Genomic DNA, 68734 nt, shown 5'->3' with positions numbered 1-68734 from the left:
CAGAATAAGATTGAAGCCACGATCAGTGTTGCCAGATTGGGCGGTTTTCCGCCCAATTGGGCTACTTGTGATGACATCTGGCGGGGAAAAAATGCATTGGGCGGGTATATAATATTTGGGCTGCTTTTGCACTGTCTTTGCAGTGTGGGGTGTGTTTCATTGTGAGTTTTGCAGAGTTCTTGACAGTAGATGGGGTATTTTGACTTTCTATTTGCCCTGGTTCAGAAAAGAGGTCGTATTTATTTTTGAAGAAGAGTGTGAGGTCCCAATTTTTTTTTTCCCTCCTCCCTGTTTCTTACACTTTATTTTTGGGGACCAGATTTTGATTTTGAAAGAAAATAAATGCAGTGTTTTTGTACAGTTTCTTTGATGATTGTGGATATTCTGTTCCTTTAAAGTTTCCTAACATTTGATGTATATATATTTCTATGGTTTCTGAGTAATTACATGTTCGACTCATAGAGGGTGAGTTAAGTGATTTCTCAGTGGAGGCACCGCGCTATTATTATTGTCTTTGATACACTAATGCCTGAAACAACATCTACTGGTGATCGAGGAATTAGCCAATTCACCATCAACTGCTAAAAACCTGGGATCCTGTTGAATAATAGCTAGTAACCTCAGTTAGTATTCTTAGTGCCAGAAAAGGGTTACACCAACATCTGGCGGTTTTTTATATTGTGGAAACAGCACAACAAACTATTATTTTATGGTTTAAAAACAGTACAAATACAAAATTCCGTATATTTCATTCACTCGTATTATATTCAATTAAAAACATTTATTTGCAGTGAGTTATTCAGTCGCTATTAATGTCGCCATAACAACGTGACGTCACATCAGTGCGCCAACGCAGAAGCCTGAGGCAGAAGCCCGTGCGCGCTCTCTCGTCTCTAAGGTGGTAATCTGTTAGCAAAATAATCATCATGCCGAAGTGGGGAAAATACAAAAAGCTTTACAGGAAGGAATGGGAGACCGACCCTGAATTAAAAACCTGGATTGCGCCTGCCCCAGCAGATGACGGCAAAGCTCGTTGCAGGTATTGTAACGTTGATTTAAGAGCACATCTCAACGACTTGAGGGAACATGGCGCCACAAAAAAGCTCAAGTCTCGCTGTCAGCCCAGTGTCAAATCCTTTGCTGTCCCAGCGGGACCTGGTGCAGGACAAGCCACAATCAAAGATGACCAAAAACGTCGTTAACTTGGGGTCGCAACCTACGTTGCCTGCCACACCTCCATCAATGCTGTGGATGATTTGTCGGAAATACTGCAAGAGGAGATGGGTGCATTCATAATGCACAGGACCAAATGTACGGCAGTTATAACATCCCTTCTGGCACCGCACTTCAGAGAGGAGTTAAAGGAGGATATTGGTGAGTCTCCATATTCTCTTTACGTGGATGAGAGCACTGATATATCAGTGAACAAGCTCCTCTGCATTTGTGTGAAGTACCGCTCCCAGAAACACAGAAAGTTTCTACCTGGGGCTAGCCAACCTTCTCAGCGCAGATGCCAGTGGCATAGCAGATGCAATAGTGACTTTTCTCAGTGAATGCGGACTGGAAATCAAAAATATGGTGGGGATTGCTACCGGTGGCGCAAGTGTTATGGTCGGAAAAAAACATGCCGTTTTTTCGCTACTTAAAGAGATGCAGCCTAATTTGCAGCTTATTCGTTTGCCACTCACTTGACATTGTTGCTAACAAAGCAATACAAGCAACCTGGAATACATGATCAGGGAAACTTACAATTGGTTTGCACATTCTGCAAAACGCCAGAGTGATTATAACAGCATCGACAAGGCGATTAATGATGGTGGCTGTCCGCTTAAATTAATATCACCCAGCTCAACCGGATGGTTGGTGATTGCAGACTGCATTGAGAGGATTTCAGACCAGGAAGATGCCCTCAAGCTACACTTCAGATTGGCATCAGGCGCAGAGCACTGCTATGCTGCCAGGATTCTGAATGAAATGTACAGCGACAAATCAAACAGCATGTACATGCACTTTCTTCGGCCTGTGTTGATGGAGATCAAGACTGTGAACAAATGTTTTCAGCTGGAAACGGGAGATTCACTGGGTGTGTTCAGAGATCTTGACAGACTATATGTGTCTACACTGAGGAGACTTGTGAAGCCCAGCGTACTACACATGAACAATGACAGTTCAGACCTGAAATCATCCAGCCTCTACCTCTCACACCACGACGCAGACCTGGGTTACTCCTTCCAGCAACAGTTGGAGGCCAGTACATTACCGCCAGAAGTGAAGGAGAGGATTTCAGCTCGGTGTTTTGACTTTTTAAAGGAAGTGCTGGTTCAATATCAAATGTGCCTTCCTGCATCACTGGAAATGCTGCGCAAACTGGAACTGTTTTGCCCAACCTCTGTGACAAATAGGCCAGGAGTTAAAGATCTGCCTGCTGAGTTTTTCTCGTGCACAAATGACACCTTGGAGTGCCAGTGGAGAAACGTTGCTTCAGCCGGCTTCTCAGGTGATCAGACTATTGACGCATTTTGGCTGCAAGTTGAAGCATTCAAAGATGCTGCAGGAAACCAGTGTTTCAAAGAATTGGCTCTCGGTGTGATCAAACTGCTCACTCTGCCAATATCAAATGCTCACGTTGAGCGAGCCTTCTCCCAAGTGACACTCCTGAAGGATGACGCAAGAAACCGCCTGGGATCACGGCTCCTTTCCAGCCTCATGTGCGCTCTGGCCTCAGCAGAAACGGATGGACGTCCGCTACCTTCAAACCTCCCCGGCAGTTGTTGGGAAGATTTGATTCATCCATGCATTAGCCAGCTGACGTGGCTTCAAGACTGTACATAGTTCTAAAAGTTCTTCAAGTTCATGGAAGATGCTGATTCTGCGTAAAGGTAAGATGATTTTTATGTTATATTATCTACGCCATGACAACTTTGTTAATTCCGTAGGCCTGTCACGATAACAAATTTTGCTGGACGATTAATTGTCACAGAATTTATTGGGATAAACATAATATTGCCGTTTTTTTTTTGTTTTGTTTTTTTTTTTTTGCAATTTTTTTAATTAATGTAACAATTAGGGACGCACCGAAATGAAAATTCTTGGCCGAAACCGAAACTGAAAAATGAGGAAACTGTTTTCTGAAGCAATTAAGGCCCTAACAATGACACATATAATATTACAAAGAATTTATACCTCCAAAGGCCAACAGCGGTCTCACAGACCGCTGATAAAAAAGACGCACTTCACGGGGCTTTTTTTTTCTGCGATTGATTTGTTTTGGTTCATATGCCGCATCTGAACAGGGAGCTAGCTCTGACAGCAGACAATCAGACAGACGGCCAAAAATATCAACCAAATCCCAAAAGAAAGACAATAAAAACAGGCATAAATAAGAGATATAAGGTGGAAGAAGCTTTAGCAATGATACAGGAGGTCAGTGAGGGGGAATCGGATGGAGGAGACGTGTCGGACATCAGAGATCTTGACTGGAGTGAAGAGGAGGAACGTTCTGAATCAGAGTCAGAACAGCCGCGGGCCAAACAGCGAAAAATATATAATCCTGCTGCCCCAAAAATGCCCGACCGACCTCCAGCTGCTGTACAGTCCAGCAGAACCTGCAGTGGCGCATGGAAGCGCTCACGCGTCACCTCCAGGTATAGAGAATTACTGTAGGCTGCTGTCAGTTTACAACTAAATAATAGTAACATAAAATGGTGTAAAAAATAAATAAACTAATGTAATAAATCTCAACACAACAGTGAACACGGTAGTTGACAGCAGGGGCACTGCAGCGTCTCCAGATGTGCCAGTTACAGATTCAGGTAAATTATTATATCCTCCATTAAAGTACAGCAAACCATGTGTTTTTCGTTTCCAAAAATTAATTTTAGAACAAACATATTTTCTCAATAAATACCTTTGTCCTGTGGAGCCTGCAGTCCCAGAATCAAATGAGCAGGGTGAGGATGGGACCGTGTGGGAAGGTGTCCGTCCTGGTGCGCAGCCGGGGAGACTTATTTTACTAATTTTAATATGTTCTTGATTATTATTGATGGTTAATATTGCATGAGTGTGTTGGTGTGTGTGTGTGTGTGTGTACGTGTTTATCAGAGAAACGAGTGCGCAGAGTGTGAGTGAGAGGGAGCTGCGCAAATGTGCACTGTAAAAAGTTAAATACATTTTAAAACCTGATTTCAGGCATTAATAAAGCAGACATGAGGCATTAAAAGGTTTGCTTTAGCATTACCGCCAAGTCATCACCAATTATTTTCGGCCGTGTTGTTTCGGTGATTTTTTTTCTTTCGGCCGAAAGCCTTAAATACTTTTGAGCCATTTTTGGCCGAAAAATTTCGGTGGCCGAATTTTCGGTTGCATCACTAGTTCACTTCTCATTATGCTACAGAGCCGAAAGGAGTCAGTATTAGAGACGTTTCTAGTGTCTTTGGAAAATGTAAATTTATCACGCCTGGCAAACTCACTGACCTCATCTTTTCTTATCGTGTGATTAATTGATTTATTGACTATCGCGACAGGCCTATAATTCCGTCCACTGTTTTAATGCATTTACTGACTGTCTTAAAATATCTTTTCACGGCGTTGTGTGCTCTTGATCTGTGATCATTTAGCTGTCATACTGCACAGCTGTAGTGCTGTGCGTCTTTCAGCACCACTGGTGGGGAAGGTGGCTGTTCATGTAAATCTACGGTCTCCATGTCTGTAGTAATCGTTTTACTGGTGTTCTGGTAAATAGCAGGTGGTTGATGTTACTGCTGCTGAGTTAACTTGGGCCTGGTACTGTGATACAGGAGGTGTATTTTTTCCACATTTTCTGTGACATGCACTGTCTGTAATAATATAACTTGTTGTTTGGGCTTAAATGTTTAATACTGTAAATGCATTTAAATCCACGTTTATTAAAATATTAAATGTTTTCGTGTGTAAAACACTATTGGCCGTTTTTTTGCGGAAGTGGGCGGGTTTTGGAACGTGATTGGGCGGAAATAGCTCAACCAAATCTGGCAACACTGGCCACGATATGCAAGTTTGACCTGTGGAACCAGAGAGTGGTGCAAAACAACTATGAATCATTCGACAGTCATTGTGACCTTTTACGCACCGAGGAGCAGCAGATCTCCAGCGCTGTGGCGAGCTCCATCAGCACCTGGAAGCTTTGGGGATGCAGCTACGCCGCTACTTTCCAGCACTCGACAAACAACACAACTGGATTCAGAACCCGTTTGCCACCCACGACCAGGAGACCATCGCAGGACTTACCTCCAGAGAGCAGGACAGCCTTGTGGAACTACCATGTGATAGCGCCTTGAAACTGGTGTTTGCGGAGATGCACCTGGCGTATTTTTGAATGCGCGTTTACGCAGAGTACACAGACCTCGCCAGCAAAGCCCTCCGGTTTCTTATGACCTTTTCAACCACTTATCGATGTGAAACTGGATTTTCTGCACTCATGGCCTTAAAAACAAAGTACAGAAACAAAGTGGATGTGGAGTCAGAGCTTCGCTTAAAGGAGTCATATTATGCAAAATTCACTTTTAAAAGGAGTCTTTACAGTCATATCGCCTCCCAGAGCCTCTGTATGATCCCCCAGAAGTGAAACATTCAGTCACCTCCCTCAATTGTGCACTCCACTTTTAAGAAAATGTACACTCAAACACGCGGTTCTGAAATCTTCCTCTTTCTCAGGAACAGGAACACCACTCCCCCCCCCCAAGGATGAGTTCATGGTTTATGTTTTGATCTCAAATGAGAGCTTTTCTTTATCCAATAGTTCCTTTTGTTTGGTTCATTCTATATAAAAATGGTAATTTCCGTGTTTGCTGCTGTCTGGACCCTGTTCAGCTGATTCTCTCCTCCCGAGGCGGCGGAATAACAACATATAGGAAAAACTTTACGTCCGTGAGGTCGTGCATTGTGTTTTATTTGAAACTTCCGGTGTAACTTCCTGTAAGGTGCTTTCATAACGACAGTGAATTTACGAGGTGGGCGTGGCCAGATGCGTTCAAGTTCATCACGGAAAATAGGCTGTCAAAAACAGGCTGTTCTGAAGAAGGCTCCACAGAGCCACTTTTTAGACCCTCAAACTCCGGACATAGGACGAATTTGGGGCAAAAAAACTTATATACTATGTTTTTGGGCGTCCATGACCTACATGACGTGACTGAAAAATAGCATAATATGACTCCTTTAAAACTGACCAGCATTCAACCAGACATTGGAGCTTTGGCTGCAGCGAAGCAGCACCACCCGTCACATTAGGTGAGCAAATTTAATAACACGTACAGGAGTTACCAAATGATAATAATAGTTTGGAAATGTTTGACAAAAGTGACTTTTATTTGTTAACTCTCACCTTTTATGCAAAGGCTAAAGTGTGTGTTATTTGTATGAATGTGTGGCCTGACAGAGTTATTTTTCGTTAAACTAAAATCTTGAAATCTTCATATAAATGGGTATTTTTTTGCACGGATTAATAACTTGAACTGTCGTGAGTTTTAGACCCATATTTCGATTGAACATGATTTTTGATAGAAAAATATACATGTGTTTGGAATCCTATGCACTTTTTCTCCAAGTTTCTCCTATGTGCTTTTTCTCCAAGTTAACTATATACTAACTTAAATAACCTACTTCAATAATTTCGTTATTTTCCCTGAGTGTCAGTTTGGAGTGGGCCGCGAAGACCCCTCAGATTTTTATTAGGTGGGCCGCGGCACTGCTGAGTTTGGGAACCCCTGTAGATGATATAGAACATGAAAAATAACACCAGTTACTTTGCTGAATAACTAATTACTTTTTCAATGAGGTAACTGAGTTACTAACGCAATTACTTTTCCGGAGAAGTAATTTGTAATTCTAACTAATTACTTTTTTGAAGTAACTTGCCCAACACTGGCTACGACAAGGCAGTGAAGTTAGGTTATGAAGTGAATCCAGTTCTGAGCATGCGCGTTGGCAGATAAGCTGCTTCACTGGCAGCTGTTTTGCCATTCAGACTGCTCATGTACAGTAAACACAGCCCCGAGCGCGGTACTACTCAATATCGCTGTGCGCATGCATGAAACAAGCTGTCAGCTTTCCGCAAACAAAACGGGACAGATAAGGCAGGAATTTCAGACCAAAGCAGTAGAACAAAGGTATTGCATTATAGAACACAATGACAGATGAACATTTTCAATTATTTTATTGAAGGGCTTGGGCATGCACTGCATTTATAGCTTATTATGACCGCTCGCCCCTGATGTGTGTGTGTGTGTATATATATATATATATATATATATATATATATATATATATATATATTAATATTAATATGTATGTATACTAGAGATGGGAGGAGATGGAAATGCCGCGAGATTGAGTACGTTTATATGCAGGCAATAACTCTTTATTAACTGGAATATTGACTGAATAATACATTACATGGCGCACAGCCATATAAACATGTGAATATGCTCATATTCATATTTAAAAACCCGGTCGAAAGGGTCATGAAATACTGTTCTGCGCATGTTCTATCTGCAAGGAATCTTGGTCTTTTGAGTCCACAGACTACTTGTGATACAGTTTAAAGGTTGTATAGAAGATCTTTATTACTAACAAAAATGAATTAAAGCTAAAATATGGCGTTACTAAGCTGCAGCAGCCTTGTTTTTATCATGATCAAAAAAAATAAAATAAAAATTAATCAACTCTGGAGGTTGTAAAATCAATATTACTTTAGCCAATCAATAACAAGGTAGCCTCGTTATCTATTGGTTTTCTAACGTGTCAATCAACCTCTCTACATTTTTAGCGTAACTGTCATGCTCCTACGCACTTTACGTACCCCCCCTCCTGTTGTCGGCACAACACTCCCCCATGCGCTCCACCCCACTCCCCCCATGCTAAGCTCTGCTGCCGCAATCAACACCTTTTCACATGTAGACTTGAGACAATTTTTCTTAATCATAGCCGCAACGTGCTGCCATTTGGCGAAAATGTATGTTTAATCTTAAAACAAGACTTGTATGAAACAGTCCAGAGAGTGAGAGGAGGAGGGGGGGTTTGTTCACGTCTGCAGGCTGCAGCCACACAGATCAGCTGTGAGCTCCGAGTCTGCTCCAGTCCTGCAGCTCCACACAAACCTCCCCGTCCTCCTCTGATCCACCGAGACCAGGGACGGCTCAGGGACAGGGTTTGGCGCAAGTACAGGATTTTACTCATATTCGCTGTGTTTTGTGTTGTTCAAAAGGACACGTTGGTAGCTATGTGTTAGCGCTATGATGCTAAGTTGCTACATGCTACTTGCTACTTTCTGCGTAAGGAGGAGGCGGTCCTCCGGAGAGAGCAGGGGAGGAGGGGGTGGGGGTCACGCATGGCAGCATTTCAAAAAGGACTAACTGTCACTGGATTTCTCTCTCCATGGAAAATCCTCGATACAACCTTTAATTGATACGACGTAAAGAAAATGTGCAGAAACGATGGTTCAGTTCTTCTCTTTTATTGAAAAAACGCTGCATCGCATCAATGAACATTTTACCACGTCTTACCGACTCACACTCTTTTTCTCACAACATGCAGAGAGAGCCTCCAGTGGCTGTGGCGCCCTTCTTCCTCTGTGGTGTCTGTGTAAAATAAGGTTGAACATGCAAACAGCGCACCTAGTGGCTTGAAGTGCAAATGCAGTCATGGCGTCGTCTGTGCACCGCGGTTTAAAAGGGAATAGGGGAACGAGGCAGCCGCCGAGGGCGCTATGTAGAGCCGAGGGCAACGTGGCCGTACAAGGGGCACTCCGACCCGACACTTCGTGCTCCGACGCTGCATGTGAGTACTGCACCGCTCCCCACAGCTCCCCCCCCCCCCCCCCCCCCCCCCCCCCCCGTCAATCTCGCGAGACATCTCGTCTCGTGGAATTTGTGCCTCGTCCCACCCCTAATTTATACATATATACATATATATACACACACACACACACACATTCCTAAGAGTCTCATAGATGTCGTATGTTTCCTCGGTAAACAAGAGCTGGCTTTCCCCGGAAACAGTGAGATGGAAACTTCATCACATCGGGGAAATTACATTGAACTGCTGCACCTGCTAGCCAGTAAGGATGCTAATCTGGCCTCCCACTTGGCGTCTTCTACGGTGTTTTCCGGCAAGTCAAACAGAATCCAAAATGACCTGATTGATGCGATGGCAGATGTTCTGAGAAGAGCTGAGTGTGGCACAGCTTGCTGCTGTGGAGGCGGATGAAGCGACAGATACACCAAGAAGGCTCAGCTGTCTGTTATTTTAAGGCAGGTGTCTGGGAGTGAGGTGAAGGAGGCTTTTCTGGGCTTTGACGATGTCAGTGATGACAGGAGAGCCACAGCCATCGCTACCTGTGTCTGAGGTGTACTGGACAAGTTGAACTGTACACACAAGTTGGTAGCACAAACATACGATGGTGCATCAGTGATGGTATCACAGTTAAATGGATTCAAGGCAAAAATCAAAGAAAAAGTACCAGAAGCATTGTTTACTCAATGTTAAGGGTACAAACTGAACCTCGTCCTCTCGCAGTCTGCACAGATGATCGCTGAATGTAAAGTCTTTTCAAGACTCTGGAAGGTCTTGTGGCTTATTTCAGCAAGTCCACAAAGCGCAGCAGTCAGCTTGATGAAGTGGCCGTTTCAGTTTGACTCCCTTCGCCATGTGTCATGATGAGTGGCATGATGCGTGATGTGTTAATGTTTTTCATTTACGTCGCATCGCAGAAGTTGCGCTAACCTCGCTTAAATGCTGCACCGTCTGTCTATGTTAGCAACAACATCATTCTGGCTATGCCGGTGTAGCATTATGTTTGGTAAGAGATTAAAGCCAGTAAGTAACTGCAGAAATAACGTAAAATGCTTCAAAGTACAGAACGGCCGTTGGTCACTTCGCCAGCTGTGTCCTGAGGCGCATTTAACATGGAGTGATTTGAACAGTGGGGGGAGTTAATAATGATTACCATTATTGTCTGTGTTCAGCAACCGTCATGTTGTCATGTCACTCTGAGTTTTACTTTGGCAGAAATAGACTGACTTTTTTTAAGGTTATATAATTTCCCAGAGGTTTAATGTTTCATTTCATGTTTTTGTACTTGAAAATTCCTCTCTAAACAAATACTAAAGGACAAAGTATTGTAAAACAGTGAAATGTTCTGCCTGTAATTCACATCTTTGTTGTTGTAAGTCTTAAGGGACCAAAACAGAAGTTATTTTATTCATTATTTGTAAATTAATCATTTGATAAATCGGACATTGTAATTTTTTTGGTCAAATATCGAAATCGGCATCAGCCTCCAAAAAGCCATAATAGCAATAAGTAAGAGTGCAAATCTCAATAAGAATAATAGCAGAAATCTAAAAGAAGAAAACATCTAACTTTATATACAACATAAATCTTAAAATATAACAGGAGCTATAATCTATATACAAATATGTACAAATGCTGGTCCTGTCTTCCATATGGCCGTACGCTGCCGTACGATCGTCTGATAAATGAGGGCCTGGGTGTCTTTATAGACGGAGCTGCAGCCTGATGGCTTCACAGAGTCACTTCTCAAAGTTACTGTCCGTCATGTTTTCTCTTTTCTATGGTTTGTTACTTTACACTCATAAAAACTTGTTTTGAACTGGCACATTCCCAAAATGTGATACATCGACTTCACTGTTAAATTTGGATGAGTTTAAATAACACTTCCTGGAATGTCAGAGGCACGGTCAAAGTGGTGAAGAAGCTTCAGCAGCTCAGTACATCAGTAGCCTTCACACAGGAGACTCATTCAGTCAGAGACGATGTGATAAAGATATGCAGAAGACGGCCAGGCATCCTGCTTCCCCTCCCGCTCTGGAGGCGTTACAGTGTTGATACATAATTCACAACCTTTTCCAAGTCAAGAAGGTATTTTAATTGGTATTTAAGATTGAGCTAGGAGATTCTTAGTGGTGTGAGGAACTCTACGAAATGAAAAAATGAACTTATCCAGGGTTTATGGTCCCAATGATGATAATCCATCATTCTTTGAAAGAGTGGAGCAAAAACACACACTCCAAACCATCAACGCCCGTTTCAGATTAATGCAGTTTAATAGGATAATGCGAAGTGTTCCATGATAAACATTTGATCCTAATATTTCAGATCTGTGTTCTAAATGTGACAATCATGGAGGGTCAGTTTATCACTGTCTGTGGAAACGTGACAAGACTGAGGAATCCTGGAACTGTGTGTTTCGCTGAGGAGGAGAAATGTCTGAGCTTTGCTGTGTACAGGCCAAACGGTCTGCTGCTGCATGCTGGGAGAACGCTGGTTCCCTCCTCTGACTCCTGGTTGACTGACTGAACCTCAAGCTGGGCTCTGAATAAACTGACATTCATGGTTAAAGGATCCTGGAACATCTGGAGAATGTTTTAGAGTTAATAAAGACGGGTGATATTGAGGAGGTGAATGGCTGAGCGAATTTATTAACTGATTCTGTCCAGTGTGGGGATGATGCACAGGCATAATGGTTTGTTTGTTTCATTTTCAAGATGTATTTGATGGAATTTGTTCCTTTCTGCTCATCTTCACGATATTTTGTGAGTCATTGAGGTTCATTTGATTGTTCTCATCTCATTCGACGTACTGATTTTACTGTATTTTTGTTTATTAATGTTCCATATCTGCCTCATCCAAGGTCTTGATGTTTTTGTATAAAAGAAAAGCAGTAAATATATGTTGAATAGAGCGAACTGGAACGTGTCCTGAGCCGCCGTGTCCGCCTGTCACAGTGTGCGTCGGTCAGCATGTACAGATACAGTACACTGATTTCTTCTGTGATCTGTCTGTTGCTGTCCGGCTCCTCATTTCTCCTCAGTCTCATGAACTGGCCCTGTGCCAAGTTACTTGAATAGCTCTACTCTAAAGAAGAGATTCCTTTCCATCAAAGCTCAGTATCCAGCCACTCTTCTTGTGTTGAGGTGTTTTCATGAGGCGGCTGCTGATAAATGAGCTTTATTCATTCCTACGACCTTCAGTTCTGAGGACTCGGTGTTTGAGTCACATTTTGTCACCTAAAAACTGCAGAGTGAACTTTTACGTCATCTTCCCACTGTAATAAGATAAACCGCGATGGTTCTGTTTCTGCCTTTGCATCCTTAAAGCTGAGCAGAAGTGCATCCAAAGCACCAAAGAAACTGTAGCTGGACTGTTAGTGATGGGAAGAGGAATTCAAATTTAAACCTTCACTAGTCAGATCTGCTCACACGGCGGAGGAATCATCATGCTCTGAGGCTGCTGCTGGAATAAAACCTGGAGATGAGCCGACGAATGAGAAGAAATGTGTTTGAGCTGAAGCTCAATGAGAAAAACTCACATTCAGCTGCACAAAAAGTAACTTTTAAGGTGAGAAGCACGAGAAATACAAAGCAAACAGATGAAATCTGCTGGAATCCTCCAGAAGAAACGGATATTTTACACACATTTAGTCTGATCATGGCTCAGAAGTACGAAAATGTTCATTTACTGCACTTTCCTCCAACCAAAACTTGTTAATGGTTCCCCGCACATGTTTCAAAACTGGAGGGGATAGATCATTTAAGGCAGTGGCACTGCGTCTCTGGAACGAGCTTCCCTGCTCGCTCAGGTCTCTGGACAATGTGGATTCTTTTAAAAAGCAGCTCAAGACCTTTTTCTTTGAACAAGCCTTTTAGCCTGTATGGTACTGTTTTTATCTTGTATATCTATTTGTTTTCTGGCCTGCATGGTACTGTTTTATCTTGCCTATTTGTTATTTTATTGATTGTATTTTGTATTTTCTATTTTGTACAGATTATTTTTATGTGAAGCACTTTGTGACCCTGGTCTGGGAAAAGTGCTATACAAATAAAGCCTACTTACTTACTTACTTTGTGATCTTTGATCGGCTCTTAAAGGGCAGCGCCTCTGGTGGACAGAGCAGGAACTGTACGTTCTCTCTTCTGTTTCCACGGACTGGCCGGAGAAGTTCAGTTTGGAGATGCAGTGGTTGAAGTCTGCACCCAGAATGTGGGACCACGGTTCGAATCCCAGCAGCAGGTGGGATGCAGAGACTTTCAGATCAGCTGATTCAACTCCGACACCACAGACTGACCGAAGAGTGGAACCCCTCTGACCTCTGACCTTCATCACAAAACAGCAAACTGACACAAACACTCACCACAAACAGCACATTTAATGTTCTCTTTGACACCTAATGAACCCTGCTGGACCCGGCTCTGGTCCCAGGGCCACATGTTTGACACCGTGTGGTGGAGGGTGACAGGAGCTGAGCAGCCGCTGCACTGACAGTTCAGACAGACTCTGTTCCCACTGCAGATGACATCTGAAGCCAAAGTCCTCCTCACAGCGTGTGCGTGTGTGTGTGTGTGTGTGTTGAATAAATATGGTCTCCGTGGTAACCATGGTAGCCGGAGGTCAGCTCCTGGCCAGAGCCAGAGACTTCTGCAGCTCCTCCAGGTGGTTGTTGGCCTGAGTGATCATCATCCGGATGGCGTCCTGAGAGACGGGAGAGAAGCAGAGCATGCTGGGAAACTTCAGTCTGGATAACTTCCTGGGTTAATGCGACCAGCAGCACAGAGTAACATCCATACAGAGAAGTCTAGCTGGAGTTCAGCTGCAGGGCTGAAGCAGGTCTGGAGAAGCGGCCTCCCAGCAGGACTGGGCCTACCTGGTCCGTGGCGCTCTTGTTCCTCTTGAACTCGTCTCGGGCCCAGTCTCTCAGGTACTTCCTGTCTGCCTGGTCCGGGACCTGCCGGATGGTCCTGAGCATGTTCCGGTAGATCCCCAGAACCCGCTGCCTCTGTAGGAACTGAGCAACACACCTCCAGTCAGGCTGCCCCCCGCTGCGCTGCAGGATCAGGGGACGTCCACTGCTTTGATTCAATGTTATCAGGCCAAGAAAGACATTTTCATCTCAAAGCACTTCCCCAAGGAAAGACCTCATTCCTCCACCTCACACACCTCGGTTGTTGTAAAAAGCACATTATAGTCAGATATAAGGATAGGGTCGTGTGTAGAAGACCTTTTATAGGATTTTATTGGATTAAACAGTAATAAATAACAGGTGGAAGTTTAAGATTTTATTCAGTTTTCACTTTCCAACTTATTTGTTTATACAAATGACATAAAACTGCTCTATTTAAACACTTTAAATTTTCAGAAATAAAACAAACTACAGTTGTGACTGAAAATCACGGAACTTGACAAAAATTAAAGTCCAGAAGAAGCTGTAAAAGTTCTCCTGTGAGAGCCCGTCATGGTCCCCCCTCTGCCCCGGAAGCACCCCCTCTGGCCCCGCCCCCCGTCACTCAGCCTCGCTACCAAAACAAAGATGGCGGCCTGCGTCCTCGATGCAAAAGAACACCAGCAAACGTTCAAAAACTAAACTAAATCACGCAGAACATGAGATGGTTTTTGTTAATGGTGCTACAAATATAGTGACAGATCATTAACTCTCACAAATAGTCGTATTTATGCGAGAGATTTAGAGAAACCCGCCATGGATACTGGGTGGTGTTAGCTTAGCATCAGAGCTAACCGCGCTGCCACTCTGTCAGCCCCGCTTCTGTTCCTTCAGATCCGGGTCTGGGAGTGAAGCGTCCCGCGGCAGGAGGCGGTCGGCTGCAGGAGTTTACCTGTTTGAAGGAGAGCGCTGCGGCCGGTAACCTCGTCACCGTCATCCCTGCCCTCACTGTGTTTGGGTCAAAGAGCTTCAGCGGCGCCGTGACGCAGAGGGACGCAGCGTCATGACGTGTCTCCCCCTGGCGGCCGGAGGGCCACAGCACAGCGAGCTGGCCTGGGATGAACGCTTCCTCAAACTTCTCTCAATGAAACATCTCTGAAAATGGCTGCTTTTCCATGTTTGTGGAAACTTTAAAGTTTATTCAGTCCGTGTGCTTTCCCTCATTGTCTGCAGCTTTTCAAATTTCTAACTTGTTTGCTGTTACCTGTTATAAAAAAAAAAAAAAAAACATTTCCAACAGGTCATATTCCACGTTTCCAGCTGCACTGCAGAATTAGCTGACACTTGATGTAATAATTCTGCAGCAAAACTAGAGGAAGGTGTAGACAGTTTATCAGGATTTAAGTAAAAACGAAGAGGACTACTCCTAAAATGAGCAGGCTGATCCAGAGGCGCAGACCTGCAAAAGCGTCTTCATAAAGCGGGTGAAACAGGCGGCGTTCGGGTGAAGCGGGCGGCGTTCGGGTGAAGCGGGCGGCGTTCGGGTGAAGCAGGCGGCGTTCGGGTGAAGCGGGCGGCGTTCGGGTGAAGCAGGCGGCGTTCAGGTGAAGCAGGCGGCGTTCGGGTGAAGCAGGCGGCGTTCGGGTCCTCAGTGATCAGACGGGAGCAGCAGAGTGTAAAGTGTTTAATATCAGGCTCATTCATGTCATGATTCAACACAGGGATTCTTCTTAAATACGCTCAGAATGTTTTTAAAGTTCCAGAAGGTACAGGTGTTCTCCTGACGGAGGCGTGATGTCCAGGGGGCGGAGCCTGTGGCCACTGTGCTTCAGTGTGTGTGGCGCCGTCGTCCACATCCCTCTCAAAGGCACATTTTGCAGCTCCGTGCTGAAGATGGACTAACACTAACACGACCGGGGGCGGGTTCCACATTTAGTTGACTTCATGTCAGACGAGCAGGGTGAAGGCAGCAGACCTGAATCCCCGATGAAGACCAGCCACGGCTCTCACACTCCACTACAGCTACAGTAAACCCTGAAAACAAAGGCACGTGTTGAGCGGCGGCGGCTCAGTGGTCGGCGGCGGTGACCAGCTCGAACCACTGCCTGAGCGCGTCGCTCAGCGTCTCCGGCAGCGCGTTGACGTCCCGCAGGATGACGTAGAACGGGAAGGGGAACTCGTCCATGTAGGACCGGATCTCCGGCAGCTCCCCCGGCCCGCCGAAGACCGGCACCTTGATGTCCAGGATGGAGTCCTGCAGGACAGAGGACACGTGTCAGAGCGCCGGGTGGAGGGCGGGGGGGCGGGGCAAAGGGGCGGGGCTTACCCGAGAGTTGGGGTTGTCCAGCACCACGAAGATGACGAAGACGTTGGCTCCGCGCACGGCGCTCACCGCCGCCGTCACGCGCTCCTTCCCCTCCAGGAACAAGCCCCGCCCATCAGACACGATGACCAGCAGCTGGGCCGTCTCTGTGGGCGGCGGGCGGACGGCGTTCAGCGGGGAGGAGAGAGAGAGTGTGTGTGTGTGTGTGTGTGTGTGTGTGCGCTCACCTGAGCTCACAGATCCAGGATTCTGCTGACGAGCTGACAGAAACATTTTAGTAGAACTCTCCAAAAACTGCAAGAGGGAAAATATCTAGTATCAGTGACACACACACAGACACACACACACACAGACACACACACACACAGACACACACACACACACACACACACACACACACACACACACACACACACACACACACACACACACACACACACACACACTACCTGTGCTATCCTGGTCTTCTTCTGCTGGAACTGACACAGTCGGACGATCCGAGCTCCTGATTCGTCGCTGAACTGCTGCTGGAAGGGATGAAGCAGCTGAACCTGCTCCCCAAAGCTGGAGGGGGGAGGGGGGGTGTCAGAAACCACAGAGGACAGAGGACTGGGGGGCTGGGGGGGGGGGGGGGTCTCACCTGCACACTGACACCTGTCCCACCTCCAGCAGCGTCAGAGCGTTGACGATTACAGACAGAGACTCAAAGGCCAGCTGCAGAGGACAGACGGGAGGTCAGAGGTCACAGACACCTGGAGGGGGGGTACGCCGGTCTGGGGGTCCCACCTGTTTGGAGTGGTTGTCCACCATGCTGGACGAGTCGTCCACGGCCAGGCAGATCTGGTACTCTCTCTTACTGGGCTTGGTCCTCCTCAGCCAGATCTTGTCTTTCCGGAACTGACTGGCGATGTAGGGGATCACCTTCCTCATGTTCAGACGCTTCCCCGTCCGGTAGTCCCCCCTGGAGAGAGGACACACACACACACACACACACACACACAATAAGGATTCATACAAAAACACATGAAACTGAAAGCTCAAATCAAATGGATCTCTGGGTGGCTTTAGGGGTCGGCAGGGTTCAGCGGCGATCAGCGGGGATCAGTGGGGTCAGCGGGGATCAGTGGGGATCAGCGGGGGTCAGTGGGGATCAGCGGGGATCAGCGGGGGTCAGCGGGGGTCAGCGGGCCACTGACCTGAGCTTGGCGGCCTGTGTGGGCTCCAGGACCAGGCGGAGCTGCTCACACAGCTGCTGAGACAGGGCCGAGGTCAGACTGTGGTACTGATGCCACATGGAGGCTGCCGCACGCTCCTGGAATACACACACACACCAGCTGATTTCCCATCATGCCTCAGCAGCATGTGAGCGTCCTCTCGTGGGTCTGCAGGGTGAGCAGCTCACCTCCTCCTCCGTCCCCGGGGACAGTTTGTGCCAGGACTCCAGCTGCAGCTCCATCTCCCTCCTCACCTCCTCTGGATCCCGCTGCAGCTTCTGCACACACACACACACACACACACACACACACACACACACACACCACACACACACGCACACGCACACAATGACATCGACCTTACACAGCATGTTTTTTTCCTCGTCCCACTGGAACACTGAGGGCTCCTGCGTTACAGGAGAGCGGCAGTAATACCACCTGGGGGCACTGGGGGCAGCGCTGAGCTGGACTGCAGCTTGGGGTTTAAAGACTTTATTGTATACTTCCTTAAATGATGGACTTTTAAAGGTTTAAAAGGGTGCAGGAGGTGGAGCTGCGCCCCAGCGCCCCCCGGTGGCGGTGTGAGGTACTGCGGCGGCGGCGGCGGCGTGGAGCAGAACCTGCGCGGCGTCCAGCAGCAGCTCGGGGACGGTGTGGACGGTGGACTGGCTGCTGCGCTCCGCCCGCTGCTCCTCTCGGCGCTGCTGCCGCTCCTTCCACCGCTCCTCCTCCTCCTCCTCCTCCTCGCCCTCCACCTCCATCTCTCCTCCGTCTGCTCCTGGAACAACCACACCCTCCATCACGCCTCCGTCACGCTCTGCGCCGCCGCTCCGGGGTCGGGGGGAGGGGGGGTCACCTCTGTGGGAGGACTTGGAGGGGTCCAGCTGTTCGGGCTTCAGCTGCTGGGCGTCGGCCGCCCGGAGCTCCTCCTGCTGCTCCTCCGTTTCCATGGCGACGTCTTCCTCGGCCTGCTCGTCCCGCTGCGGCCCGGCCGCCTCCTGCTGCTCGGCGGTGGCGACGTCTGGAAGACACACAAGAGGAGCTGGGTCCAGGGCGCCACCCGGCGGGACGGGGGCGGGGCATCAGGGGGGCGGGGCTGACCGTATGTCTGGGCGTCGTACGACTCCTCCCCCTGCCTGATGTGCTCGTACAGCTCCGAGTCCTGCCGGCCGTCGGCCTGCCGCTCGTCCGGCCGCCGCTCGCCGCTGCGCTCCGCCGTGCGCAGCCGCTTGTTGATGCGCTCGCTGTAGTCGCCGGTGGAGCGCTCGCTGTCCGCCCGGCCGGGCTTCCTCTTGAAGCTCTGGGGGGGAGGGGGAGGGTCAGGGACAGCGAGGAGCTGGGGGGGGGGGGGGGGGGGGAAGGGCTGGACCCTACCTGGGTCCGGTCCTGGGTCTGGGACTGTGACGCCATCCTGGCGGTCAGCTGGGAGCGGTGACCCTCCGACTGGCTGGCGTCCGCCGCTCCACTGCCGTGCTCCTGCAGACCAGGACCGGGTCAGATCCTGGACCAGGACAGGGTCCGTGTGTGTGTGTGTGTGTGTGTGTGTGTGTGTGTGTGTGTGTGTGTGTGTGTGTCACCTCCTTGGCCTGCTCCCTCTCTGAAGCCTCTCCTGCCAGCTCCACCGCCGTGTCGCTCTGGACGTTGTCGTCCCCCGTCTGAGCCTCGCTGTGGTGCTCCTTCCTGTCGGCTGCCTCTGGCTCCGCCCCCTCCTCCTGCTGCTCCTCCTCCTCCTGCAGCGGTGAGGAGTCAGCGTTGAGCCACAGCAGAAGGACTCGTGGTGTGGAGCTTTGTGTCCATCCTCACCTTTGGTTTCTGTCCTCTGTCGTCCGGGACGCTCCTGTCCTCGTCCCGTCCGTCCTCCCCTCGCTCCTCCTGAGCCTCCTGCTCCTCCTCCTTCCCCTCAGCTGACTCCTCAGGCTCCTCCCCCCCTCCCTCCTCCTCCTCCTCCTGCTCCTCAGGTTTAGAGCCCTCCTCTGCTCCCTGTTCCTCTCCCGGTCCCCCGTCCTGCTCCTCCTGTCCGTCCAGCTCCATGGCTTTGTCCTCCATGTCCTCGATGTCCAGCGGGTTGTCCTCTGAGGAGGGGGGGACAGGATGTCACTGAGCGTCAGGAGGACAAACTGCAGTGTGAGCCGATGAAGCAGGTTCCTCATATGAGGGGCTGCAAGACGCCTGGGCAGACTTTTATTTTGAAAAACTTCACTTCCATCAGCCCTTCTCCCCCCGCCGCCCTCGTCTCCGTCCCCCTCTTCCTCCTCACCCTCTGGCCCCTCGTCTCCGTCCTCCCCCTCGCCCCCGGCCTGGTCCTCGTCCCGGTCCAGCTGCAGGTCCTGGGGCAGGTCCATGGCTTCGGGCTCGGGTCTCTGGTCCTGCTGGCCGTGATGCGGATCCACCTCGTTCTCGTCGAAGTCCCTCTGGAGCGGGAGGACAGGAGGACAGGAGGACAGCAGCAGGTCAGGAGACAGACGTGGACTCCAGCTGTCTCCCCGCCCAGAGGGACCGGTCTGAGCGGAGCTACCTGGTCTCCCTGCTCGTGGATCTTGTCCTCCTCCTCGTCCCTCAGCGGCTCGTCTCTGTCCTGGTCCTTGCGGTCCTCGCTGGGTTCTGCGGCGTCCACGTTGTCGTCCTTGGCCACCAGTTGGGACTCGCCCTGAGACCCAGCAGACCGCGGTGAGCGGGGAGGATCAGGACGGAGCTGGTCCGAACCGGCCCGATGTGGACTCACCTGGTCCATGCCCTGTCCAGACTCCTCCTCCTCCTCCTGGTCCTCCTGGTCCTCGTCCTCGTCCTCCTCGTCCCCCCACATCCTCTCGTCCAGGGTGTCGGTCTGGCCGTCGCCCAGCTTCCCCATCTTCTTGTCCAGCTCCTCGTCTTCGTCCTCTCTGTCCGACTCTTCGTCTTCACCTGGGAGGGACAAACAGACCCGGTCAAGACCTGCAGGAGACGGACTCTGTCCCAGTCTGTCTTCCAGTCTCTCTTGTCTCATGAAGACACTTAGAAAATTAAGCCAACAGAGTCTTTTCTCGTGAACCCAGCCTGTCCCACTCAGGACCCCCGGTTCGAACCCACCCGGCTCCTGCTCGTCCCCGTCCTGCGTCTGTCCCTCAAAGTCCTCGGACATCTCGATGGCGTTGTCCTCGGCCTTGATGTTGCCTCTGTCCTGCTCCTCCTCCTTGTCCTGGCCCTCCTGGAAGCTGTCCTCCACCTGCGGGCCCAGCCGAGCGGGACGGAAGGTCAGCAGGACGGACCGCAGGTTCGATTCCCGCCGTCAGAACCAGTCCGGAGGACCCCTCACCTGGTCCTCGTTCTCGATCTTGTCGCTGACGTCCTTCGTGCCCTCGCCCTCGCCCAGGCCTCCTCCTTCGTAGTCGTGGAACTGGGTGGCGCCCTCTCCGTCTCCGCCTCCCGCCAGGTCCTCAGGAAGACAGAAGCCCTGAGGAGGAGGACCAGGGGGTCAGGGGTGGACGCTCTGGGTGGCGCAGTGGTGCAGTGGGTCAGCGGTTCGGTACCTTCTGGGCCAGCTGGGTGAAGATGGCTGCCAGCACGGACAGGAGCTTGCCGGTGGTCCGGTGGACCCCCAGACTGACCACCAGGTAGAACCGCACCAGGTCTGAGTAGACCAGCAGCAGAGGCTGCAGACGCAGCAGCATCCCGCAGGCCCGGTCCACCTCCTGCACGCACACACACACACGCACACACACACACACACGCACACACCCATCATGCTTTTCTGTCGTCACAGTGACCATCGTACATTCAGCAGCTGCTGGAACAGAGCTGTAGGTAGAACCTGGAGCTGTGCTGGCTGACAGGCGTCCCGGTGGGACCTCAGGCGGCCCAGCAGCCTCTGCAGGCCCCCGCCCACGGCCCCGGCGCACAGCGCCTCCACCTGGGCCTCCAGCTCCTCCTGCAGCAGCCCCGTCAGGTGGCCCGGCTTCAGCAGGTCCTCCACAGAGTCCTCCTGCTGGTCCTCAGATCCTGCTGGAGAACCACAACTCAGACATGTTCTCACCAAGCACGTCAGAGGAGGAAGATGCTCTACAGTCTGCGGTCAGAGGAGGAAGATGCTCTATGATCTGCTGTCAGAGGAGGAAGATGCTCTACAGTCTGCGGTCAGAGGAGGAAGATGCTCTATGATCTGCTGTCAGAGGAGGAAGATGCTCTACAGTCTGATGTCAGAGGAGGAAGATGCTCTATGATCTGCTGTCAGAGGAGGAAGATGCTCTATGATCTGATGTCAGAGGAGGAAGATGCTCTACAGTCAGAGAGGATGGACATTTGAGACAAGAGAAAGATCACTGTTCACTGACAATCTCCAGTCTGTTCTGGTTCGCAGTGAATCCTTACAACATGACTTCATGTCGCCTGGACATTACAGCCTCCTGTTAGCCTGTTAGCATGTTAGCCTGTTAGCATGCGTGGCTCACCGGCGCTGCCGGGCGGCGGCTCTTCCTCCCTCCTCTTCACCAGCGTCTGGACGGCAACCAGCACCCTGCTGATGGTTTCCTCCACCTCGGCGGAGAACTGGGCGCAGAAGGACGGCTGCAGGTCTGCCGGAGACACGGAGGCGTGAAGTCCCGGAGAGACGGTCCCGGCCCGGCCGTCCCGCTCCCCCCGTCCCTCACCTGGGAGCGGCTGGCCCAGGGACAGCAGCTGCGTCTTCCAGGTGGTGAACTGCGTCACGGCGTCCTCCAGCTGCGTGCGGACGTACTGCAGGCTCTGGGCGGCGGTGGGCCGGCCGGCGGCGCCGCCCGGGACGGCGGCCGGCGTGAAGAGCTGCTCCACGGAGAGCATGTCGGCCGCCAGGGCGGCCAGCCCGTCCCACGCCGAGCAGCACGAGGAAAACTGCTTCCTGCAGGGGGGTGAGGGGGTCAGCGGTGCGGCGGGGCGGGGCGGGGCGGGTTCTGACCTGTGGTCTGGAGGACGGTACCATGTGTGCAGCGCGTCGTCGTCCCGGCCGGCCCAGTCCAGCTCCGCCCGCAGGCTCCGGCTCCGCCCCAGCATGGCCGCCACGCGCTGCTGCAGCCCGGTCCAGGCGGCGTCTCCCCGCCGCATCAGGCAGCCGGGGGGCTGGCGCTGCGCCGCCAGCGGCGACGGGCAGCGCAGGGTGTCCCCCTCCCTCTGGGGGGGGTCCTCGGGGCAGCACTGCAGCAGCCAGGACAGCTGCTGCAGCAGCGTGCCGCACTGCGAGGACAGCGCCCGGCCGCGGACCCCCCACTGGGCCAGGTCCGCCTGGGGGGGCAGCAGGCAGCCCCCGTCCCCCCCCCGGCTCCCAGCACACACACCCACCTCCTGGACGCTGGCCGTCAGCCTCCTGACGGGAAACAGCAGTCAGACCGTCAACACAACACAACACAACACAACACAACACAACACAACACACACACACACACACACACACACACACCTACCTGAGCTGCAGCCACTGCTCCGTCAGCTGGGTCAGCCTCCGCCTCTGTCTGAGCAGCAGCTTGAAGAGGTGAGAAGAGAACCCTCTGCAGCGCTCCGTGTTCCCCAGACCCAGCTCCTGCACACACACACACACACACACACACACACACACACACACACACACACACACACACACACACACACACACACACACACACACACACACACACACACACACACACACACACACTTACTTCAGACTGTGTGTGTGTCTCTGATCGGGACAGCAATCTGTCCCACAGGGAGGAGGTGAAGTGACGGCCACACACACTCCAGACTGTTCTCCCTGCTCCGCTCTGGAGGGAGGTTCTGCAGCTCTCCGGTGTGTGTGTGTGTGTGTGTGTGTGTGTGTGTGTGTGTGTGTGTGTGTGTGTGTGTGTGTGTGTGTGCGTGTGTGTACCTTGGCGGCGTGCTGCAGGGCGCTCTGCAGAGCCGTTCTTCTGGCCCAGGAGCGGTAGAAGTACTTCTGACATCCGTCCCAGGCCGCCTGCAGCTCTGTGAACAACCTTCAACCCCAGGAGACCAATGAGGGAACACACACACACACACACACTAACACTAACACTAGCGTGTGTTTACCTGCTCTGTGTGTGTGTGTGTGTGTGTGTGTGTGTGTGTGTGTGTGTGTGTGTGTGTGTACCTGCTTTCGCGGGGCTCCTGCCTCCCCACAGCAGTCAGGACGGTGCTGATGTCCAGCGGCTGCAGGCAGAGGGTCTCCTGTGGATCAGCTGAGCGGCTCCAGGTCACTCCTTTACGGTACGACAGACCTGAAAGACCACGGGGTCAACCTCTGACTGGGGGGGTCAGGAATGGGGGGGGGGGGGGGGGGGGGGCAGGAGGAGGACGGGCAGTCACCGATGTCTGACAGCATCCTGAAGAGGTCGGCCAGCGCGCGCTGCTTCTGCTGCAGGATGTGCTTCACCTCGGCCCTCTGCTTGTCCCGGTCCGCGGTGGGGTCCACGGCCAGGCTCTGCAGGCCCCCGAGGGTCCCGATCACCTCGCCTGAGCACAAAGCATGATGGGACGCCACGCAGCCGTCAACACCGTCTGCTCATAGCAACACTCAGAGGCTGTCCTCCGAGTCTGAACTGAAACATCTTCTGCAGGTAGAGCTGATGCTCCCCCTCGCCAGCAGGGCGGCGGTGTGCTGGAGGGGCGGGGCCAGACACCCGTCCCGGTACAGGTCCTCAGGTCAGACTCTCTCTACAGGGACGCTGGTATGAGAAGCTGCGGTCTCACCGGTGAAGCAGTCCAGGTCTTCGGTCAGCTCGGGGACCGGGTTCTTCTTCAGCAGCTGGACGCACATCTTCTTCATCTTCCTGGACAGAGCGGGCAGCCGTCCCTGAAGAGACGAGGCGTCCGCCCCGTCCTCTGGACTCTGGCTCTGAAACACACGGCACGGCGGCTTGAGGACCGGACCAGACGTCCGTCCCGCTCCCACAGCGGAGCGGCTTCAGGACTCACCTGCAGGTCCACGTCTGTCCCCGGCGGACAGGTCCTCAGCGCCCGGTGCACGCGGTGGACCGGCGTCTCGTCCGGGTCGGCGTCCACGCCGTCCAGCCGGGCGCCGCTGCCCTGCTCCACCAGAGCAGGAAGACTGGGGCCGCTCAGGACCTCCTGGAACTTCTTGATGAACTTGAAGAGCGTGCTGGAAGAGGAAGCAGGCGTCAGACGGCGGAAGGAGCGGCGCCGGCTCCGGGGAACGCCACGTACCGGTGAGTCTTCTCCACCGACTGCTTGACGGACCAGAAGCTCACGTCGTTCCACCTGGAGATCTTCACAAAGTCCTGCCAGCAGAGCGGACACGGGAGTGAGGACACGTCTCCGAACGGACGGGCGGACGTCTCAAGTGAAGACAGGAAGTACCTTCAGCTCCTTCTCGATGGGCTGCCGCAGCTGGGACAGCCGGGTCTGGACGCCCTCCGAGAACTGAGCGTAGTACCGGTGCAGGTTCCACAGCAGACTGGACAGAGACTCTGCAAGGACAGCAGGACCCCGCTCAATGGGACATCCTGTCCAGAACTCACCACTCTGACCGCTGGACCCCCCCAGACCTGAGGACACCTCCAAATGTCTCAACCCCGACTGTCAGACCGGGTGTCCTCAGTCTCCCTACAGGACTGTCCTGTTGTCGTCCTCAGGGGGGACGGCTGGAAACATCCAACATGTCAGGACAATGGACTGGTATCGAGCGGCGTTCTGACCTCTGGCAAAACGCCAAACGTGTCAGTGACGGCCGCCAGGGGTCACGACCCCGGGAAACGCTGGGTTCAGTGGAAATCCAATCCCTGCGTCTGAGATGATGCTCGCATGTGGACGGACAGACGGTCCACGACCCACGGCTGACCTCGTCCACGCCATAGATCCACCGATCCGTCAATACACACGTGACCTCGTGACCCAACACGCCGCTTTTCCCACAATTCCACCACAGCAGAGTGCATGGACTCGATCTACAGAGACTGGCTGGAACAGGGTCAGAGGTCACGGATCTACAGAGACGTGCAGTGGATGCGGGCTGTGCTCGCCGTGCGGTGGATCTGAGGTGTGTGTGCTCGCCGTGCGGTGGATCTGAGGTGTGTGTGCTCGCCGTGCGGTGGATCTGGGGTGTGTGTGCTCGCCGTGCGGTGGATCTGAGGTGTGTGTACTCGCCGTGCGGTGGATCTGGGGTGTGTGTGCTCGCCGTGCGGTGGATCTGAGGTGTGTGTGCTTGCCGTCCGGTGGATCTGGGCTGTGCTCGCCGTGCGGTGGATCTGGGGTGTGTGTGCTCGCCATGCAGTGGATCTGGGCTGTGTGTGCTCGCCGTGCGGTGGATCTGGGCTGTGTGTGCTCGCCGTGCGGTGGATCTGGGCTGTGTGTGCTCGCCGTGCGGTGGATCTGGGCTGTGTGTGCTCGCCGTGCGGTGGATCTGAGGTGTGTGTGCTCGCCGTGCGGTGGATCTGAGGTGTGTGTGCTCGCCATGCGGTGGATTTGAGGTGTGTGTGCTCGCCGTGCGGTGGATCTGGGCTGTGTGTGCTCGCCGTGCGGTGGATCTGAGGTGTGTGTGCTCTCCGTGCGGTGGATCTGGGGTGTGTGTGCTCGCCGTGCGGTGGATCTGGGGTGTCCGTGCGGTGGATGTGCGTGCGGGCTGACCTCGTCCGGGCTGCCGGGGCCGCAGCAGCAGGTGGCAGTGGAAGCCGAGCAGCAGGTCCAGGCGGGTCTGGAACTGTCCCAGCGTGGAGCCCTCCATGAAGGCCTGCAGGGTGGACGCCACCGAGGACAGGGACAGCCGCTCCACCTCCTCGCCTGGAAAACCACCGCCAGGGTTCAGTGTGGCGGCAGAGCGTCACACGTCAGAGCCACCCGGCGCTCGGTGTGTACCTGAGTCTGGCTCCGCCCCCTGCTCCTGCAGGAAGCGCTCCACCAGCTGGTGCAGGGAGAACCAGAGCTGGGCGGCGCTCTCCGTGTGGCGCTTCAGCGCGCTGTCCAGACTGCTGGACCAGCAACTGACCAACAGAGACACGGTTCAGGCGTTTCAGGTGAGGGAGGTAAACCCACGCCGGGAGCCGGGTACGCTCGTCTGACGGTCCCTTCAGGTCTCTGCAGTCCATCACCTCCCTTCACGCCTCACCAGACTCACCTGAGCTCCAGCTTCCTCCACTGAATGACGAGCTGAGTGACGGCGTCCAGCTCCGCCCGCAGGGACACCGAGCGGCTGGCGTTGTTCTCCCAGTCCTGACGGCAGCCGACAGGAGAGGAGGGGTGAGCCGACCGCAGAGCCACGCTCCAGCTGGTCCCACCTCAGCTGATGTCTCATTCGGCTGGACTCACCTGGGCCTTGCTGAGCAGGATCTCCAGACCGTTCAGGAACTTGGCCAACGGGCTGGCCAGGCTGAAGGCCTTGATCCGGTCCATCACCACGTTTAACTGAAACACACACAGCTCACAGTGAGCGAGGACGCCCCCCTCCAGTGAGAACACACTCTGGGGGGGGGGGGCGGACCTGAACGAGGGCCGGGTGCTGGGGCCAGTCCTCCAGCCTGCGCTGCACCGCCAGGCCCAGCTGCTCCAGCACCGGCAGGCAGAGGCGGGCCTCGCTCATGTTGGGCTGCTGGTAGAAGTCGTACGGCCCCTCGGGGGTCGCGGCCAGAGCCCGGAGGCCCCCGGGGCCCGGCGGCGGGGGGCCCTGCACGGCGCTCTGCAGGAGGCCGGACAGCAGCAGCTCGCTGCCCGTCAGCTGCTGGTCCAGGTCTGAATCTGAGGAGGGACAGGGATGAAGAACCGCCGCCTCCAGCGGAGCCCGAGACCCGAGCAGAGCCCCCCCGACTCACCCAGCAGCTGGTAGAAGCCCGACACCAGGGGGGCCGCCAGCTGGTAGGACCAGACCAGGGCCCGGACCTGCTCCGGCCCGGGCCGTCCGGCGCCGCTCGGCCCGGGTACCACGGCGAGCGGGCGTGAGTCAGACACAGACCCTGGTGGGCCTGGACCAGCAGGACCGTGGCACTGCTGGACAGGGAGTCCGCCTCGGGGGGCTCCTCCGGGGGCGGGGCCTCCTCCGCCTGCAGGCCCGCTTCAGCCGGACCTTCCAGACTCGGCTGGGACACCAGGTCTGCGAAATCCTGAGGAGACAGGACGGACAGGGAGCCCCGTGAGACGGAACCCACCGTCCCTCCAGCGCTGGGACACACCGCGTCCTCCGAGGTCTACCTGCTGGAAGTGAGGGAAGTGCTGCTGGAAGTCTCGCTCGTCCTGCTCGTCCTCCGTCAGCCCCGAGCCGTGCTGCCGGCTGCGGTACACACTGGCCTGCTCCTGCTCCCGCTCCCTCCTCCGCCGCTCCCGCTCGTCCCACTCGTTCACCAGGGCCTGCAAAATTTCCATGGGAAGTTAAGCTGGGGGATATTGGAGATATTCCAAATTAGAAACTTTCCATGGGAATTATGGGAATTATGGGAATTAACTGGAAATTGGGGGCAATTTAAACAAACTTTATGGTATCTGAACATAAATGTAAATATTTTTTGTCATAAAGCAGACATCCATGATAAATAATACAAAAAATGACATTTCAACAGATTTATTTCAGTAGAACTTTGGGTGGGGGGGGGGGGGGGGGGGGAGTATTGACTCAACATTCATGTTTTAGCTGTTCATTGAAATAATTGTTCATATAAGAATAAAGACTTCAGTTCTACTGAAATAAATCTGTTGAAATGTCATCTTTTCCTATCATTCTGTATTATCTGCAGAAGAAACAGCATCAGATCTGAGCTAGCTAGCACCATAATGAGCTAGCCTAACGGTCAATGAAATGAAAAACAGCTTTCATTTAGCACCTAACTTACCAGCCAGTCAGCTACCGCAACTGTATTAATACATTTTTAATATTTGCAAGTTAACAGGGCCTGGGGAATACATTTACCCCATGATGTTATCAAAACTTACTTGACTTTATATATTCGGCGACTCAGATGTGTGGCTTCAATAGTCTTGAGCTTTAGACCCCCTTGAGCGGTCCTGGCGGCGCTCTCACCTGGCAGATGTGTGTGAAGAGGCGGTGCGCGTCGCCGCTCAGCTCGCCCTCGGACACGGCGTGGCACTGCAGGTAGAGCAGGGCGTTCAGCAGCAGGGCGGAGGCTCCCGGCACCGGCGGGGGGTCCTGCTGGGGGGGCGGCGGCCTCGGCAGGCGGCGCAGGACGTCCATGCAGGTCCGCGAGCACAGGAAGTCGGCGCGGGACAGGAAGGAGGGGCGCTCGGCGGACGGCGAGGGGAAGGCCAGCAGGCAGGACAGCAGCGAGGACAGGCCGGGCGCCGCGGCGCCGGCGGAGGCCCGCGCCTGCGACGCCGCCAGCCTCATGCCGTGCCTCAGCTGCAGGATGCCGGTCCGCACCGGGCCCACCACGTCGGGGTACAGCGGGTACTCCTCCAGCAGCCGCTGGCCGAAGCGCCGCTGCGAGCTCTGCCACGACGACTCCTCCCTCAGCAGCGCCTGCACGGCGGCGCGGGACCGGGACGAGGCGGCGGCGGCCTGCGGCGCCTTCAGCAGGCGGGACAGCAGGTCGTCCACGGCCGCCGCCTGTCCCACGCTGCTCTGGTAGTGCTGCAGCTCCTGCAGCAGCCGGCCGTACTGCGGCTCGGCCGGACGGCACGCCTGCTTCCTGCGCAGCTCCGAGATCTGCTCCTTCACCTGCTGCATGCGGATCCACAGGTACCTGCAGGCAGAGGGGGGTCAGCCGGGGCCGGGGGGGGTCAGAGGGGGTCTGAGAGGGTGCCGGACCTGATCCGAGGGTGCTGGAAGCCGTCGGTGGTGCTGCTCTCCTCCAGCTCCGCTCCGGTCATCAGCTGAGACGACAGGCTGCGTCCTCGCCACTCCTCCTGCAGCTCGGCCAGCTGCAACACACACACACACACACACACACACACACACACATCGTCAGACACACACACACACACACACCGTCAGCGTCAGGCTGAACTGCTCGGCCGGCTCTCCTTGGCAGTGGGTGGGACTCAGACCTCCTGCTGGGCGTAGCTCAGCTTGTAGGCCCTCTTCACGGCGGGGTCGAACACGGTCTGCGGGGTCCAGGTCTTGATCTGCAGCAGGCCCATGTGGACCCAGAAGGCGCCCGAGCGGCCGGCCGTGCCGCGGCCCTGCACCTTGCTCTGCACGTAGTGCTGCAGGGCGGCCAGGCAGGCCTGCGGGACGCCGTCCGGCAGCGCGTCGGGGGGCAGGAAGTCCCGGAACACCGTCTGGATCTCCTGGGCCGCGATCAGGGGGTCGGCGTCCTCCACCAGGCTCTCGCAGCTCTCCATGAAGCCCTCCTGCAGGCTGGGGGGCAGCAGGTCGGCCATGCTCTGCAGCTGGCGGCGCAGGACGGCGCCCTGCAGCCGGAAGTCCGTCCCCCTGGGGGACAGGAGACAGGCAGGACACACCTCACTGAAACAACGCCGTCTTCTCCCAGTCCCTTTTCAGACAGTTCTGAGAAGCTCGTTGACCGAACTTGGCTTGGCCTGGCCCCGCCCCCGTCCCCCCAGCAGCGAGCGCCTGGCCGTACCTGAAGGGCGCCAGGGCGCTCATGGCCATGTTGTCCCACAGCACGGCGGAGACGTCCTGCAGCTGCTGCACCCTGTCCTTCCACTCCCCCAGAGACACCCGGGCCAGCGAGAGGAGGGCCGCCCCGGACGCCTCCGGGCGGGCGCCGCCCTCGCCGCCGCCCAGCACTCCCAGCATGCAGTGCGACCACACCGCCGTGCCGAGCGCGGCGGGACCCTGGAGGACGGACACGCAGTGAGAGGAGCCCGGGGAGCAGTGGCTGACGGGAGCTTGGCGGGTGCGTACCGAGCTCTCAGGCGAGGGGGGCAGCCGGGGCCGCGCCTCGGGTTCTGGACTCAGCGGGTCCCACTTCAGCCAGCGGTCGGGGTCGGAGGCGGTGCTGCAGGTCCACAGCGCAGCCAGGGCCTCCGTCAGCAGCTCGCACCACACCAGGGGCAGCTCCTCGGCGGGCTGCGGGGCAGAGGACAGTCAGCCGCGGCGGCCGGCGGCGGCCGGCGGCGAGAGGAGCGGCACTGACCCGGTCGCTGCTCAGCAGGAACCACAGCGGCTGCAGCTGGCTCACGTTGAGCGGCGTGGACTGGAGGCAGAACCGCAGGTGTCTGGACAGCTCCCGCCGCAGGGACTCCTCCGCCTCCGGGTCGCTGCAGGTCAGAGGTCACAGACAGATCAGGCTCGTCTACAGCAAGACGCTCACATCTCAACTGTCAGACACATGACAAGGATTCCTTTGTGCCAAAATCTACAACTACTAACTCATGTTGTCCCGACAGTGAATCACGTCAAACCTCCAGCTGAAGCTCCGACAAAATCTAACAAAAGGCTTCACTTTGTGTTCATTTAGAAAACCTGAGGAAAGATTTAATATTCTGTCTGGAAAGGTGTTTCCTTCAGACGGTCTTCCTCCCACTGCGAAGCGGTGGTGTTCCACAGGGCTCTGTTCTGGCTCCCTTGTCTTTCTACTGTCCATGTCGCCCACGGAGGCTACAGGCGCTCAGTGTTTGGTACTTCTACCTGGACTCTTTTGCTAGGCGGCTTTGTTTCTGTGAACGATGAAGAAAAGGCTTCCTGCTGTGCTGAGTCCTGTCAGTTCCTTAAACATGATCGATAAAGCGAGAGGCAGAGAGGGGTGCCGGGTGGAGGCGTTACCCGGGAGCCAGCGCCAGGTGCAGCAGGTCAGTGCTGAGGCGCAGCTGGTTCAGCACCGCCAGCTGCTCCATCAGGGGCCACAGCTGGGCCCTCCGGCTCAGCTGCCGCAGCTCCTCTCGGGCCTCGCGGGCCCCGTCGGCCGGGTCCTGGTCCTCGGAGGGGGGGCAGACCTCCAGGAGGCCCCTGGAGCTCATGTGGTTGTGCTGCTGGTCCACACTGGACATCAGCCTGTCCAGCACGCCTGGCGGGAGGAAACGGGAAGCGAGGATGAAAAGGACATGTTGTGGCGCTCGGAGCTGGCTGGACGGGAACCCGGCTCTGTAGGGTACAGCGGACTCCATCCGGACTCACCGGACTGCTGCGGGTCCAGCTGGTTGTTGGCCAGCAGAACCAGGCCCCAGGCCTCCAGCAGGCCCTCCTTCAGGTGCAGGCCCAGCGCCGCCCCCTGCAGGCGGAGCAGCTCCCGCCTCCAGGAGCCGCTGCTGCCGTCCAGCCTCACGTCGCTCACGTCCAGAGCCTTACTGAGCCGCCGCAGCCGGGCCGCACACTCCGCCACCGAGTCCAGCTGAGGACGAGACGGAGGGGACGGAGGGGACGGAGGGGACACGGTGAGAGGAGGAAACCTGCCGCTGCCGCCGCTGCTGCTGCACCCACCTTGAAGGGCAGAGCTTTCCCCAGGGTTTTCTGGATGTCCTTCAGCGCCGTGGACAGGGACGCCGGACTGGACAGCACGCTCTGGATGGCTGCAGACACCACCTGCAGCTCCTGGAGGCCACTGCAGAGCAGACAGGACCGGGGTCAGCAGGCTACCGGGGCAGGGCGGGGCGGGGCGGGGTGGGGGAGGGGCGGGGCGGGGCCTTACTCGACGCTGGAGGAGGCGTCTCCCAGCAGCAGCTGGGGCAGCCGCAGGATGAGGTGCTTCTGCACCCACTGCCAGTGCAGCGACAGCACCGGCACGCCGCGGGCGTCGGCCGGCAGCGAGCCGCACACGTCCCAGAAGCGATCCAGCCACTGCAGCAGCTGCAGGATCTGCACACAGACGGGGAGCTCAGCCCCCCCGGCCTCGTCGGCGCGCCGGCCCGGAGGCGGCGCTGCGCTCTACGCTCGCCGCGGCACTGACCTCGAACATGATGTGGTCGGAGATGTGGGGCTGGCCGCCCTGCACGGCCTGCAGGATGAAGGAGTCCCACAGGTCCAGGAAGGTGCGCAGGTGCATCAGCACCGGGTGGGGCAGGTGGGCCACGTCCACCGTACCTGTGAGGGAACAGCCGTCTGACTCGGCACTGCGCTGCGAGGAGGCGGCGGCGGCGGCGAGCGGAGCCAACCTTTACTGAAGGCGGTGGCCATCCTCAGAGCCGAGCTGGGAGCAGACATGTTGAAGGCACACGAGCAGATCACCGATCTCTGCTCTCTGTCCATCATCAGAACCATCCTGCACAGAAACGGCCCGTCAGAAACGGCGACGCGCTTCAGCTGCGCCCAGAACGAGTCCGCTGCACCTGTTGGCGACGGCGTTCAGCGCCTCCAGGAACTCCGTGTACCGCTCCTCGTCCTCGAAGTTACACTTGCTGGCCAGGATGTCCAGATACTGCTTGTTCCAGCGCATGTCCACCAGGATCCGGTACTCATCTGCACACACAGCGGCTGGATCACACCGGGGGGGGGGGGGGGGGGGGGGGCGTGCCGGCGGGGCTTTACCTGTGCTGTGCGGCTGCAGCAGCTCGGTCAGAGACTTCCCCCTGGCTGCCAGCTTGCTGGAGAAGACGGCCTTCAGAGCCCTGTTCCCAGCCTCCACCTGCAGCAGAGCCGAGTCTGCAAGAGCAGCAAGAGCAGCAAGAGCAGGGGTCAGCTTCCTGCTGCGTGCGTGCGTGCGTGCGTGCGTGCGTGCGCGTGTGTGTGTGTGCGCGCACTGCTGCGTGCGTGTGTGCGTGCCCCCCACCTGGGGTGTGTTTGTAGCTCCGGGCCAGATGTGAGAGCCAGCTGCTGCGCAGGAGCCAGTCTCCGTGAGACGCTCTCTCCGTCAGCAGCCGGACCGCCGTGGGGACCAGCTTCAGAGCGTCTCCGTCCTCCAGGTCCACCACGCCCCCGGAGAACAGCAGGCCTTCGTGAGCGCCGCTGCTCTGCAGCGCCCTCTGCAGGTCGCTGAGGCTCAGCGGCCGGCTCCTGCACACACACACAGACACACACACACACACACACACACACACACACACACACACACACACACAGTGTCAGCCTCAGCGTTACCAGAGCAGTCCTGGAGACAGCAGGACTCTTGGACCTGGCGTCCGCCGCCGCTCACCGTTTGCCCTGCAGGCTGAGCGTGTTGAGGCAGAAGGACAGGACCTGTCCGTCCCGCAGGACGGCGGAGAAGCAGGAGTCCTCTGTGGACAGCAGGGCGGACGGGAAGCCGTCGGGCCAGACTCCGGCACACAGCAGGCCGCTGCCCCAGTCCTCCAGGTCCAGGACCGAGAGCTGCTGCTCGATGAGCTGCTGGGCCTTCTGCAGGGGGGACGGGGACGGGGACAGGGACAGGGAGGGGGGGACAGACAGGTTAACTCCTCTCAGGAGGTTTCAGAGTGAATCAAAAGCTTTCCTTAACATTCACTGCAGGTCTTATCAGTTTCATAACATAGAGGACAGACTGGACCCAGTCTGCCGTCTCTGCTCGTTTCCTGCATCATTCAGTGGAGTGGAGACGGGTCCCGGTTCACGGGTCCCGGGTCCTGGTACCTTCTGGCTGAGCGTGGAGCGCTGGCACAGGGAGTAGGCCTCTCCACAGGCGTGCTGCAGGGCGCTGGGTAGATCCACCCCTCTCTGCAGCTGGCAGGACAGCAGGGCGGCGGCGTGGAGGAGGGAGGCCACCGACGAGGCGGGGGAGTCTGAGGACAGACGGCTCGTCAGACACACCGGGACTGACGGGACACTGACCCGTGCCGGTCTTCAGGAGGCTCACCCCAGATGGCACACTTGATGCCTTTGTGTATTTCGATCAGGAGGTCACACACACAGTCGCCGGTCACCCCGGCGGTGTGAAGCAGGGTCTTGAGGTCCAGAGCGTCCCAGCAGACCCCCTCTTGTTCCCCGGGGATGTAGATCTCCACCCCTCTGTTACTCATGGCCCTGGAGAGCTCCCCGTGCGCCGGGTCCATGGTCAGGAACAACCTGCGAGAGCCGGCGGCGGAGTGAAGACCTCCTCCCTCGCCGCGGCCGCCCCGGCCCGGAGGCGGGCCTCCTACCTGAAGTTGGGGTGCGGGCTGATCCTGGGGGTCTTCCCGTCGATCACGCCGCGCTCGTTGATGGTGAGCGACCCGCCAGGCTCCAGCAGGGCGTTCAGGCGGTCCAGGACGGAGGCGCTGAGGACAGAGCACACCCGTGTAAAGTCCCGTCACCGCTGAGCTTCAAGACTGAAAACAACTACATTCTAAAGATGTCAGTTAAGCTCCAGGAATTCTACCGACGTTCTAAAGCTAAAGCACTCTGGAGCACGAGCACCGTCTTTACTGCTGAACGCTTCCAACCAGCAGAAGGGAAGGAGCCCGTCTGACCTGCAGAAGTTGACGTTGTCCATGAGCAGCCAGTCTCCGGCCTGCAGGGCCTGCACCAGCATGCCGTCCAGCCACTCGAAGCCCCCGTTGGTCCAGCCGTCCTCCAGCTGGGCCAGGCGCTCCTTCAGCAGGGTGAAGTCCGTCTGCAGCTTGGACATGTCTGGAAGGAGAGCGCCACGCTGCAGCGGGGTCTGAGGCGGGACTGGGCGGCCGGCGGGGACGTGTCCTCTTACCGGTGAAGACCTTGAGCTTGGTGTTGAGCTTCTGCAGCAGCAGGATGATGACCTCCAGCTTGTTGAGGGCCTCGGCGTTGATGGTGGCGCCGGTCCGCTGCAGGCCCTCCTCCTGCAGCCAGCGGCAGAACAGGCCCCAGGTCTGCAGCAGGAACTCCGTGTCCTGGATCCCCACGTCCAGAGACATCAGGCCCCGCCGGATCACCATGGCAACGATGTAGTCCACGCTCTCCAGGACCTGCTGCCAGGGCCGCATGATGTCCACCTGAAAGACAGACGGCAATGAGGCGGCGGGGCACCGTCGGGCGCTGTCGGGACGCGCCGCAGCCCCGGCCACCCCCTACCTGCTCGAAGCCCCCCAGCAGCTCGGTGGTGTCCATGGCGCTGTTCATGGCCATGACCCTGAGGCGGTGTCCCGTCAGCAGGGCCAGCAGCCTCACCAGGCTGGTCTTCCCGCTGGCCGCCGGGCCCACCAGGACCGTCATCCAGCCCATCTCCACACACTTCATCAGGGACTCCAGAGGCCTCAGCGCCTGGTGCGTGATGGACAGCGGCGGGTCCAGGGCTACGGGAGCGCCCCCGCTGCGATGCAGCACGGAGAAGCCCACCTGAAAACCCAGAAGAGGCGGTCCTGATCCCACTGCACCGCCACGGGGCGGGGAGGGGCGGAGTCTGGACTGACCTGCAGGTTGAGGGGAGTGATGTGGAACTGCCTGGAGCCACAGTACGGCTCGAAGTCTTCTCCAAACACCGTCCGGAACACACACAGCACCTGAGGGCACAACAGCACCACGTCCTGGAACCCGGCTTGATTCCCAAAGTGCAAATACGACCGCGTGGCACGGTGAGAGTCCAGCCGGTTACCTGAGCCTTGTCGGCCTCCGTCCTCATCCGGTCTGCGTAGACCAGGGCCACGTGTTGGCCCGGGTTGAAGAACCCCGGAGACTGGTCGGCCTGCATCAGCTGGCACCAGCGGAACAGGTCCCGCAGGTTGAACTCCCAGGGGCTGCCCTTCTGCCCCCAGCGCCTCTCCACACACACCTCCTGGACCAGCTGCAGGCAGACAATCGGCTCTGAAGGTCATCAGCAGGCAGAACAGGAACCAAATGGCTCTTCATCACTCTGAGCCCTGCCAGTCTTCTTCTGGTTCACCTCCAGGAGGTTCTAAAGGTTTACAACGTTGGGGGCCCCTCTGATCCTCCCAGCCATCGGGGAGGAAACGAGGCATAAAGTACAGTCCAGCTGCTGCGGTCTCCCAGCTCTCAGTGTTGATGTCCAGAGCTTTTATGTCTGCTTGCAGACATCCTTGTTGTGCAGCTTGGGACATCCAACAGGTCTTGTGCCAGACGCTAGCTCACCGTACAAGACGTCTTTCGGGATTCTGCTGTCTTCAATCTGGCAAGCTTCCATCTGGTTCTAAGGCTGTCATAGCCAGCAGTGGCACTGGGCATAAGCTCCCTTTGCTTGTAAAATGCTCCTCATGGCGTGCGTCTCCAAAAGCCTATGATGACAAAGTCCAACTCCTAGCCTGCTCGTGTGGCTCAGCCACCAAACCCGACGGAACTGCTTCTACTAATAGGAGAGGGGCGAGGGCGGACCGCCTTAAAATCAGATGCTTCGGGTAGATGGCGGCTTGTCAACCTGGCCCATCTAGGGGGAGGAAACCCCTGATTTCAAACCTCCATTGCCTTGCGGCATGCACCCTGGAAAGGACACTGGCTTTGCTTCACAGCGTCGGCACAACACAGGAAGCTGCAGTTACCAGTGATAAGTCACAGTGCTCAATTGGAGTAGAGTATGGCGCCAGGAGTTGCTTGCGACAGTGGGTGAGACTTAGGTTCCACTAGGCAGCTATCGCCCGCCTCAAGCTGGGCAGCCCCCAGCCAGTAAGGTATGGTCTCGCCACAGTCTGCCTTCCTCATTGGGTGCATGGGGATTAGGTTAACACCGACAAGCAGACTGCAAACACTGCACCAGGCAAGAAAACACGAAACAACAATAAGAGACCAGTTCTCAAACTTGGAACCTGGAACGTCCGCACAATGACCAGCGGACTATCGTCTGATCTTCTATCAATCAGCGATGCAAGGAAGACAGTCGTGATCAACGATGAGCTGCTGTGATTACGGGGAGACATGGTGGCTCTGCAAGAAACGTGCCTTGCTGGAACAGGCACACTCCAGGAGACAGACTTCACCTCCTTCTGGCAGGGAAAGAGTGCCGAGGAACATAGAGAGCATGGAGTAGGATCTGCAGTGAGGAACTCCCTGCTGAGAATGGCTGAACCAGGAGACAGGGGATCTGAACGCCTGCTGACTGTCCGAACATCTTGTCCTGCTTGGTGACCTAAACGCCCGAGTTGGTGCCGCCCATGACTCCTGGCCCTCCTGCCTCGGACAGTTTGGAGTTGGACAGATGAATGAAAACGGGCAGCGCCTGCTGGAGCTTTGCTCTCATCATGGCCTCTGCGTGACCAACGCCTATTTCCAGACCAAGCCACAACACAGCGTCTTGGAAACACCCACGCGAGCAGCCCTGGCACCAGCTGGACATGGCCATTGTCGGATGTGCGAGTCTCAAGTTGGTGGTCATCGCTCGCACATACCACAGTGCGCACTGCGACACCGACCACTTCAACCCCAGAAACTCCACCACACCAAGCAGAAGGGGACGTCCCACATCGACACCACCAAGATGCAGTGCCCAGAGAAAATTGAAGAATTTGCCAAATATCTGGAGAACGCCCTGTCTGCAGAACAATCGCATGAATCCGCCTCTGAGAAATGTTACCAACTCCGAGAGACAATTCAGAAAGCAGCCATTGCAACATTTGGAAGAAAGACCTCCAAGAGCTGTGACTGGTTTGATGTGAAGTCCAGCGAGATGACTCCAGTCATCGAAGCAAAGAGAGCTGCCCCAGCTGAATACAAGCGCTCACCTACAGAGAAGTCCCTCCAAGCACTCAGATCAGCCAGGAGCAAAGAGCAGCAGACGGTAAGAAGATGTACCAATGAGTCCTGGCAACAGCGCAGTGAAAACACCCAGAATGCAGCAGCTACAGGCAACATCAGAGGAATGTAAGAAGGGATAAAGAAGGCCCTAGGACCGACACAAAGCAAAACAGCGCCCCACAAATCGGAAAGCAGTGAAGTGATTACTGACAAAGCCAAGCAGATGGAGAGATGGGTGGAGCACTGCTCAGTGTTGTACTCCAGAGAAAATGTTGTTGTCACTTCTGCGCCATCGAGCCGCTACCAGTCATGGAGGAACTGGACGCTGAACCTACCCTTGAAGAACTGGGCAAGGCCATCGACAGCTTGGCCTGGGGAAAAGCACGGAGAACCGACGGCATTCCACCAGACCTAATCAAGCGCTGCAGGACCACCTTCTGCAGACACTACATGACGTCCTCTGTCAGTGTTGGAGAGAAGGAGGTGTGCCACAAGACATAAGAGATGACAAGATGGTCACCCTGTACAAGAACAAGGGTGAGAGGAGTGACTTCAACAACAACATAGGCATCTTGGCAAAGTGTACGTCCGAGTAATGCTAGCGCGCCTACAACAGCTACGAGAGCGAGTACCCAGAGTCCCAGTGTGGATTTCGAGCAGAGTGCTCCACAGTGGACATGATCTACTCCCTTCGTCAGCTGCAGGAGAAGCGCAGAGAACAACAGAAGCCCCTTTTCAATGCCTTCATTGACCTAATGAAAGCGTTTGATTTGGTCAGCAGGGAAGGGCTCTTCAGTCCCCTGGTGAAAACTGGATGCCCCCAAAACCACACAGCATGATCAGGTCATTCCACAACAGCATGAAGGCGACAGCGCAGTACGAAGGGAGCATGTCCGAGCCCTTCGACATCAGGAGCAGGGCCCGCCCTTGCCCACCCTCTTCAGGATCTTCTTCACCCTGCTCCTGAAGCACGCATTTGGGACTGCCTCAGAAGGCCTGTACCTGCACACCAGACCAGATGGGAAGCTGTCCAACCTTGCCAGGCTGCGAGCAAAGACCAAAGTTCATGAGATCATGATCAGGGATCTGCTCTTTGCTGATGACGCTGCAGTCACCTCACACAGAGCAAGAGCTCCAGGAAATCATGAACAAATTTTCTCAAGCCTTCAAAGACTTTGGGCTCACGATCAGCCTGAAAAAGACCAATGTGTTGGCCCAGGGTGTGGAAACACCACCTGTCACCACCATCAACAGCTATGAACTAGGCGTTGTGCACCAGTTCACCTACCTTGGGTCCACAATCAGCAACAACCTGTCCCTCGACGAGGAAGTCAACCAGCGCATCGGGAAGCCTGCAACTACACTTGAATGGCTCAATACACGTGTCTGGGAAAACCCCAAGCTGACAACCACGACCAAGATGGCGGCGTACAACGCCTACACCGTCAGCACTCTGCTGTATGGCAGTGAGGCAGAGCAGGAGCAGAGGCTGAACGGTTTCCACATGTGCTGCCTTCGCTGTATCCTCAACATCAAGTGGAGCAACAAGGTGCCAAACCTAGAAGTCCTCACAAAGCGAAGGCAGTGCTGGCTCAGCCATGTTCGCCAGATGGAAGACGCTACCATGTCCAATAAAAAAAGGCCTACTGGGCAGAGTGGAAGAAAGCTGGCCTGAAGAATTAATCCCAACTGAAGGAGAAAAGGAGCTGGAAATGAGGTGAGAAGAGGACAGGAGGCGTCACGGCAGGCTGTGGAGAGTCTGAGACACAGTAACACACTGATCCTCATCAGAAAACATGCTCACCGAGGAAAAAGCAGACAGATGTAGGGAGGGTCGGGATGGTTTATCCTTTCCTTTAATCAAGTGTTTTAATGAAGAATTTCAGATAAAAAGTGAATGACGAGTGAAGGGAAAACTCTTCGTTTCTGCCTCTGTCTGTCCCTCTGTTTCACTGACAGAAATAAAACCAGCCTGGTTTGAAAAGCAGTGGAAAGGTCATTTTAAAGAGAGAAGAGCTGAAGACCAGGTTTATTTCTTTACACAGTATGAAGGAGAAGACCCACCTTGTTGCTGAACTCCACCATCTTGGCCACGATCTCCTTATCGATGTTGGGAAAAATGGATTCTCCGATGAACTCCATGTCCTTGGTGGTGAGCTGGTCCACAAACACCTGGAAGGACAGGAACATCCTGAGGAGTTCTGGCTGCAGGCCAGAGCACAGTCAGCTGCTCGGCCTCCGTGACCTCCTGACCTGAGTGAACCTGTTGAGGAAGGACTTGGGGAGGCCTTTGCGGCCCCCTCCCTGAGTGAAGGGGTTCTGGCAGCCGAAGATCTTGGTCTTGTCCTGCTGGACCTGGAAGCTCATGCCCAGTTCGGGGATGAAGATCTCGGCGCGGTGGTCGAAGCAGGCGTTGAGCCCCTCCAGGACGGACTGCGAGGCCAGGTTCAGCTGCGGGGAGACGGGTTAGAGTCCTGCTGCTGCGGCAGGGACACAGGAGACGCGCTGTGTGGACAGCGTCCTACCTCATCCAGCACCACCCAGTGCCCCGCCTTCAGAGCCGCCAGCAGGGGGCCGTCCCGCCACGCGAACTCTCCGCCCTTCCCCCCCTCCACCGGGAGGTCGGTCCCGAACAGGTCGGTGACGTCCTACGAGAGAACGCGGGACGTCAGCCTCACGGCGCCGCCGCCTCCCGCCGCCACGCCAGACACTCACCGTCTGCTCCGACAGGTTGATCCGGACCAGGTGGTGTCCCGACGCCTTGGCCAGCGCCGCCACCAGGCTGGTCTTCCCCACGCCGGGCGAGCCCTCCAGCAGCACCGGCCGCTGCAGCTTCAGCGCCCGCAGCAGGCGCTGGGCGTTCATGGCGGTGGTGCCGGCCGCCACGGCGTACTCGGGCAGGCTGCGGCTCTCCGTCTGGGGACCTGGAGGACCAGAGGACACTCAGCACGGCGGAGAACCTCCACCCCCCACCTGCTGCAGCTACACAGCAGCCTCCACCTGGGACAGTCTGACGGCGTGAGAAACTGACAACCACAAAGAACCACAGGAAGACACTAACCTGCTACACCCACACTATGTGGTAAAAACAACAAACATTAATAAATAAAGCTGTCAAACATAAGCGCTACAGACGGTCAGAGTCCTATCCAGTTCTTAAGAAATGTAAAAACTACAAAGAAAACTTGAGAGAGTAAAATCCTTTCTTGTTTGATTTTAACAAACTAATCGATCCATGATATTTTGACATATCGTATCTTACATCAGGGCGCTTACTCCTCACCGGAATAATGTTGAACTTGTATTTAGAGTGTTTCCTCTCTGTACCGTCAGACTGTCGCCATGGAAACCAGCATGGCAGGATGCAGTGAGCTGTGCTCTGCGTGCGACGTCAGTACCGAGCGCGATGTAGAAGGGGTCGATGCCGAAGAAGCCGTCCCCCCACTGCGGCTCCCGGGGCAGGCCGCTGTCGTACACCCTCAGAGCGTCCAGCATGTCCTGGTCCAGGCGGGTCATGCTGCTGAGCCGCTGCTGCAGGAAGCCCAGGCAGAGGCGGCGAGCCCGCAGGGCGCCGTCCGCGCAGGCCGCCGTGGTTCCTGCAAGGCAACGACCGGGGCAGAGCTCACCCGCCGGCTCGCGCACTCGACTGACCGTCAGGAGACGAGAACGGACGCTCACCCGATCCGATCCCGTCCACGTAGACCAGGCAGGCGGCGTGGATGAAGGCGGTGACCGTGTCCAGCCGGAGGTCCCACTCCTCCTCCTCGTCCTCTAGGGACCCCATGGTCATGAAGCCGTCCTCGTCCCGCTCGCACACCGCGTTCAGGAAGTTGACCCAGGACAGGATGTCTCGGACGCTCAGGATGCAGCGGCGGCCGAAGTCCTGCCGGGTCAGCCAGTCGATGAAGTCCAGCATCAGCTCCGCCACGTCTCCGCCTGAGGGACGACGGAGGAGGACAAACGGGCCGTGACCGAAGGAGCCGAGGCCGGAATTCCACCGGAGAATCGTGGTGCCGTACCGTCGAGCGAGAGGCCGGGCCGCAGGTTGTGCTGGACGATCTGAACCAGGTCGGCGCGGCTGTTGCTCTGAGGACACCAGATCTCTGTGAAGCGGTTCCTGAGGGCCGGAGACAGCTGGACAGGGAGGGTCGCCGTGAGTCCACTGCGGACTCCGCTCTCTGGGCGGGTCTTCCAGGCATCGGGGTCTTACCTCCTTCTTCCCAAAGTCTCCTCCGGGGTTCATGGTGGCGACCAGCCGGAAACCTGCCGCCGCTCGGATCAGCTCCACGTCGTCGTTGTCCCCGCTACCTTTCTCTGCCAGCACCAGGGACTTCTCCGTCTCCAGAACACTGGGCGGGACGAGACAGGCCGTACTGCTGAAGCCTCACGCCCCTCATTCATCTCCAGGTCTCTCAGGTGAGCTCATACCTGTTGAGTCTCTCCAGCACCGAATCGTCTGCCAGAGAAATCTCGTCCATGAGGAAGACTCCGCCCTCCTTCATGGCCAGCACCAAGGGCCCGTCGTGCCACTGAAACAGCCTGCTGTCCTCGCCGTCCGTCTGCAGAGAGGACAAGGAGGAGGAGTTCACAGTCCTGGAAGCTCCAGCACAACAAGTCTTCAAGAAACTCTGCACAGGTAATCTGACTGAACCACAGACCCTGGGCCATCCGGTCCACCTGCTCTCTGAGAAACACTCCTCCAGAACCTTCCTCGTTCTGTCTTCATGATCGCATGTTCTGAGTCCATTTGAGTTGTGTGTGTTAGAAAGACGCCGGTTCCCATTCAGGTTATAGAGCTTATAGGCAGCTAATAAAGCTCTTAAGATAAATGTGTGTGTCATCTGCATAGAGGTTAAGAGCATGAAAGATCTGTCTCGAGCAAATAAATAATAAAAAGAAGAAACTCAAATAGAGAGAGAGATCCTGGAGGAACGCCTTAGAGGAAGCCTGCAGGCTTCAGCAAGAATGGTAAGGAAATGAAGTCTACAGTGAAATCTAGTCAAGCTGTGTGTCCTTCACCTTGGAACTTGTTAGTGCTGCTGGGACCGGCTCAGGTTACCTGGTGAGTGTGTCTGACGGGCCTCAGGCCTCCCAGGAAGTCGGACGTCTCCATGTGCAGGTGACAGTTGACGGAGAAGAACTTCTGTCCGGCCAAAGCAGCAAACAGCTGGCAGATGGTCGTCTTCCCACACCTGAGGAGGAAACGGCGTGAACCACCGCTGAGCGGCCAAGATCACCAGGGACCCGTCCCCATCTCTGTCCGTTACAGATGAGACTCGGACTCTCACCCAGTGTCTCCCACGAGCAGGACAGACTCGCCAAACCGCAGCGCTCGCCCCACCAGCACGGCCAGGCGCCTCATGCCGTGGGTCCAGACCACGTGGCGAAACTCCTCCGGGACTCCGGCGATGCTGTCGATGAAGGGACCTGCCGATCACAGCGGCTCACATTACCCATGAGCGCACGGCTTCCCGTCGATGCCCCGTCTGGTCGATGAGCGGATGAACGGCGCGAACTCACTGAACTGGCTGGTGACCTGCTTCTGGCAGAACAGGCTCTCCGGGTTCACCGTCCTCTTGAAGTGCTTCTCCAGGATGTGGGCGATGGTGGCTTCCTCCTCCGGCTTCCTCACGCGTCCGGCCAGCAGCATGTACCCTGCCAGAGAGGACCGGAGCGTCAGCGGGGCTCCGCCGGCCGCCGGTCGCCACGGGGACCGCCCGGTTCTCACCGTCGTCTGCTAAATGCTGCAGCCAGTCCTGAGAGGCCTCGGTCTGCTCCTGCAGCCGGTAGCGGTCCGCCCAGCGGAACAGGTCTCTGAGCGTGATGAAGCCCTGCTTCCCCGCGAACACGGACGAGCCTCGGCGGAGGGACTGCGGGGGAAACGCAGCGCGGTCAGGACGGCCCGCGGTCCGGCCGGACGGCGGCGGCGCTCCACACTCACCTGCAGGTCCTGCATGACCCGGACCAGCTTGGTGCAGTAGGACGGAGGCAGGCTGCAGCGCTGGTGGAGGATGGTCTCCAGCTCCGCGCTGGGCAGCTCGTCGAAGTGCAGCTCCACGAAGCGGTTCCTGAACGCTCTGGAGAGAACCTGGAGGGACGGAGGGAAGCAGGTCGGTCCAGTTCTGGAGAGAACTACGTCAATCTACTGACCCGCTCAGGACCAGAGCATGAGCCGTCTCACATCAGAGAAATAAAACTATGAAGACACAAGGAACCTTTACACTGAAATCACACGAAACGACCAGCATGGGTCCACGGCCCTCCTCATGTCCCCAACATTCCATCCCTGGATACTTTGAATCCCACGTTAAAACAAATCCAGTGAAAAGGCAAAAGGCTGGACGCTGCTTTGATGGATTATTATTATTATTTTTTTTTTAGTCAATAACCTACAAAGTGCATGTTTGATCTGAAGGTGGCGCACTATAAACAAGTGCTACGCCATTAGCTCAACAACATGAATCAATATTTATTAATCAATATTAATTCAGCAGCTGCTTTCTATACAAGTCTCAGCCTGAACCGGTGTGAACGGCCTCGGGAGGTATTATATTGAAAAGTGATGCAGAAGAGCGTGAAGCCATCATATCTATTGATTATTTCTTTATCAATCCCAGCGTGGCGCTGTGCAGAGCTGTTGGCAGTCCAGGGCTTACGTTTACGTTTATGTGGGAGGAAACGGGGATTTGAACCTGGATCCCTTCGCCGTGAGGCGAGAGCACCGACCACTGCACAGATTACCTTCCTGCCGCCGTAGTGCCCCGGCGGGTTCTGGGTGGCGAACAGCATGAACCGGGGGTGGGCCTTGATGACCTCCTGCGTCTCGGCCACCAGCAGCTCGCGGTTGTCGTCCAGCAGGCGGTTGAGCGCCTCCAGCACGTCGGTGGGCGCCAGGTTCAGCTCGTCCAGCACCACCCAGTAGCCTTTCCTCATGGCGTCGATCAGGACGCCTGCAGCGCACACAGAGCAAGGCCGTGGAGGGAGGGTTACCCTGGCGTCCCGCCGACTGACGGCAGAGTCTCACCTTCAGTCTTTAGATTTCATGTCACTTGCCTTCAGCCTGTCTTCACTGACCCATCACCTTCATTTCCAGGCTTCATCTCACTCTACATCTTGATCCTTTACATTGTCCCAAGTGGATTTTCATCCAGACATTCGTGTATTGATGATGGTTTTCCATCCACTGCATTGACCCTTCCCTGACACTCCAGCCACTGACCTCAGCTCTCAGGCATCATCTTCATTTCGTACCAGCACCCTGTCTTTTTCCAGTCTTCACCTCAGTATTTACTCAGATCCGTCATTCTTGACCTTCGTCTTTGTTTTCATCAAGGTAAATAATTAACCTTCTGCCCTGACCCACTCCCTCCACCCTTCCTTTACACCCTGCTCATCCCATCACCTCCACCCTCAGTCTCACTCTTCACCTCCACCTAAACTGGTGCTCGAAGCGAACCCTGATCCTGGACGTGTCTGTAGTTTTTACCGTAAGCATTTCAGATTAATCGTCACTCTTCACCCTGGTTGTCTTCGTCCTCGGTGAGGACTGACACACTGGTGTTACTGACGGAGAATGAACCGTCCTGTAGGGGGAGCAGCAGCTCCGAGTATCCCTACCCTCTTTGAAGACCAGCTTCCCGCGGTCGTCGGACGAGTAGCAGCCGATGTACTCCTGGATGTCGGTGTGCTCGTGGTTGTTGATCCTCACGCACTGGTTCCCCGTGGCGGCGGCCAGCCAGCGGATCAGGCTGGTCTTCCCCACGGACGTCTCGCCCTGGATCAGGACCGGGTGAGTCCTGCGGAGAGGACATCGATCCGCCATCAGCTCGCTGCGGAGCGCCTGAACGCTCCCGGTCGATCCTAACGGCTATTGAGCGGAGCGACGGAGCGGACATATTGAAACACGAGCGGCGCCGCACGGATGATCGTCTGATCTCAGGGGACTTTCTTCAGAGTAAAACCTCTGCAGTCAGTTTTCACTGTGAAACCCTTCAAACAGAGGAGCAGCGTGAGGCTCTGGACGGCCGGCCGCCAGCCGCCGAGGGAACCTCCAGAGAGACAGGAAGTGAGGGTTCTCCTACCCGGCCGACACCACCCGGACCAGGTCCCGCAGGTTGAGCTTGACGGAGGCGGTGAGGATGTAGCTGGGGTCCACGGCCGGCTCCAGCTCGCCCTGGGACACCCAGTAACCCTCCATCTCCACACAGCGCCGGGCCGGGGGGGCCGGGATGGGCTGCGGGAACACGGCACCGTCAGAAACCGGCTGGGGAACCCCAGGGCTGTAAAAACAGGGCGCTGAAGCGTGGCGGGCGGAGGACCTCGGGTCCAGGCGGCCTCACCTGTTTCAGACACTTGAGGTTTCCCATCAGGATGTGCTGGCAGACCAGCTTCTGGACCAGGGGGTGGGAGCTCCGGTCCAGCTGGGTGAGGAAGCTCAGGCAGAACCCCTGAGAACCAGACGGCAGTCAAGAACCCAGAGAGCAGAGGGAGCGAGAGACATCCGACACCAGGAGAGGCTGATGTCAAACTACGCCCATCACCGGGTGTTATTTGGTACAAATGGAGACATAAAGGAACAGCGCTTCAGCCCGCCGGCGCCCCCTACCTCGTAGAGTGAGCGCTGCAGGCCGTGGCAGGGGTCGGCCGCCACGAAGCGCAGCGCCCTGCACAGGGTCCGCAGGCTGTAGTGGGGCCTGTGGCCCGTCCCGTCCACCAGGTGGGCCTGGGCCTCCTTCCGGACCGCCAGGTAGAAGCTGCACAGAGGAGGGGGTGAGAAACCAGAGCCGGACCCCCCCAGACCCCCCCAGACCCAGTCCTGGACACCCACCTGATGATCCCAGAGACCACGCTCTTGGGGGGGTTCAGAGTCCTCAGGTAGTCTGAGACCAGGACCCGCAGGTCGGCCTCGTTCTCCAGCTCCTCCACGTACAGCTCGGTGAACCTGAGACACAGATCCGCTTCAGACCGGCTCTTCTCATGGCTCCTCTAGTCCGCGAAAGTCCCGGCAGCACAACTCCGAACATTTAGCATCCAGTCACACAGAGACCGGAGACCTGGGTCCAGACCGGGACCGAGGCTCCCGCCAGGGGTTCTCACCGGTTCCTGAGGCCCAGAGGAAGGTTCCTCTTCCCCACGTCGGTGGCCGGGTTCATGCAGGCAAACAGGCGGAAGTCCGGATGTCGAACCAGAGGCTCTGAGGAAACAGAACTCTGTTCAGGAGCGACCAGACGAAGAGAGAGACCAGAACCAGCAGAACCAGTGTGTGTGTGTGTGTGTGTGTGTGTGTGTGTACCAGTGTCCCCTCGGTCCAGCAGCACCAGCGAGCCCTCGCTGCCCTCCAGCAGTCCGCTCAGACACTCCAGAGTCTCTGCAGCCGCCAGGTTGATCTCATCCAGCAGGATCCACTGGCCTTTCTTCAGAGCCTGAGCCAGCGCCCCCTGCAGGCCGCAGCGCACGTCAGCCGCCTCTGTGCGTGAGTGTGTGCGTCTGTGTGAGAGTGTGTGTGTGCGTCCGCCTCACCTCCACAAAGGAGAAGACCATGGCCGCCTCGCAGGCTCGGATCTGCTGCTGAGTCTGACTCAGTCTGGAGGCTAAAAGCTCCCACTGCTCCTGCAGCACAGCCGCTACACACACACACACACACACACGCACACACACACGCACACGCACGGGTCATTAGTAGAGTTCCTCAGTCCCACTGAGCGAGTGTACCATGTGTGTTTTGTGTGTGTATGCTGTACTGTGTGTCCAGTAAGTGAGTTCTGTCCAGTGTGTGTGTGTGTGTGTGTGTGTGTGTGTGTGTGTGTGTGTGTGTGTGTGTGTGTGTGTGTGTACCGTTGCTGTGGTCCTGCAGCTCGGCCCTCAGTGCGGACTTGCAGACGTGGTCCATCAGGGTGAGCAGGTCCTGCCAGCGCTTGCCCCTGAAGCAGGTCTGGACGTGGCCCAGGAAGGTCAGGTTCTGCCGCCGGGAGTACGTCTGGGAGAACAGGTCCTCGAACGCCTCGCGCAGCGGCAGCAGCAGCTGGCGGTGCTCCACCGGCTTGTAGCTGCAACGCACACCGACACACACTCCGCAGGGTCAACGCACTGCGGGCATGAGGTCTGCTGTGTGTACAGTGTGTAGTGGAGTGTATACAGTGTGTGTGGAGTGTATATGGAGTGTGTAAAGTGTGTGTGGAGCCTCACCCTCCCAGCAGGTCGGCAGTGTCGCTCTGCTGGTTCATGTTCACCACCTTCAGCCGGTGTCCTGCAGTCAGTGAACGCACCACAGTGAGAGAGGATCAGGTGGAGCTGGGGGGGGGGGGGGGGGGGGGTTGGGGGTTCTAACCTGTGATCCCGGCCAGGTGCTGCACGGTGGAGGTCTTGCCCGTCCCCGTCTCTCCCACCAGCAGCACCGACTCTCCTCTAGCCACACACACTGCCAGCTGCTCCAGCAGCACCGAGGACGGCCGGGTGGCGGCGAAGGTCTGCTGGGAGCTGAGAGCCGGAGCGTCAGAACCCAAGAATCAGAACCGGAACCGTCAGAACCGGAACGTCAGAACCAGAGCGTCAGAACCGGAACCATCAGAACCGGAACCGTCCCGGTCCTGCCGTCAGAAGCACTTACACACTCAGCTGCACGGCTTCGGTCTGCTTGCGGGGCAGCGTCACTCGGCCCACACACACCTCCAGATCACACACTCTCACCGCGGGGTGGTACAGCCGGCACAGGTGGTGCGCCTGCAACACACAGAGAGGAAAGAGGACAGGGGACAGGGGACAGGGGGACAATCAAACATCCAGGATTCCTCTTCCAGCATCCATGTAACAGAGTCCAGATGTCTCTGTCCAGGTGTGTCTCCTGTCCTGCTGCTGGTCTCACGTCTCAGTGACATGACTACACTTTCTAGTCACTGTTGACCACATCAGATGTTTGTTTTTGCCGACTGTAGATATTTATTAGCCGGCGAGAGAGGGAGGCTGATGTCAAATTACAAAGCTGGACTGAAATGCAGACCTCGGGCTCTGCTCGGTACCTTCTCTCTGGAGATGTTGAGTTTGCTGCCGATGATCTCGGCCATGCGGAGCCGACTCTCCGAGCGGGACAGCATGGCTGTGAAGCAGTCCAGCGCCTGAGGGACAAGGACAACACCTGTTCGTCTTCTGCTGAGAACCCAGGAGAACCGCTCTCACCGCTCTGCATCACAGGAACAGACCTCCTGGAAGACGTTCTGCGCCGTGGCCGACGAGGACCCGTCGAAGTTCACGCTGATCCGGTCGCACCACTTCAGGAGGTCCCTGCAGAACCAGGAAGTCCATCAAACATGATGACAGAGGACAGACAACAGGACAGAGGAGACAGGACAGAAAACAGGGCAGACAACAGGAACGGACAGAGGACAGACGGCAGGACGAACTCTGTGACCTGCACACATGTGTTGACCTGAGGCAGCAGCAGGAACCACATCGATCAATCAAACATACAGTCAGCTGTTCTATCGGAGAACAGAGCAGAACATGGCTGTTCGATCCTCTGCAGGGCGTGTGTGTGTGTGTGTGTGTGTGTGTGTGTGTGTGTGTGTGTGTGTGTGTGTGTGTGTGTGTGAGGAGAGAGAGAGAGGGGGAATGGGACTGCTGCATAGTTTGATATATACAGGCCAACGTCATTTACTGAAGTACTGCTGCAGATTAGAGTATTTACTGGAGTACTGCTGTAGATTACAGTGTGTACTGGGCTCATCTGATAAATCTATCAGGCAAAGTATTTTTCCACATACTTGGAAAGCGGCTGCTGTGACTCATTTATCAGGCTGGTGACCAAACAAACGTGGCTAATTTCAGGCCCATCAGTTTACTACAGCTGCCTGCCCATCTGAACAGAAGCCACGCTCCTTTACACCCTCTTCAGTTGGGTTTTCGCTCCAACCGTTACGTTCTGGAAGGTGTTCAGTCGATGTTGGACACAGGTGGCGCTGTGGGGCAGTATTTCTGGACCTTCAGAAGCGTTCCATACTGTACACCATCAGGTACTTTTATCAAACTGTCTTCTTTTAATTTCTCTGTGGAAGCAGCTAATTGGTTTAACTCATATTTATCAAACAGGAAGCAAAGTGTCCGCATTGGTAAATCCCAGTCAACAAATCTCAACTGTAACTTTGGAGTTCCCCAGGGATCGATACTGGGGCCTCTTTTTTTTAGTTTACACATAAATGATCTGCCTTCTGTCTGTCCAGCTGTCTCCATACAGATGTACGCCGATGACACAGCTATTTACACACATGTTGAAACTAAACAACAAGCAGCAGATAAAGTGAATGCAGCTGTGGTCCAGGTGTCTGACTGGTTGAGGGACTCATGTTTACATCTAAACACAAACAAAACGGTTTCTATGTTTTTCTCACGTAAGTCCACAGAATCCGACCCCGACACCGTGATCAACGGAAACAGTATTCAGGTAGTGCCTGAATTTAAATATCTCAGAATCAAATTAGACTCAAACTTGACATTTAAAAAGCACGTTAAAAAGGTAGAAAACACCATTAAATTCAATTTAGCCAACATCAGACACATAAGACCAGACCTAACCATAACCCAAAACTTCATGCATGCCACTTTGAAATCCACAGAATCGTCATGAACCATGGATAATCATGGCTAAATACAAGCCAAATTCTGTCACTGGGTTTACCCAAACATCCCTAAAGTCTTCTGTATTGTACTGTACTGTGGATTAGGTGTTTTGTATGAACGGTTTTTATTTCCCATTTTTAACAACCTGCTCAGGGACTACAGATGTAAATGAGCTAAAGGTGAATTCTGGCGTATTTACAGTCTTATTGGAAAAGAAGTGTTGATCAGTATGCACTGTCCCTAGATAGATAGATAAATAAACAAATAAATAACAGTGTGTACTGGAGTACTGCTGCAGACTAAACGGACGCTCCTCACCGCAGCGACAGCGACCGGCCCTCCAGAACGGAGCTCCTGTCCTCGGGGTTCTCGGGGTTCTGCCGGCTGCTGGGTTCCGGGTCGGAGTGGTTCTCCCCGGTCAGCTGACAGTAGATATCCAGCAGGCGGTCCGACACCAGCGCCAGGCTGGAGAACCTGCTGACCAGAACCTGCAGAGAGGAGAGCGTTCAGAGCGGCTGCCAGAGGGACTGATGGTTTGGGCCTAGCAGTGCGACGGAGCCCTCACTGACCTTCTTCAGCTCGTCTCTGCTCATGTTGAACATCTGGAGTTTGGTCCAGTACTTGTCCAGCAGTGCAGCGTGGGAGTTCTGCGGTCTGTGCCAGCTCCCCCCGCTGTAAAACGTCCTGCAGGACAGAGACACCATGTCACATCGCTTTCACCGAGCACAGTCAGGCTTTAACGCTGGCTCTGTGCGGCACTTCCACCTGCCATTTCTAACAATGCTCATTTCCACGGTTTTCTTTCTTAAATTTCCAGATTTGTGGAGAACTGAGGTTTGTACCGTCGAGTGGCGAAGAACTGGAATCCGGGAGCGACGTCGATGCAGTCCTCCCGTCCCGGAATCATCAGCTTCCTGTTCTCCATCAGAGGCAGCAGCACAGAGACCTGAAACAAGCCGGGTTCCGGTCTGAGACAACGTTCCACCGAGACCACACGAGACGCGGCCCCTGCCGGACAGACGGCTCACCACGTCCAGAGGGGCGTGGTCGATGTCCTCCAGGAGGATCCACTGGCCTCTGGACACGGCCTGCGTCAGCGCTCCAGCCTGCCACACAAACTTCCCCGGGATGTCGGTGCAGCGGTACATCCCCAACAGCATCTGAGGGATGGGACAGGACGGGACAGGACGGGACGGGGTGGGACAGGGCGGGGCGGGGCGACAAGACATGACAATACAAAGCACAACAAAAAGAAAGACGACACAACAAGACATGACGTGACGAAAAGACAAGGAAAGACAACAAGACATAACGAGACACGACAAGAAAAGACATGACGAAACACAAGACAACCCGACGAGGCACGGCAAGACAAGGAACGACAAAACGAGACACAAGACACGATGAGACGCAACAGACGAGACAAGAAAACACAAGACAACAATTCCCAAAAAGACACAATGAGACACGACAAGACAACAAAAAACATGACAGGACACAACAAAGCAAGACAAGATTTATTTAACTGAATCCTCCCGATCTGAATAAACCGGTCAGACACACTTCCTGGATTTGACCAGAAGCCCTGCGTCTCCGGCTGGTCCTCACCTTGCTGTCGGTCTGATCACCCAGCTGGACCTTGATCATCTCGGAGGCCTTGGTGTGGCCGGTGATGGCGGCCATGAACTCCACCAGCGCCGTCTTCCCACAGCCGATCGGACCCTCCAGCAGCACGGGCTTCTGGGACGCCACGGCCAGGGCCAGGCGGCGCAGGTTCCTGCTGGTGGACTCCACCAGCACCAGGTCCTTCAGGGGGGGCTGGGGGGCGACCAGACCAGAGGAGAGAGAGGCGTGAAGGAAGAGACGAGGCGTGAGGAAAGACGGCAGAGAGACGTCCTCCCGGGGAAAACGTCGGTACCTGATCCGAGGTTCTGGGGACGATCCGGGGCAGAACCACTCCGCACACGGCCACCACGTTGGGGGACAGGTCCTCCGACACCACCTGTCCTCGGGTGAACTTGTTGGGTTTCTCCTGGCGCCACATTACCGAGCCCTGATTGGCCAGAACCAGAGCTTTCTCCACCTCCAGCTGCTGGGTTTCCTCCAGGGCCCTGCGGGACAGGGATCATGAGGACCATGTGGAACCGGGCAGAGGCTGAGGCGTCGTTCTTAAGGTTCTTTTTACTTTGCTGGAATTCTCAGCACATTTTCACCATTTCGGTGCCAATACTGTCCAAACATCCGTCCTTATTCCTGCCTTTTCTCCCAGATACCAAAATCACTTCAAATGTGTTGAAATCTACTAAATTTTTCATCTTTTTCACAATTTTAACTTTTTAAATACCAATTTTTTTCCCTAAAGAATAATTAAAGACAGCGTTTTGTGCCGGTGAATGATCAGAGGGTTAATAAAGACATGAAGGTTCAACCTTCCAGCGACCCCTGCCAGGCTTCGCTTACCGGATTTTCATGTGCAGGATTTCCTCGTTTGCCAGAACCTTCCTGAGGAAGATGGTCTTCTGATTGTCCGTCATATGAGAGACCAGAGCGAGGCAGTGAGCCGTGTAGCTGTGAGAAACAAGAAGAACGAAACATAAAGAAACACAATAAATCAACAGAAAATTGGGAAAATACTCCACCTTAATGTCCATTGTTTTTATCACTTTATAATACAGATCATCATCCCGCCCCCCAGATCCCGTACGTACCCCCACCCCGGCCCCGGCACGTACCCCCACCCCGGCCCCGGCCCCCGGCGCCGGTACGTACCCTCACCCCGGCCCCGCCCCCCGGCGGCGGTACGTACCCTCGCACCATGACGTCGCTGGTCAGCAGCTGGGACACGCAGGGACTCCAGTCCCACAGCATCCGGAACTTGGCGCAGTCGCTGTGCAGGAAGCGCAGCGTGGCGCCCATCAGGTCCCGCAGCTTCATCCTGCGGGGGCCGTACTGCACGGCCGCCGACTCCTCGCTGGTGAAGAACAGCCTCTGGAAGACCGGGGGGGCCCCGCTGAAGTACCGGGCGGCAAACCTGACGGAGAGGACAGGGTTCAGGGTGCGAGTCCCGAGTCTGGGGACGGTCCGCCAGGTTCTGTGTGTGAACACGGTCAGAACTCTGCTCATGCTTACACACATTTCTAAGTGGAAGTTGATAAATTGCAGACTCTGCGTGGGAATGTTCGTACTGGTTCTCTGAACTCTGAACACTCAACATTTAGCCTCCTGGAAAACCTGAAGCCTTCCCGTCCACCTGCACCAGCTCTGTCAGATTTATAAGAATTTCCCCCGCAGGACTCTGGAGGTTAGCGTTTAGCATTAGCATTGTTGCTGCCCGTGGTGAAGCCTTCACAGCTGATCCTGGAGCTGCTGGCGAGCTGTGAGTGCTGCCGGGTTTCGGATGGCAGATGGGGACGGGGACGGGGACGGGGACGGGGACGGGGACGGGGACAGGGACGGGGACGTGGACGGGGACGGGTGCTACTCACGCCGGCGCGTCGGGGCTGACGCCCAGCAGCCTGCTCAGGGCCACACACAGGCGCTCGTGCAGGTCGTGGTTGATGCGGCCGCCCGCCTTCACCCGCTCGGCGTTGCGCTCCAGCAGGTCGAGGACGAGCGGCCGGAGGTGTCGGGCGATCAGCAGGGTGTGATCCTTCTCCAGCAGCAGTTGGGCCAGGCAGTCCAGGATGCACTGGCGGTCCTGGTGGCTCCAGATCTGAGAACAGGACACACACACATGATCGGTCTCATGATCTGCTAACAGCGTCCTCTCTCTCGCCCCCATCATGTTTTATCATCATCACAAAATAAATACTTGTCTAATATCTCAGTAATATGTGATATTAAAGAGGTGTTATGATTAATACTATATTAATGAGGTTTAATACCTCAGTAATATGTGATATTAATGAGGTGTTGATGAGGTGTGAGCGCTACACTGAACACAGACAGAGGACTGACATCCACGGTAACTAATCCATGAGGAATAACTGGTTTCCGCCTGAATTCACTCTGGTTTTTCTCATTTGCTCAGACAGGAAGCTTCGGGACTGGGGAGGGTTCAGCCTCTCAGCATGTAAAGTGATCTCCCAGGATGTGGACTGGGTCGTGTCTCCTGTCCACAGCTGATGGGGGTCTCCCTGGGTCTGGGTTTAGATGAAGGTGTCTGTGTGGTTTTCCTGGACGTGACCCTCAGTGTGACAGAGTGTGACCTCTGACCCCGCTCCTCTCCCACCGACACATGGCTGACACATGGCGGGGTACAGCTCACCTGCTTGGACAGGTACTGGCCCAGCTGGTGGTGGTTCCGGTCCACATGTCTGGAAATGGTGCCGAGAGACGACAGGCTGACTTCCAGGTTCTCCATGGTCCGGGTCCGGGTCTGGTCCGAGCCTCTCTGATCCGGACACGACCCGTTAAACGTCCCCGCCGCGAGGAGACCGCGGCGGGCTCATGGTCGGAAGGGTTTTCCTGAAACACGGGTCCGGTCCGCTGCTCTGGTCCCTGACGGGTCCGGGTCCCGGCGCTCCGATACAAACAGCTCCGGTCCGCTCAGTCCAGAAACAAACACACGTTCAGTAAAATCCACATGTGAGCGGACACGAACTGCTTCCGGTTCGAGCTGGATAGACCCCGCCCCCTTTCCAGTCCCCAACTTTATTTGAACACACAGAGAACACGCTGACAGAGAGCTCATCCATCCTCCATCCAGCCTCTATACATCCATCCTCCATCCATCCAGTCACAATTTATTTCTCGCCAAGAGACACTTTCATGTTTACGTCTATTCAGATCTTCATCTTTTTTATTTACCTAAACAGAAATTAGAAAGTACATTTAATTTCATTTGAGCTTGTTTGTGTCATCCCAGTCTTCTCACTGACTGATTCACTTAAATTAAAAGAAATTAATTCATTGATGAACTCAAATAATTTATTGATCAAGAGAGAGCGAGAGAGAGAGAGAGAGAGAGAGAGAGAGAGAGAGAGAGAGCACAGAGTGGCAGATGTTTGTAACATGTAAAAATGAAACATGTTGACAGAGAAAGGACAGAACAGAAGCTCGGTGTTGGTTCTCCAGCAGGATAAACTTACAGCAGCTTCTTTACAAAATGTTAGAGTTCCAAAGCAGCTTGAACTGAAATTTTACTAAATAGAAACTTGTTAAAGTACAGACTGTTTCAGCCTCCAGAACTCAGACTGGGAGCCATTCTACTCGAGAGGAGCCTGATAACTGAAAGCTCTGCCGCTTTTTCTACTTTTGGAGAACCTGGGAACCTCCAACAAACAGAACTCTGAGAACCAAGTGTGCTGGATCAATATGGGACTAAGAGCTCTGTTAGATATGACGGTGTTTGGTTGTTAAGCAGGATTTTAAAGTATATTCTAGATAAAACAGAAGCGAACATTGAAGTAACGTGATCTCCCCTCTAGTTCCTATCAGAACTTATTTACTTTGGTTTAAGCTGACTGCAAACATTAATGTTTTAAAGCTCTATTTGTCTTTCTTTTTCCTTTGTTGGCTGAGACATGTATGTGAAAAGACTGTACAGCTGCTATATTTAATAGATACGCTTTTGTCGCGTGGTGATGACGCCATCAGTCCGCGCCCCGGGTATCATGGCGTCCGCCTCCTGCCTGTGAAGAGGTCCTGTCTGTCGCTACCCGGTCTGACAGCCTCCTCTCAGCAGAGAACACCGGAGAACGTCGCTTCGCCCGCCTGTCCGGGGCGGTTCGGACCGGATCCGCTCCAGTCGAACCTCCGCGCGTGAGGCAGGAGAGGACAGGCGCGTGACCCGCCTGGCGAAGCGTGCTGCCGAAATCCGTGAACCCGCCCCAGCTGCTGCAGACCGCGCGAAAATGTCGTCACTTCCGGTGCGATGAAGTGTTGGCGCGGCGGTGGTAAACAACAGGAGGACGTAAGTCAGCGTTTTAAAGACGTTTTTACCAAATAACGCGTGCAGAAAGGCGTCCGCGAGGCTCGTGCTCCGCGTCGGTCCCTGAACCGAGCGTCTCCCTGCGGCAGCTTCAGTCTGTGAACTCTGGACTCAGCGGAGGACACTGGACCCGGAGACACCGAGCTAACCGCGGATCACCGAAATAAACAGGAAGAAACGGTCCAAATAACTGCTCCGAGCGCAGAGCTTAGTGCGAAATAAGTCAGCAGAATCTAGAGGAGAAGAAAAGAGTGAGGTAGCCTCCAGTCTGAGGAGTTTTCACTCCAGTCTGGTGTAAAACTCTCCGGGTTTTAACTCTGAGCCCTGTGTGTGCTTTTTATTCCAGCGTGTGTGAGTACTGACGTCCTGAGACAGCAGGGTGCTGAGACCCAGGTTTATATCTGGATGGGCTTGAATGACCAGTAACACCGCTCTCAGATGACTGTGACCTCCTCTGGTGGCCTTTCATAGTCCTGTCTTTACTCGGCTAAAAGCTGCTCAGTATTACTTCACTGCGATGCCGTGAAGTTTTTCCCTGAAAGCTTTGAGGACATGATGTTGATGAGTTTGAGTACTGTGGTCCAGCTGACACTGCTCTTTCACTGAAGGCTTGTTTATAACTTCTTTTCCATTTATAGAGGTTAAGTTCTGATTGATCTAATTCCATTCACGTTTGTATTATTCCTGAAGCGGTTGCAGGTGTAATGGACTTGGTGTTAAAACTAGATATAGACCGGTATGGTTTTTCCAGGGCCGATACCGACTGTTGGCAGCCGCGGAGGCCGATAACCGATGTTTACAGCCGATATTCATTTTCAGTAAAACTGAAAATATTGGTGTCAAAATGTTGAATAGTACAAAGCCTCGGGGCTTCCGTAGCTGCTTCCTGTTTGTGTTTTGTCTTTAGTCAGTGAAATGTTGCTCAGTTTAATTTGTTCCAGCAAGTTCTGTGATTGTTGTGCTAACTGTGAGCATGTCAGTGAGTTTTCCCATACAAGTTAGCATTAAGCTAGCAGGATTTTTTTATAATGCATGCTGTGATTTACTGTGTTTTACGGCGTCTCCTCCGTGTGGAAAGCCGGATCAATCTGCCAGTGAGGAGTTAAATCTCTCCTCCTCTGCTCTATGCTCATATATCTATAGCTCTGCAGGCACGGTGCTGATTGGCTGCTAGCCCTGCCGTCTGAGTGTAACCAATCAGACGACGCTGTGGGCGGGATGATGCTGGAGGCTGAGCAGACTCCAGGCAGAGAGACGCGGCTGCATCTGAGCTAAAATAATCCCGTTCCATATCGATCTCTTAATCCGTAGGATTAAAAAAAACGCAGATACTGAAATGTGTTAAAATGCTGAATATCGGCGCCGATGATGGGTTGATCCCCGGTGAAAACACTAAAGGAACATGAATGTAACCTTAAACGCAGGAACAGTTCATGTCTGTTGTTTTGGGATATCAGCAGTAATGATGTGAAATGGGCGAGCGTGACCATCGTCCGCCTCTGGTCAGCCTCCGTACTTTAAATGAAGCCTTGACCTGATTGGTGGATCCTGTCCGGTCCTCAGGTGCTGTAGAGGAGCCACTCAGACCACTGCAGGATGGACCGCACCTGTGCTCGTGAGTAGACGGCAGCATTCCGCACACACTGCAGGAGCTGCCGGGATCGGTCTGACCTTCAGTCCGATGTTGAGGGGAGGTGAGGATGAAGTGTGTGTGCCGCTGTCCTCAGCCCCGGGAGCCAGCGAGGACTCTGTGGACATCTACGACGGGCTGGACGTGGGCGTGAGCGGCTGTGCAGGTGAAGCCTCCCGGCCTGGGTCGAGCGTTCCGCTCCCAGCCGGGACGTCATGTGACCGTGTGCTTCCAGAGTCGCCTCGAGTCGCCGCTCGCCTCCGAGAGTCCATGGACCTGTACGAGGAGCTGGTGACCGAGGAGGAGCGCTGCAAGGAGGCGTCGTACGCCGAGGTCAGGAACAGAAGTGGGGAAAGAAGTCAGAAAGCAGTTTGTTTCTTTGAAGCTTTAATGTTTCTGCTGTAAAGACTGCACTGTAAAGGGTCTGTGTTCCCGGAGCGAATCGGGTCGATTTGACTTGGATCAGGAGACAAAACACTGACCTTTGACCTCTGCAGCTCTCACACAGCCTTTTTTCCTTCTTGCTCCTGCAGTTGAAATCCAGATTTGAAGCAGCTCAGAGCCAAATTGAGGAGCTGAGAGCGAGGCTGGAGCAGATGGAGACCCAGGTGAGGCGTCTCCTCAACTGCTCAACCCAGAGGCCACGTGAAGAATAATTATTTTATTCAACATATTTTTTTGAGAAGTGAATTTATTGACTGTAAAAGAGATTTTGGTAACACTTTACTTGAAGCACCCCTGTATAACACATTATAAGTACATTATAGCACTGTATAGCTATAGTTATAAACACTCATAAATGATCACAATGCTTTATAACAGCAGGACCTAACCCTAATCCTAACCCCATGCTGTATAGTGGGTTATAAAGCATTGTGATCATTTATGAGTGTTTATAACTACTTATAATGTGTGATACAGGGTGCTTCAAGTAAAGTGTCACGAGATTTTCCTTAATGACTGAAGAAAATCAGTTTTAGCTGAGAAATACATTTTGAAGCAGGAATTTCTTTTTTCGAGTAACCAAGCAGAAAGAATAGTCTCAAAACGCCAGCTAGAAACGTTCTGACAGGAACAAAACCTCCTGGTCACTTCAGCTGATCTCATCAATACAGCTCAAGCTGGATCAATCACAAGGAAATCCAAATATTGAAAAGAAGATTCTTCCACGTCCTGCATTCTCTCTGAATGTCGTTAGTTAAAAAAAAAGATATGGAGCATGTAGAACAGCAGGGCAGAAGATTTGTCCTGACAGAACCTTCACACGGTTCCGTCTGTCCCTCTGCAGAACTCGGGTCTGACCAGTGAGAACTGCTGCCTGAAGAAGAACCTCTCGTCTCTTCTTCAAACGGCCCGACAGGAAGTGAAGAGGAAAGACGCGGAGATCTTGAGGCTGTCTCAACGGTACGTCTCGTCCTCCTCAGCATCAGCCAGAACATTAGAACGGGGACAGTTTGTCCGTTTGGAACGGAGCCTTTGTTTGAGCCTCCTTTGTAGCTTTGTCCGGGTCTCTCTGAAGCCTCTGAGGCTGAGCTTCACGCCGTGGCCGCTTCCTCACGAATAACCTGTCAGCATGTTGCTTTTTAAGATGCTTGGTAGACGTGAGAGCTGAGAGGCCCTCGGTTCTTCACACATGTCCCGGATGTTGGTTCATATTTCAGCAGTTGTCCAAACTTTGGTTCCTCAGGTCACAGAAGTCCCACTACCATCCACAGCCTCGCTTCAGTCTGCAGGATCCACATCAGTCTCAGCGCGCCTCCACAGTCACCTCCTCCAGTAAACCACCTCCTCCACCCCCTGGCCCCGCCCCCGCGGCTCCGCCTCTGCCACCGCGTCCTCCCGGGGATCCGGCTCAGACCTGCAGGAGGGAAGGCACCGAGACGACCGGAGCGCCGAAGCCGTCGTCTCACGCTCCGCCCAGAAGAGACTGTGAAGCGGCCGACAGACTGACGCCCCGGTGCCGAGAGGACAAGCAGAGTGAAAAAGACTCGGAGACACCCGCCAGGAGACCCCGAGGCGCCTCGGAGAGGCCGGGCCCGGCCTCCGAGCAGATCCGATCCCACCGAGCCGAAGGGCGACGGCAAGGCGAAGTCTCAGACGGAGAGACGAAAACCTCGTCTCCAGACGCCTCGCACAGATCTCAGTCCGATAAGAAAGCCAGCAGCAGCAGCAGAGAGCGAAGGCACGATAAATCCAGATCGGAGTCTGACCGCGGAGCGCCGCGAGGCTCTAAAGACGTCCACAGCCGAGAGCGAGAAGAGAGGACGAGCAGGACGGGCGACAAGCACAGGAGAGGGAGTCGCCACGCCGAGCGCCACAGCGATCCCGCCAAGGAGCGCAAAGATCCCCGAGACAGGAACCACCAGAGGAGGGAGGACCGGCGGCGGGAAGACGACGGCCAGCAGCGGCCGAAGCTCGACAGTCAGACAGAGAGCGGGCGAGAACGAGACAAACGACGGAACAAAGAGGACAAACGAGAAAAGACGGTGAAAACATTCCCCAGAGAGTCAGCTGATGGGAGGAAACCCGGCGGCGAGGAAAACAGCCCCAGCAGGAAGCTGTGCTTCATGGAGACGCTGAATTTAACGCTCTCCCCCATCAAGAAGCCAGCGCCGGCCAGCGGCGGCGGCCAGGAGGCAGAGGGGGGACGGACGCCAGACGGGGACGGAGACCCGCCCCGGCTGGAGGACATGTGCGTCATTGATGAAGCCGACGTCAGCGAGTCGGAAGCAGGACTCGCCGAGGCTTCGAATTCAGCTCTGAACGGACAGGAGGGGGGGCTCGGTCCCCGGCGGTCCCCGGACACAGCAGAACCTGAAGTCCCTGTGCTCCCAGGACCAGAACCACAGGACAGCCCCTCCTGCCAGGGGGGGCGGGGTTTGCAGCACCACCAGGACCAGGTCCGGACGGACTCTGAGAGCCGGGCAGATGGCGCCGAATCGGAGGACGGAGACCCCACGGAGTCTGGACAGCGCACCAGCAGGAAGCTCCAGTCAGCTGACTGCGGGGAAAGCAGCGGTCCGCCTGCTGCTGTGGAGGACCCGATGGTTCTCCGTCCAGGACCGGTTCCTCAGAGCTCCTCCCAGGATTCGCCCAGACAGCTCGCCGTTCCTCCACCGCCAGCAGAGGGCAGCGCCGCCGAAGACACGAGCCTCAGGACCAGTCCTGACCAGGAAGCTCGTTCTCCTGCCCCCCCTCAGGACTCCCCACAGAAACCATGTCCTCCTCCTGCCCCCCCTCAGGACTCTCCACAGAAACCATGTCCTCCTCCTGTCCCCCCTCAGGACTCTCCACAGAAACCATGTCCTCCTCCTGTCCCCCCTCAGGACTCTCCACAGAAACCATGTCCTCCTCCTGTCCCCCCTCAGGACTCTCCAGTGGAACCACGTCCTCCTCCTGTCCCCCCTCAGGACGCTCCAGAGGAACCACGTCCTCCTCCTGTCCCCCCTCAGGACTCTCCACAGAAACCATGTCCTCCTCCTGTCCCCCCTCAGGACGCTCCAGAGGAACCACGTCCTCCTCCTGTCCCCCCTCAGGACGCTCCACAGAAACCATGTCCTCCTCCTGTCCCCCCTCAGGATGCTCCACAGAAACCATGTCCTCCTCCTGTCCCCCCTCAGGACGCTCCACAGAAACCATGTCCTCCTCCTGTCCCCCCTCAGGATGCTCCACAGAAACCATGTCCTCCTCCTGTCCCCCCTCAGGACGCTCCACAGGAACCTCATCCCCCTGCTCTAGAGGACCAAAGCAGTAATCGACTGGACTCCTCCCAGAATGCCGCTGCTGTCCCCGGTACTCTCAGCCTGGACTCACTCCCACAGGACGGACTGAGTTTAAGCGAGGCCATCTTGGCTCTGGCTCAGGAAGACTCCGGTGAGAGTCCAGCAGAGCCCGGCTCCTCCGCCGGACGTGTCGGACCGCCCAGAGGCGTCGGCGTCTCCGAGGAGAAGCTGCCGGAGAGGCTCAGTCGCCTCAACGTCACACCCAAGAAGAGCTTCAGTCCCGGGAAGAGACAGGAGGCGTCCGGCTCCGGGCCCTTCCTCCACGACGAGGACTCCATGATGCGCACGCTCAACGGTCTGAAGAGGATCCCGGACGCCATCAGCCCGCTCCGGAGCCCCGTGCACGGCGCCAAGAGGACCCTGTCCCACCTGCATGGCAAGCCGGGACACGTGAAGAGCCTTCAGAAAGGTACAGCTGGCCTCTGATAAAATGACTGGACATTGTGATTTATACATACAGCTCTGTGCAGGAGTGTCAGGCTTCTCTAACGGGAAGATATTCAGTGATTATGAACTAGGGCTGTCACGATGTCAAATTTTCTCTTCACGATTATCGTGGGCAAAAAATATCACGATAACGATATTATCACGATATCAGCAAAAATGTAACTAATAATGGTACAAACATTCAGATTCATCTTTAATTTTATTTTTGTTTTCTCTCTTTTCCCAGATGAATTACATTCAGAATACCTGTCAGATGATAAACAATATGAGAACAGTAACTGTACAACTGCATACCAACAGTGTAGTTACACTCAACTAATTAAAATCTGATGAACTGATTAACAGAGGATCCACAGCAGAGGCGTCATTTACGTAGGGTTGGTGGGTTATGAAAACCCTCGGCCCTGTTGGGGTGAAATCCTGTACCACCACCACACTGCCCAGGATTTTTGTTTGTTTGTTTAAATCGGAGGCGGAATGAGCAGCAGCTGCTTCTCTCCAGCCAGAGGCGCCGCTACTGGCTAGGGCCCCGAGCTGAAGGGGGTCCCGAGGGACGGCTGACATCAGTCAATTTCAATGACAAATTTAAGGCGCTACACTAGACGCTGCAACGACAGCGTGTCGAAAATCCCCCGCATGGGGCCCTTTTCCGAGTACTCACCGGTTAGTTGCTAGAAGGGGGCCAGCGGAGAAGACGGCGACACAACTTGAAACCCCCCGGACACATTGCAATGACACGTCTGGAACCTACCTAATGGGGCCCCACTACTACCCGGCTAGCATCAACGTGCAGTCAGTGTTGCTAAACACACTTTTTTCGGGTTAGGATAGAGCGTCTCGCTGTCGCTGTCGGCCACCGCCGACATGTTTAGTTCACTCCTGACGCTCGCTAACTGGGAGCCACGCTAGCTGGGAGCCGTGCCGCTACCGGTGCTCTGCTGTGTTTATATGTGAGGGGAGGGGGAGGGGGGCTGCAGGAGGGAGACGAAGCAGGACGGAAGAACAGGAGCGGGTTTTGAAAATACCCTTCAACACGTTTCAAGTGGCGCTAGATCCTCTATGTGATATTATCATGTGCGCATTTTAAACACGAAATTGAAATTTCATTTTTTTAATACCACGATTATCGTCAATACCGGTTTACCACGACAGCCCTATTGTGAACGTAAAGAAGGCGTAGGCCTGCTGGAAGCCATGGTGTGGCCTTAATTAGGAATTAGCAGCTCTTTTGACTGTTTGTACATCTTATGTAAATGTTTAACCTGAGAGACTGTTTCCTCAAACGAACTCTTCTTTGTTTCCGTCGCAGAATTCTCCGGTCCGCCTCTCGATGCCAGCTCGAAGAAGTTGGATGTAAACAAAGAGAACAAGTATCCCGGTTCTCCAGCTAACCGTGACGCGCCGAACCTGCCGGATAAGGCGTCGGACCCGTCGTCGGGCCTCTCGGACACTGAGCTGGAGGAAGGAGAAATTGTGAGTGAGCCTGACGAAGCGCCAGCCGGTTCTCCAGCTCCTGCAGCCAAGAGGGCGAAGTTAGCCCCGCCAGTGAAGAGTAAAGCCAGTCCTAAGTCTGTTCTGAAGAGGACACGAGATGAGCGTGCTTCTAAGGAGAGCCGTGACACAGCGGCTGGCTCAACACCAAGTCCGAAGAGTCGATTTAAAACGGTTCGGCCCGCAGCTACCAAGGCTTCCTTTTCCACCATCGACGACATCATGGAAACATTCAAGCTGGTTCGAACCGAGATCCGGAAAAAGTACATGAAACTGCATAAAACCTTTCCCAAGAAGAGCTTCTATGGCGTGATGGACAACTTCCAGGAGTCCTTCGTGGACTTTGTAGACGGCGCTCAGTTTGGGGCGATCTGCAGTCATTCGGCAGACCTGAAGTCAAAGCTCAAGAAACTGATCACGTCTGTGTTCAGCAAAGTGTCGAACAACGGCATCGTGAAACGCATCTTTGAACAGCAGGCAGTGGATATGAAGCAGAAGCTGTGGGACTTTGTGGACGCTCAGGTCAACTACCTGTTCCGGGAGATCGATGCGACGCTTCAGGGCCTCTGCAGGCCGAGTCAGAGCAACGACAAGAGGCCAGGCAGGCAGGATAAACCTCCACGGTCTCCAACCAGGAAGCCTCACTGTCAGCAGACGGAAGCACCGTGTGCTGCCTTCAGCCTGAACCCCGCCAGGCCCTGCACGTACAAGAAAGGTCTGGGGAGCCGAGGGAAAGACATCAGAATCACAGAAAGAGAAGGGAAGGCTGAATCGAATCCTCCAAATGATGCAGCTGAGTTTTTACCTCCTAAAAAGCTCTCGACTCCTGAGAAGAGCAGGTCTGTAGCGGTCTCTCAGAACGGCCTGCTGGTTGATAAAACCGACTTCCAGCTGCTCACAGAACAACAAGCCTCCAGTTTAACCTTCAACCTGGTGAGGGATTCTCAAATGGGAGAGATCTTCAAGTGCCTCCTGCAAGGCTCCGACCTTTTGGAAAGCGGTGGAGACAACGGTGCCTGGACCCTCGCCTCTCCCAGGAAGGATGGGGAGCGATTCGTTAGCGTCGCCACGCCAACGAAGTTTGATTCCCCATCAAAACTGTTTTCCCCAACCAAACTAGACACTCCCACCAAGCTTGTTGCGGCATGGGCGAGCATTTCGCCTCGCAGGCTGTCTTCGCCACGCCTGAAAGACCCAGTCCATCTGAACCCGGCTTTGTTTGATGAGAGCTGCATGCTGGAGCTTCCCTCGGACACTGCGGTCCAGCCACAGAAGTCCTTCTCCATTCTGACGGAAGACCTAGCCGTGTCTCTCACCATTCCCTCGCCTCTCAAATCCGACAGTCACCTCAGCTTCCTGCAGCCGTCCGGCGCCGGCATGCACCTCGTGTCCACGCCGGACAGCGTCATCAGCGCACACATCAGCGAGGACGCCCTGATGGACGGAGAGGACGCTACGGAGCAGGACATTCACCTCGCGCTGGACACCGATAACTCCAGCTGCGACCCCAGCAGCAGCAGCGGAGCCTCGTCGCCGCTCGCCACCCCCTTCGTCTTCAATCCCGACAAACCCATGCAGGCGCTGGTGATGGAGAAGTCCAACGACCACTTCATCGTCAAGATCCGGCAGGCCAATGGAGGTATCCCTCAGACCGACGAGGACAGTCTGGACCGAACCATCACGGAAGAGGCACAACACGAGGAGCAAGACGTGACGGCTCTGGAAAGCCGAGAACACCAGGAGCATGATGGGACGGCTCTGGAAAGTCAAAGACACCAGGAGCGTGATGGGATGGCTCTGGAAAGCCGAGAACACCAGGAGCATGATGGGACGGCTCTGGAAAGCCGAGAACACCAGGAGCATGATGGGACGGCTCTGGAAAGCCGAGAACACCAGGAGCATGATGGGACGGCTCTGGAAAGCCAAGAACACAAGGAGCATGATGGGATGGCTCTGGAAAGTCAAAGACACCAGGAGCATGATGGGACGGCTCTGGAAAGTCAAACAAACACAGGAGTTATTGAAAGGTCTCATGAAGATTCCTGTTCCGGCAGTACTGTGCCTTCAGAGCCGAGTATTTCTAACTTCCCTGAACGCTCTGCGAACAGTCAGACTACAGCCAAGCTGAATGCCACCCTCACACACAAGGAGAGAAGGAAACTCATGAAAGAAACTATTCATAAAAGAGAGAGATCGTCTCAGAGCTCCTCCAGGAATTGTTCTCCTGATCCGTCTGTGGCAAAGCTGCCTGACGGGGGTTTAGATGACAGTTTGGACACGAGCCGTCAAAACTCTGACTGCACAGTCATTGCTGAAGAGAGTCGAGAAGGTCTTGGAAGAGAGGACATACCTCCAGAATGTCCCTCAGAGGTTCTCTCAGACGAGCCTCAGAAGACAGTCGGTTCATCCACAGGATCGGGTCCGGATGTGCAGAATCACCTCCGAGACTCCGACTGTGATCAACAGGTTCAGACTGGAGCGTCGCTCACTTCAGACCCCAAGAGAGACGAGACGGACGTATCCGAGTCCGAGAGGTGTCTCGCCATCGCAGAGGACTCCAGCAGCTCACCACAAAAACCACAGACGAATCACAACAAAAGCAGGAAGCGCAAGAAGCACCAGAAGAAATCAAAGGCAAAGAGGTCCAAAGACGAGGAGAGCAGGAAGGACAAGGAGTCCCCGTCCTCGCTGGCGTCTCTGTCCCCCAACAGCCTCTCTGCCAAGAACGTGGTCCGGAAGAAGGGCGAGGTGGTGATCGCCTGGACCAGGTCAGTCCTCGCCTCTGTTCACATTAACCTGAGATCAGTGAGATGCTCCCTTTGACCCGGTTTGACCGTTTAAAATTCAGTCAGACTTCCATGGAAGAACAAATCTTTCTTTTGTTGTAACTTTATTTAAAAGTTGGTAAAATTGCTATGATGTGCAAGTGATGTATGATAAAAGTCTCAAACAGATTTGATTTTATAGCCATTTTTAATTTATTATAATTCATAGCCACGATGTTATTGGGTGATTTTAAACATTAATTATGTATTAATTTCTGCTTTCATTTGCTGAAAACTAGCTTTGTTACTGGGTTTTTTTCTACAGTATCAGATTTTCACTATAGTTTAAGATAATTTAATCAAAGAGTTAAAACAACAGTTTGAAGTCAGAACAGTTTGAAATTCCAAGCTGTTAAAAACCTTCATGAACTCATACGTTTACGTACACTGGCAGTTTTCTTGGTCTTTTTTCAGATTATTATTAACACCAAAACCTTTATTTCACCCGTGGCTTGTGGTTGGGTTCAGCCATTTGTCAAGCAACTGTGAGCGAATAAAATCAATCACTTGTGGGGTTCCTCAGGGCTCCATCCTCGGGCCTCTGTTGTTTAACATGTCCATGCTCCCTGAACTACAGTCTCACCAACACAAAGAGGGCGGAGCACCTCATACCTGAGCTCCAGTCTCTGCTCTGATTGGCCGTTTGTCACAGGACTGACTTCAAACTCAGACTTTGTAAAGCCTTGAACGGCCTCAGGTCTAAATACATGAACATGAACCACCGAGACCTCTGAGGTCCCCAGGAACCGCTTTCAGCTTTCTGACAGTCTGTCAGAAAAAACAACCCAGCAAATTCAGAGGCAGTTTGAAGTTTATTTATTGCGACATCAAGTATCAGTCAGACGTGGTGAAAAGACGCCGTACAGACTGAGCTCCAGCTCTGCCTCATGTCCTGATGGTTTGGTTTGTTCCAGAGATGAAGATCGAGCTATTCTGATCGCCCTGAAGACGGAAGGAGCTTCACGCGAGACTTTCTCTGCTCTGTCCGAGAGACTCCACAAACCCTCCGAGCAGGTGAGCCAGTCAAACCTCCTTCTGTTTGTTACCCACAGTTCAGGTGAAACATCCTCCAACCTCCAGCTCTTCTCCTCCCCAGGTCGCACACAGGTTTCACCAGCTGATGAAGCTTTTTAGGAAGATGGACTCTTGATCTGGTCCCACTCCAACAGGGCTGAGCACATCCTGCAGAAGAAGGAACGAGCATGGGGGTCCAGGGTCCAGGGTCCCTGACAGGAGGGGTCCAGGGTCCCTGACAGGAGGGGTCCAGGGTCCCTGACAGGAGGGGTCCAGGGTCCCTGACAGGAGGGGTCCAGGGTCCCTCCTTGTGATGGTCCACTGAGTTCAGGAGCCATGAAGACCTGTCGTCAGCAGAAATATAGAGACTTTGGTCAAATTTCATTTTCCTCTCACTGCATGAAAGGAAGAACTGCTCTGGAACCAGGTCCCCCCCCCACCCCCCATCCTGAACCAGTCCCCCCTGGAACCAGGGCAGTCAACAATAGCATCGAGCCTTAAAACCAGAACCAGGTTTTTCTCGGTTTTTAAGACTGGACCGTTGACGACGGCGGCCGAGGAAACGTCAGCTCGCTGATCACGATCAGCTTCATTCCTCGTCACTCGGACGTTGGCTGGAAGTCTTCCTCCTGTCGACCACTTCATGTATTGAACAGGTTTTCACCCGGGACTGACTTTCAGGAAAAGGAGTCTGGGGGCCAGAATTTACCGCTGCCGCATTCAGAGTAATAAAGTATTTATTTTGAAGGTGAGGCCGCAGCGCAGTGTTTCTGCTTCCTCACATCAGCCGCCTCAGATTATTTGAACAAACCTCACAGGATAATAAATGCGATCTTCGCTTTGCGGGCCGTGATCGATAAGTCCTGAATGAAGCGAAGACTTCCTGCTGAGGAGGTTTTCCAGCTGCTGCTCTCTGGAGAAGACTTGACCTCGGCTCCTTCATTCTGCGTGATGTCTTGAATTTGATGATGGTTGTTTGTGTGTTAATTCCACGTGAAGGTTGTGAAAATGTTTAGAATTCTCTTCTTTTATTATAACGGAGCTTTTTAAAAATCAGTTTGACTTATCACCTCTGGATTGTTTTGAAGTTGTGAATATTGTAAATAGTTCTTTACTGAAAATAAAGTTCTATTTATTTTTGATGGCGTCACGTTTTGCTGCTCTCATTTGGAGGAGGTGGTGCTGTGAAAGGAAACTCAGTGGCTTGAAAACATTGTGGGATCCACCGACTCGGTATCGGTCCGACACTGTCTGGAGCGGGAGCCGTAGGAGACATGTCCACGATCCGGAGGTTCTTCATGATAAAGTAAGACAGTCTGCGTCTACGTATCCGCTGTCTTCTGAAGAAATGCTTCTGCCATCGTCTGAGCATTACATGTTGCCCAGGTTGTGCTGCCTGA

General features: G+C 54.8%; 3 protein-coding genes across 6 annotated transcripts; 1 reads left to right on the top strand and 2 right to left on the bottom strand.

The window, feature by feature from the left end:
* Window positions 1-12905: 12905 nt before the first annotated feature.
* lyrm2 (LYR motif containing 2) lies at window positions 12906-14810 on the bottom strand. The gene is made up of 3 exons (XM_030111050.1): window positions 14664-14810; window positions 13697-13837; window positions 12906-13524 (listed from the first exon to the last, which is right to left on the bottom strand). The coding sequence occupies exons 1-3, from the start codon at window positions 14706-14708 to the stop codon at window positions 13444-13446; spliced, it is 267 nt and encodes an 88-aa protein (XP_029966910.1). The 5' UTR covers window positions 14709-14810; the 3' UTR covers window positions 12906-13443.
* A 214-nt stretch (window positions 14811-15024) lies between these two features.
* mdn1 (midasin AAA ATPase 1) lies at window positions 15025-54576 on the bottom strand. Its single transcript, XM_030111045.1, is given in 103 exon segments — window positions 15025-15965; window positions 16038-16180; window positions 16262-16328; window positions 16484-16598; window positions 16675-16748; window positions 16821-16995; window positions 17231-17346; window positions 17437-17526; window positions 17869-18026; window positions 18105-18269; window positions 18350-18548; window positions 18623-18724; window positions 18826-18978; window positions 19052-19320; window positions 19506-19659; window positions 19764-19895; window positions 19971-20149; window positions 20315-20450; window positions 20541-20678; window positions 20755-20916; window positions 21036-21223; window positions 21673-21795; window positions 21871-22097; window positions 22176-22559; window positions 22657-22772; window positions 23097-23202; window positions 23337-23463; window positions 23552-23698; window positions 23936-24080; window positions 24161-24344; window positions 24410-24483; window positions 24563-24672; window positions 25829-25981; window positions 26057-26181; window positions 26316-26410; window positions 26507-26602; window positions 26679-26932; window positions 27007-27111; window positions 27114-27294; window positions 27383-27538; window positions 28206-28884; window positions 28950-29062; window positions 29189-29576; window positions 29728-29942; window positions 30012-30176; window positions 30244-30367; window positions 30873-31113; window positions 31224-31437; window positions 31527-31647; window positions 31735-31901; window positions 31993-32126; window positions 32198-32304; window positions 32372-32501; window positions 32571-32684; window positions 32812-33035; window positions 33175-33374; window positions 33606-33754; window positions 33829-34037; window positions 34112-34228; window positions 34421-34580; window positions 34654-34918; window positions 34998-35261; window positions 35336-35425; window positions 35518-35706; window positions 39669-39776; window positions 39858-40055; window positions 40130-40252; window positions 40320-40528; window positions 41003-41200; window positions 41283-41540; window positions 41624-41738; window positions 41815-41953; window positions 42033-42163; window positions 42664-42796; window positions 42893-43031; window positions 43125-43259; window positions 43333-43474; window positions 43546-43692; window positions 44346-44554; window positions 45222-45400; window positions 45686-45837; window positions 45944-46051; window positions 46210-46357; window positions 46432-46545; window positions 46701-46797; window positions 46897-47041; window positions 47124-47227; window positions 47439-47650; window positions 47790-47850; window positions 47932-48080; window positions 48211-48323; window positions 48620-48715; window positions 48800-48881; window positions 50532-50701; window positions 50783-50897; window positions 51056-51159; window positions 51242-51373; window positions 51822-52031; window positions 52132-52324; window positions 52674-52781; window positions 53020-53244; window positions 53699-53925; window positions 54481-54576. Coding segments are annotated over 103 exon segments (16512 nt in total). The 3' UTR covers window positions 15025-15779.
* Window positions 35598-68459, top strand: casp8ap2 (caspase 8 associated protein 2). 4 transcript variants are annotated; one of them, XM_030111049.1, is made up of 11 exons: window positions 35598-35601; window positions 42186-42194; window positions 47082-47092; window positions 57823-57828; window positions 58064-58108; window positions 58309-58383; window positions 59064-59179; window positions 59463-61966; window positions 63314-66263; window positions 67235-67334; window positions 67417-68459. In XM_030111049.1, coding segments are annotated over exons 2-11 (5862 nt in total). In that variant the 5' UTR covers window positions 35598-35601; window positions 42186-42193; the 3' UTR covers window positions 67471-68459. The 4 variants fall into 4 exon arrangements, with proteins under 4 accessions (XP_029966909.1, XP_029966907.1, XP_029966908.1 ...); XM_030111047.1 differs by lacking the exons at window positions 35598-35601; window positions 42186-42194; window positions 47082-47092; window positions 57823-57828 and adding exons at window positions 55846-56127; window positions 57709-57760; window positions 57873-57941 and having other exon boundaries at window positions 58011-58108; XM_030111048.1 differs by lacking the exons at window positions 35598-35601; window positions 42186-42194; window positions 47082-47092; window positions 57823-57828 and adding exons at window positions 55846-56127; window positions 57709-57760 and having other exon boundaries at window positions 57873-58108; window positions 63314-65235; window positions 65353-66263.
* Window positions 68460-68734: the final 275 nt, after the last annotated feature.

This window comes from Salarias fasciatus, chromosome 15 (genome assembly GCF_902148845.1).
Source record: "Salarias fasciatus chromosome 15, fSalaFa1.1, whole genome shotgun sequence".
NCBI lineage: Eukaryota > Metazoa > Chordata > Actinopteri > Blenniiformes > Blenniidae > Salarias > Salarias fasciatus.
This window is presented reverse-complemented; position numbering and strand designations above follow the sequence as displayed.

Excerpts from the sequence above, each read along its gene's own strand:
- lyrm2 (XM_030111050.1), bottom strand. The coding sequence starts at position 14,708 with ATGACGGTGACGAGGTTACCGGCCGCAGCGCTCTCCTTCAAACAG. Across the intron at positions 13,838-14,663 it reads CAGCGCTCTCCTTCAAACAG|TTCCTACAGAGGCAGCGGGT; the intron begins GTAAACTCCTGC and ends TGTGTTGCTCAG. Across the intron at positions 13,525-13,696 it reads ACAAGAGCGCCACGGACCAG|GACGCCATCCGGATGATGAT; the intron begins GTAGGCCCAGTC and ends CCCGTCTCTCAG.
- casp8ap2 (XM_030111046.1), top strand. Across the intron at positions 58,384-59,063 it reads TGGAGCAGATGGAGACCCAG|AACTCGGGTCTGACCAGTGA; the intron begins GTGAGGCGTCTC and ends GTCCCTCTGCAG. Across the intron at positions 66,264-67,234 it reads GTGGTGATCGCCTGGACCAG|AGATGAAGATCGAGCTATTC; the intron begins GTCAGTCCTCGC and ends GGTTTGTTCCAG.